This window comes from Apodemus sylvaticus, chromosome 15, assembly GCF_947179515.1.
Source record: "Apodemus sylvaticus chromosome 15, mApoSyl1.1, whole genome shotgun sequence".
NCBI lineage: Eukaryota > Metazoa > Chordata > Mammalia > Rodentia > Muridae > Apodemus > Apodemus sylvaticus.
Genome location: NC_067486.1, coordinates 77,020,912 through 77,093,000, shown reverse-complemented (window position 1 = coordinate 77,093,000; position 72,089 = coordinate 77,020,912). Strand labels below are relative to the sequence as shown.

At 41.6% G+C, this 72,089-nt stretch overlaps 1 long non-coding RNA gene and 1 pseudogene across 1 annotated transcript; one reads left to right on the top strand and one right to left on the bottom strand.

Annotated features, from left to right (window-relative positions):
* Nucleotides 1-31,865: 31,865 nt before the first annotated feature.
* LOC127666223 (uncharacterized) lies at nucleotides 31,866-48,934 on the top strand. Its single transcript, XR_007973573.1, has 3 exons — nucleotides 31,866-31,929; nucleotides 32,017-32,109; nucleotides 48,680-48,934. It is a non-coding gene; the product is annotated as an uncharacterized LOC127666223 (long non-coding RNA).
* Nucleotides 48,935-48,985: 51 nt separating this feature from the next.
* On the bottom strand, nucleotides 48,986-49,983 carry LOC127665667 (60S ribosomal protein L13a-like; annotated as a pseudogene).
* Between the last annotated feature and the right edge of the window lie 22,106 nt (nucleotides 49,984-72,089).

Below are 72,089 nucleotides of genomic sequence, written 5' to 3'. Positions count from 1 at the left end.
TACCACTGTCTAGACAGCTGGGCAAGCATTCTGGGGAGCATCTGCTTGTAACCTAGGGTGTCTTTGGGGTGGCAGGGTCTTTAAACTTCTCTTCCATGTTTTTATCACATAGTTTTAAACATAATCGATATTTGTGATGATACAGTTTTTGGGTCAACAACACAGTGATCAAGTGTATATATAATTTGTAGGGGATTTTTAGTTTTTTCCATGTTAATTTTTTGCTGTGTCACTCTTACCAAGATTTAACAGATGCAGTGATAGACCACCTTCCCCACGTTTACAATTAGGATTCTCATATATGTTGCACTCTGCTTCAACACAAGGTAAGCACTGGTCTAACACTGCCACCTTAGTTTTCAAGGTGAATTTCAAGTTTTATTGTTTGAGGAAAAGTTACTTGTCTAACTCATAGAGCAAGGAAAACCAAGCATTAAAACTCATATCACCAAGCTTTCTGTCCAGTGCTTTTCTTTTATACCTTATAAACCAGGAGAAACATTAAGCCTATCTATTAGCATAGTTCAGCAACTGATTTTTCTGGGCAGGCAATTCCCCATAACTTCTTTCTTTTCCTCATTGATATTATGTCCCAGTGAAAATAATTTTGTGTAAGTAATGGCCTCAAGGTTTTGTTTTTTCTATATATATGTTTACTTATGCACAGGCACATGTGTGTGTCAGTATGTGTGTATATTTGCATGTCTACCACAGCTCATGTTTTGAGATTAGAGAACAAGTTGCAAGACTCAGTTCTCTCCTCCTGTATTGTTTTCAGGTCATCAAATTTGGAGGCAAGTGTCTCTAACACTGAGGTATTTCACTGCCTCCAAGTCTCAAAGTAGAGATATTGGAGAAGAAGCTAAAAACAATCAAGATTCTAGGCTAGGTCTAGACTCACAGTCCTTGGGTAAATAAAAGGACTTACAGAATTAGAAGAAAATTCTGATCTTCCCTCTCACTGGCTATAAATATTCTGCCATAAAAGCACATATTCTATTATACCTCAAATACTTGGTGTTAGAATGTCCTGGGAGGTAGTCCTGGTAGCTCTTCTTTCTTGTTTGGTTCTTCTAGAGGTATTGGAGAAGAACATTGGCAGGGGTAAGTCTTGGTCTTGTGAGATATTTAGGGTTGCTGTATAATAATAAAATGTTTACCAATCTTTAATATAAATTGCTTTGCTTCAGTAGCTGGCCTGCCTTCTGAGTTCCTCTGAGGCCAGATACTGTAGTCTCTGGCATTTAGCACCTCACAAAAAAACAAAAAAACAAAAAAACAATATGGTATTAAGTAAAGGATTAATTACTAGAGCCTTTTCCCTTTTGTCATGATGCCTCTCACTTGCTAGACTACAGAGATGTTTGGAGCAATAAACTTCCATTGAACCTAGGAAAGAGAATCAAGCTTGCAGAAGGAAAAACTTTTATATATAAACAAATAAGCATAAACTCACATAAATTCATATACAGGTTCACTCATACATATTTATACATTTCCATTCAAACCAGTTGGGTCCAGTTTACATACATTCTCATAATTACATGCTTACACACACACACACACACACATACACACACACACACACACACACACACACACACACACACACACACACGTTTACATATGCAATTGGAGCAAAAGCACCAGTACAAAAAAAAACCTCACCCATTCAATGAAAAATAAGATCCAATGTTAATGACATAGAGAAAGAAAAAGCTTCTACCCTTTTATTGCTAAATCAATTAAACCCAAGTCTAGAAGAAGAAAGCTTTGTTCTGTTCAATAAGACTAAGCCTACCTTGCTATTAATAAAAGACCTGTTTTGTACTGTGGTATGGAGAGGCCTGTCTGCTCCTTCTACTCACTCTGCAGTTTCTTCTTTTTTTCCTCTTTCCCTTAGCATTCTGCATATTGCTCTCTTAGTATTTTAAGTTGTCTTATAGTTTCTAAGTTATTCCACTTTGCATTCTCCTTCTAATCTTGTTCCTCCTCCTGCTCTGATGTCACAGTAATGCCCTTACTCTCAATACTATCATTCCCAATGCTATGACTTTACTTCTCTGTTCTTCTTGAATTCAGTTCTGTCTAAAAAGTTTTTTCTTGAATTCTGTCTGAAAAGTTCGTTCTTCTCAGTTCAGTTCTGTCTCCTCTCTTTGTCTCCTTTCTTTGTCCTTAGAAGTTATACATCTTTCAGGATACATGATCACATGGTAAAAAGTTGATCTCAAGTTTATATATAAATTCAAATCATAAATTGAATAAGAAATTTACAGCAGAGAATGTTTACATGCATATCCATTAGGAGTAATTATCTGGATAAACATTCATCGTCTATCACAGATTCATGGAGAGTTAAAAGTTGTAACTTTTGGGACTGAGTCTTAGTCAAGTTTGTAAATCATTAGTTCCTTTTTTATGATCTTCAGTTAATGGTTTTATAATCTCTTGGAATGTACTCTAAGTAGTAGATGCTTGCTTGCTATCTCAGAAACAATTAACTCATGACACTAAAGAATGGCAAAGTTCATTGCAGTTTTGACTATCACAAAGGATTTCATAGTGTATTATAAAAGAACTTAATAATGACTATAATTTTAGGAATTCTTACCAAATCATCATTAAGGATTTGGTTAACAATCATTAAGACAAATCATCTATTTGTCTATATAGCATCACTACAAGACTGTACATCTTCATTGTTATGCACAGATCTGCTCAACAGGGTAGGCTAATACCTGATTTATATATGTGTATATATACAGGAAATGCATATTAATAGGAAGAATCTTTCCTAAAGTGGATTTATCCTTGGTCTTGTCTACTGGAGCAAATCCATTGTAGATTTTAATCCAAGGCAGCCCATCTCAAGAAAGTCACCTGCTAGTGTTTTTAGATTCACTTGTTGGCTCCTGACAGAAATGGAATATAGGAAAATTTGAAGATGTATTTGTGTGTGTGTGTGTGTGTGTGTGTGTGTGTGTGTGTGTGTGTAACAAATTTATACAGATCCCTAGGAGGTCAGAAGAGAGTGTAGGGTCCCCTGGGACTGGATTTCTACTTAATTAGACTCTGGGAACTGAACACAGGTCTTCTGGAAGACTCTCTCTCTCTCTCTCTCTCTCTCTCTCTCTCTCTCTCTCTCTCACACACACACACACACACACACACAAAGACAAGTAAATAAAAAGAACTCTTCTAAAAGCAGTAAGAGAAAAAGGCCAAGTAACATATAAAGGAAGATCTATCAGAATCACAGCAGACTTTTCACCTGAGACTATGAAGGCTAGAAGGTCCTGGGCAGATCTCATGCAGACTCTAAGAGAACACAAATGCCAACCAAAACTACTATATCCAGCAAAACTCTCAATCACCATAGATGGAGAAACTTAGATATTTCATGACAAAACCAAGTTTACCCAATATCTATCCACAAACCCGGCCCTAAAAAGGATAATAGGAGGACAACACCAATACAAGGAGGGAAACTTCACCCTGGGAAAAGCAAGATAGTAACCTTTCATCAAACCCAAAAGAAGTTAAGCATTCAAATTTAAAAAATAACGTCAAAAATGATAGGAAGTAACAATCACCATTCCTTAATATCTCTTAACATCAATGGACTTAATGCCCCAATAAAAAGACACAGACTAAATGACTGGATACGTAAACAGGACCCTACATTTTGCTGCTTACAGGAAACACACCTCAGGGTCAAAGACAAACACTACCTTAGAGTAAAAGGCTGGAAGACAATTTTACAAGCAAATGGTCTCAGGAAACAAGCTGGAGTAGCCATTTTAATATCAGATAAAATTGACTTTCAACCCAAAGTCATCAAAAGAGACCCTGAGGGACACTTCTTGCTGGTCAAAGGAAAAATACAAAAAGAAGAACTGTCAATCCTGAACATCTATGCCCCAAATGCAAGGGCACCCTCTTTCGTAAAAGAAACTTTATTAAAACTAAAAGCACATATTGCACCTAACACAATAATTGTGGGTGACTTCAACACTGCACTTTCCTCAATGGACCGATCAGGAAAACAGAAACTAAACAGGGACACAATAAAACTAATTGAAGCTTTGGACCAATTAGATTTAACTGATATATATAGAACATTCTATCCTAAAACAAAAGAATATACCTTTTTCTCAGCACCTCATGGTACCTTCTCCAAAATCGACCATATAATTGGTCACAAGACAGACCTCAACAAATATAAGAAGATCGAACTAATCCCATGCCTCCTATCTGATCACTATGGAGTAAAAGTGGTCTTCAATAGCAACAGAAACAACAGAAAGCCCACATACACGTGGAAACTGAACAATACTCTACTCAATGATACCTTGGTCAAGGAAGAAATAAAGAAAGAAATTAAAGACTTTTTAGAACACAATGAAAATGAAAACACAACATACCCAAATCTATGGGACACAATGAAAGCAGTGCTAAGAGGAAAACTCATAGCCCTGAGTGCCTCCAAAAAGAAAATGGAGAGAGCATACATTACCAGCTTAATGACACACCTGAAAGCCCTAGAACAAAAAGAAGCTATTTCGCCCAGGAGGAGTAGAAGGCAGGAAATCATCAAACTCAGGGCCGAAATCAATCAAGTAGAAACAAAGAGAACCATACAAAAAATCAACAATACCAGGAGCTGGTTCTTTGAGAAAATCAACAAGATAGATAAACCCTTAGCCAGAATGACCAAAGGGCACAGAGAAAGTATCCAAATTAACAAACTTAGAAATGAAAAGGGAGATATAACAACGGAAACTGAGGAAATCCAAAAAATCATCAGATCCTACTACAAGAGCCTATACTCAACACAACTGGAGAATCTGGAGGAAATGGACAATTTCCTTGACAGATACCAAATACCAAAATTAAATCAGGACCAACTAGACCATCTAAACAGTCCCATAATGCCTAAAGAAATAGAAGGAGTCATAGAAAGTCTTCCAACCAAAAAAAGCACAGGACCAGATGGCTTCAGTGCAGAATTCTACCAGACCTTCAAAGAAGAGTTAACACCAATACTCTTCAAACTATTCCACAAAATAGAAACAGAAGGAACACTACCCAATTCCTTCTACGAAGCCACAATTACGCTGATACCAAAGCCACACAAAGATCCAACAAAGAAAGAGAACTTCAGACCAATTTCCCTTATGAACATCGATGCAAAAATACTCAATAAAATTCTTGCCAACCGAATCCAAGAACACATCAAAACGATCATCCACCATGATCAAGTAGGCTTTATCCCGGGAATGCAGGGTTGGTTCAATATACGGAAATCCATCAATACAATCCACTACATAAACAAACTCAAAGAACAAAACCACATGGTCATTTCATTGGATGCTGAAAAAGCATTTGACAAAATTCAGCATCCCTTCATGCTTAAAGTCTTGGAGAGAACAGGAATTCAAGGCCCATACCTAAACATAGTAAAAGCAATATATAGCAAACCGGTAGCCAGCATCAAACTAAATGGAGAGAAACTTGAAGCAATCCCACTGAAATCAGGGACCAGACAAGGCTGCCCCCTTTCTCCTTATCTTTTCAATATTGTACTTGAGGTACTAGCTCGGGCAATTCGACAACATAAGGAGGTCAAAGGGATACAAATTGGAAAGGAAGAAGTCAAACTATCATTATTTGCAGACGACATGATCGTCTACCTAAGTGACCCAAAGAACTCCACTAGAGAGCTCCTACAGCTGATAAACAACTTCAGCAAAGTGGCAGGTTATAAAGTCAACTCAAGCAAATCAGTGGCCTTCCTATACTCAAAGGATAAGCAGGCTGAGAAAGAAATTAGGGAAATGACCCCCTTCACAATAGCCACAAACAGTATAAAGTATCTTGGGGTGACTCTTACCAAACATGTGAAAGATCTGTATGACAAGAACTTCAAGAATCTGAAGAAGGAAATGGAAGAAGACCTCAAAAAATGGGAAAACCTCCCATGCTCATGGATCGGTAGAATCAATATAGTTAAAATGGCCATTTTGCCTAAAGCACTATACAGATTCAATGCAATACCCATCAAAATCCCAACTCAATTCTTCACAGAGTTAGAAAGAGCAATTATCAAATTCATCTGGAACAACAAAAAACCCAGGATAGCTAAAACTATTCTCAGCAACAAAAGGAAATCTGGGGGAATCAGTATCCCTGACCTCAAGCAATACTACAGAGCAATAGTGTTAAAAACTGCATGGTATTGGTACAGTGACAGGCAGGAGGATCAATGGAACAGGATTGAAGATCCAGAAATGAACCCACACACCTATGGCCACTTGATCCTCGACAAAGAGGCTGAAAACATCCAATGGAAAAAAGATAGCCTTTTCAGCAAATGGTGCTGGTTCAACTGGAGGTCAGCATGCAGAAGAATGCGAATTGATCCATCCTTGTCTCCTTGTACTAAGCTCAAATCCAAATGGATCAAGGACCTCCACATAAAGCCAGACACTCTGAAGCTAATAGAAAAAAAACTGGGGAAGACCCTTGAGGACATCGGTACAGGGAGAAAGTTTCTGAACAGAACACCAATAGCGTATGCTCTAAGATCAAGAATTGACAAATGGGACCTCATAAAATTACAAAGTTTCTGTAAGGCAAAGGACACCATCAAGAGGACAAATCGGCAACCAACAAATTGGGAAAAGATCTTCACCAATCCTACATCAGATAGAGGGCTAATATCCAATATATATAAAGAACTCAAGAAGTTAGACTCCAGAAAACCAAACAACCCTATTAAAAATGGGGTACAGAGTTAAACAAAGAATTCTCACCTGAAGAACTTCGGATGGCGGAGAAGCATCTTAAAAAATGCTCAACTTCATTAGTCATTAGGGAAATGCAAATCAAAACAACCCTAAGATTTCATCTTACACCAGTCAGAATGGCTAAGATTAAAAATTCAGGAGACAGCAGGTGTTGGAGAGGGTGTGGAGAAAGAGGAACACTCCTCCACTGCTGGTGGGGTTGCAAATTGGTACAACCACTCTGGAAATCAGTCTGGCGGTTCCTCCGAAAACTGGGCACCTTACTTCCAGAAGATCCTGCTATACCACTCCTGGGCATATACCCAGAAGACTCCCCACCATGTAATAAGGATATATGTTCTACTATGTTCATAGCAGCCCTATTTGTAATTGCCAGATGCTGGAAAGAACCCAGGTATCCCTCAACAGAAGAGTGGATGCAAAAAATGTGGTATATCTACACAATGGAGTACTATTCAGCCATTAGAAACAATGAATTCATGAAATTCTTAGGCAAATGGATGGAGCTAGAGAATATCATACTAAGTGAGGTAACCCAGACTCAAAAGGTGAATCATGGTATGCACTCACTAATAAGTGGATATTAACCTAGAAAACTGGAATACCCAAAACATAATCCACACATCAAATGAGGTACAAGAAGAAAGGAGGAGTGGCCCCTGGTTCTGGAAAGACTCAGTGAAACAGTATTCAGCAAAACCAGAACGGGGAAGTGGGAAGGGGTGGGTGGGAGGACAGGGGAAGAGAAGGGGGCTTGCGGGACTTTCGGGGAGTGGGGGGGGCTAGAAAAGGGGAAATCATTTGAAATGTAAATAAATTATATCGAATAAAAAAAAAAAAGAATGCTAAACTCCAAAAAAAAAAAAAAAAAAAAAAGAACTCTTAACTATTCCTCATAAAATCTCTCCAGATTGGTTTCTGTTGCAGCATGGTCTCACTACATTGCTCAGGCCTGTATTTTTTGCCTGAGACTGGTGAATAGCTAGGACTATAGACCCATATTCAAGAAGCTAGGACAACCAATCTTATAGTGGTTGGGACAGTCCTTGGCTCATGCCTATTGCCTGACATTGATCAATATTTCCTTTTTAACCACCTACAGCTCCTCTGGTGCTTATGCAGATCATTTTTATTCCAAAAAAATCTAAAAATCAAGCTGGAGCTTCTTCAGCATATCCTACACCTGCTGAAAATATAACATTGGTGGTGGAGGTAGCAAAAGAATCAGAGTGAGAACTTTTCCCAAAGTTTTTTACTTTAAAAAAATTTTTGTCAGGGGTTTCAGCTGGCTCTTTCTTTATTCTCTGTGCCAGAGAGAATGTCCTCATGGCTCCAGGAGAGTAATGTTATAGCATCCCTCCCCGAGCCTTATGATCCTTATAGAGGTCCTGGGTACAAGAGTATAAGATCAACAGTGGTCATTGGAGAGTAGTCAAGATCCTGACTACTAATAAAGCTCGCAGGAAAGCAGATACAAATCTGAAGAAAAGCACACCTATACAAAAAAGGATCTGAATCAACACACGTGTGGAAACCCTTTCCACATCAAATTCTTTTTCCTGAAGAGCAGTCTCAATTATTGCTACAGTACACACGACAACTTGATATCTGTCTCTGTATAGGCAGATGTTCCAATTGAAGCTATGCATCTTGTTTGAGGAGTCAGCCATCACTATGACAACAAGCCCCTTTATTTCTTTCCTTAGTGAATGTTATAATTAACTGCAGTGTGAAAAAATAGACCCACGACATCATTAGACACTCTAATTCCAGATGTTTGTGATTTCATGGTAGTGTGAAATACTCCTGGAGGCACTGGCTAAATAGTGACTCTAAGTCAGAGCAGGGGGTTGAAGGGCTCATGAGATACATACCCATTAAGGAAACTAAACTATCAGGAGATACTGTTCCCTCACCAACCGTATACATGGAAGAGGCATCAGGCTCTGTAGACACAACTGTTCTTATTGAGATGTAGTAGACTCAGAAAAAATACAAGTAAATCATATTTCCAGATGTCAAGAATAACTGGAAGTCAATTATTAAACACACACACACACACACACAGAGAGAGAGAGAGAGAGAGAGAGAGAGAGGCCACGTTCAGTAATAGGAGGAGTCTAACATTTATTTGATCTTTAGACCTTGTGTTAGGTAGGGTTACTATTGCTGTGATGAAACAGCAAATATCAAACCCAAGGCAACTTAGAAAGGGAAGGGATTCTTCGATTTAAATTTCTCTATCACAGGGCAGAACCTGGAGGCAGGAACATGGAGGCCTGCTGCTTGCTTAATCATCTGATTTGCTTGGCGTGCTTTGTCATGGAACCCAGGACCACCGCAGGATGGTCCCATGTACAATAGGCTGACATCTCCAATCATGGACTGAGAAAATGAGCTACGGTTGCATCTACAGCTCAGCCTTATGAATGCATTTTCTCTGTTGAAGTTCGCTCCTTTCATCTAACTCTATATTTTGTCAAGCTGACATAAAACTTGTCATCACAGAACCCTTTGAAAAATTAAAGGAACCAGTGATTTAGTCCATTTTATGTTGCTGTGACAAAAACCCAGGTCGTGTAGTATGAAGAAAGAAATTGGAGGGTGAAGAGTTGACTCAGTGGTTAGGAGCTTGCAGAGGACCCAGGTTTGGTTCCCAGGACCCGTAATGTGGCTAACAACCACCCATCCTTCCACTTCCAGAGTATCTGACACCTTTTTCTGGCCTCCATCAGCATCAAGCACACACAGGATATATTTAGCATACAGGCAAACTGCTCATACACTAAAAATAAATAAATCTAAACACTTTAAAAAAAAACTAATTTTCTCAGGAATCTATGGGGGTGACTTTAGCTGAGACCCCAGCAGTAGGGTTATGGAACCTGAAGTGTCCACTTTCTGTAGGACCTCCAGGGTAGGGATAAGGACACCAATGCACCCACAAAACATTTGACCCAAAATTTGTTCTATCTACAAGAAATTCAGAGACAAAGATGGAGAGAGACTGAGGGACTGACGAACAATAAATGGCCCAACTTGAGACCCATCCCATGGTCAAGCACCAACCCCTGACACTATTGATACTCAGTTATGCTTGCAGGCTGGAGCCTAGCATAACTGTCCTCTGAGAGGCTCAACCCAGCAGGTGACTGTAACATATGTAGAGATCCACAGCCAAACATTGGACAGAGTTTGGGTAGTTTTGTGGAAGAGTTGGAGGAAGGATCCAGAGAGAATAGGAACTCCGCCGGAAGACCAACAGAGTCAACTAACTGGGGACTTTCAGAGACTGTGCCACCAACCAAAGAGTGTACATGGGCTGGACCTAGCCCTCCCTACACATGCGTGCGCGTGTGTGCGCGCGCGCACACACACACACACACGCACACATGCAGACATGCACACGCACAGCACACACACACACACACACACACACACACACACACACAGCAGATGTGCAGCTCAATCTCCATACAGGTCTTCCAAGGACTGGAGTGGAGGATGTCCCTAAATCTGTTGCTTGCCTGTGGATCCTGTTCCCTTAACTGGGCTGCCTTGTCTGTCCTCAGGGGTGCTTCACTCTCTCAGGGGAAAAGGGAATGGGGGAGGTGCTGAGGGAGGAAGGAGGAGACAGCAATAGGGATGTAAAGTGAATAAATAAGTTAATTAATCAGGGAAAAAAGAAAACAATTCATTTTTCATAACAGCAGGGAGAGCAGGTCCAATACAAAGCTCTGGTATCTGGCAGGGACCTTTGTGGTACCTCATAGCCTGGTAACAGAAGAGCAGAAATCCTTATGGTGCCTCATAGCCTGGTAACAGAAGGACATGCATGATGGCAAGAGAGCAGGAACAGGTGAGAGTCAGGGAAATTAAACTCAGCTCTAACAAACCCTGTCGCAGATAACTTTAATCCACTCATGCAGGTGCTGCCCTAATTGTTTTTTGAGTCTCCTACCTTCTGATATCATTTATGATAGTCGCAATTAAATTGCCACATGATTTTAGCAGGGATTTAAAAACATAACTATTGGGCAATGCTAACCCTAACCCTGATCTTGACCCTGACCCTGACCCTGAGTGCCACACATTAGTTAGATGCCACCACAGACATCTTCCCATCAGACCCTCACCAGTAATTTAAGAGAAAAGAAAAGAAACCTTAAATGGAGGCTGAACCCCATACACTGCACAAATCCATGTAAGATATGAGAAAAACATGACCCAGAAGACTAGAAATGCTCCTAGCTAACCTCATGCTTCAGAAACCTGTCTTAGATATATCAGGAAGAAGTGGGAGGAAAGAAACAGAAGTAGTGGCAATTTCCCTAACTGTTAAAATGTTCAGGAACTGGTTCCTCAAGTGCTTTCCATTCTATGGGCCATGCAGGCTGTGTAATGAGAAGGAAGAATTCAGGAAGGGAGGCAAAAAACACAAGTTGCCTGCTGTGGTGATAGGATCATGACCACCGCAGCAGTGGGCAAATAGATGGGTTTTAGGCATCCTATGTCTAAATCCTTACTTTATAGAAGAGTAAAGAACTTGGATTTATTGCAAAAGTCATTTATCCATCCGCAGAATGGGCAGCAGGAAAGGACGGAAGGAACTTCAAAAGGAACTTCTGAATTTTTTTTTTTTTTTTTTTTTGCTCCATCACACAGCTTACTGGGAATGAGTTCTTAAGATTGCCCATCTACAGTCAGTTTTACTGGCTGGTTTTGTGTGTCAACTTGATATAAGCTGGAGTTATCACAGAGAAAAGAACATCCCTTGAGGAGATGCTTCCATGAAATCCAGCTATAAGGCATTTTCTCAATTAGTGATCAAGGGTGGGAGGGCCCATTGTTTGTAGTACCATCCCTGGGCTGGTAGTCCTGGATTCTATAAGAAAGCAAGCTGAGCAAGCCAGGGGAAGCAAGCCAATACCATCCCTCCATGGCCTCTGCATCAGTTCCTGCTTCCTGACCTGCTTGAGTTCCAGTCTTGACTTCCTTTGGTAATGATCAGCAATGTGGATATATAAGCTGAAAAAATACTTTCCTCTTCAGTTTTTTTCTTGGTCATGATGTTTGTGTAGGAATAGAAGTCCTGACTAAGACAGCCTGGAGTCCCTTTGGAAATACTGTCCAACCAAATGGTACCTTAGGTGAGAAATGGCTACTTGGGTTCCAGCTTTAGCTGTCTTGTCATAGCGCTAGCTGCAGAACTGTAGTTACCTTCTGTGCCTATCAATCTAACTTGACTGTTTTATGTGGACCAGTCAGAAAACGAGATCATGTCTCCATCCATTCTATAGTCCAGTGCACAAAGGAAAAGAATCATAACAATGTATCACTTTTCCTGGTCTACAATCCCACTGCTGCTATGATAACTGGACATATGATTTGCCTTTTCTCACAGTTATTTTCCATTTCCCTAAAATTCTCAAGTATGAATTAGAAATAAATATATTTTTTTCTATTTCCTAGTATTAGGTTCCTTTTCTCCTCTCCTTTCCAATTTTTTAAACAGATGACCCACCTCCTCTCATCAGCTAGGTCCCACTTCCTAGAGTTTTGCCACTTCCTCATAACAAGGCCCCCAGCTAGGGACCAGATGCCCAAGTTCATGTGTGAGCAGGAAGGTTCACATTCAAACCATGGTAGTGAACATCATAGAAATTACAAGCAGGGAATAAAGGAGCAAATAAATCAGAATCTGATTCTGATTTAAGTGTGTGTGTGTGTGTGTGTGTGTGTGTGTGTGTTCTATGTGCATGTGTATGTGTGCATGTATGTATGCATGTGTGTGTGTATTTGTTTTCAGTGTTTTGAATTAATATTATCAGAACTGTAGACTTAATAGTATTCATCAAAAATAATTTTGGGAAGGACCTTTAGTCCTACAGTTTTTAAATCTTCAAATATTTTTAATGTCTTTCATCTTTCTGTTCTTTATACAACTTTGATACATATGTTAGACAACATGCTTTTACTCCTGTCTCCTTAAGACATTGCTTATTTCAGAAAGTGTGGCCTTGAAAATTCTCATACTTGAGAATTTTAGGGAAATGGAAAATAACTGTGAGAAAAGGCAAATCATATGTCCAGTTATCATAGCAGCAGTGGGATTGTAGACCAGGAAAAGTGACACATTTTTCTCTTCAGTGTGTACAGATTGTGAGGCCCAACTGATATATTCTTCCTTTTTGATGTATTTTTCATTCTTAGATGTTGTATTTAAGATTTTTCAATATGTTTTTCTTGAGTTTCTGAGTAACTTTCCATTTTTATGCATATTTATCACTGCTCCAGGCTTCGTGTTTTTTATCATCCCTATAACTTCTGGGCCTGAATCAAAGGCTTCTTCTCTTATTATTGGTCTTATTTCTACTTCATATTCTATAAACTTTTAAAATTATATGTAGGGCATTGTGCTTCAAATACTTGTTGGATTTTCTCATGTTTCTTTAAGCAGCATTGGCCTTCGTAAATAGATCACAGTTAAATCACCAGCATATTGGCTTGAATGTTTTGAGAATCTTAACTTTTCTTTGTTCAGTTTTCCTTTATTTTTGATGATTTCATACATGTATGCAGTATATTTGGATGACTCTACCTTCTCCATTCTCATTTATCTTCCTCGCTTCTCCATCATCATCCACTTCATCCCCTTCTCAGACTGATGACTTTTGAGTTGTGTTACCTATGTGGTTTAACGTGGGCTACCTGTGTGAGCATTGGATTAGAATTATCTGTTGGAGCCTGGTAGGGCCACCTGTGTGTATACAGTTGAAGGCAATGATGAGGTCATATTTTTAAACTTTGTTATGGTAGCCCAGAATTCCCTTTACTCTGACAGGTGTGTCTACCCTTTTGACATTTGTGACCCAATATGGTTATCTACGAAGTTCAAACTCAAGGGCTCTGCAGTCAACTAAAATATTGTGCGATGTTTTAAGTAAATGTACCACTTTATGTTGGACACATTCATAACAGCTGTTCTGGGAAATATGAGTCTCCCTTTTATGGGTTAGAAAGATATTTTATCTCTACTACAAAGGCATTTCAAATATCTAATACATGTGGTGATTTTTCCATGAGTTGGTAGAAATACTAAATATTTCCAGCTTTGAGTGAGCTTGGGGTGATATTGTGAAATGGTTCAGCAACAGGTGGTTTACACGTAAGTGCTAGGCACTGGAGACTCTTTAAAGGATGTTATACAAGGCTTGCCTTAAGAGGAAGAAAAGAAAGAAAGACTCTTTAAGTTAAGAGGCCACTTTCCCATCACACCATGAAGACCCTTCATTTCCTATTGAAGGGGGACATTTATGAAGTTTACCTAGTAACACTATTTATTCTTGTATAGTTTTGTTAAAATTTATTTTCAAGGGGAGACATAAACAATATCTACCCTCCAAGGGTTCTAAGAACAAACTGAGTTCATTCACTCTGGAGACGAATGAGATTATTGTACTTACTTACAGAGGATAGGTGAGGGGTAACCTACAATGGTGGATGCTCCTTTCCAAAAAGGCATCACTAGAATATCTTTACCCAGAAAGGTAATGAGGACATTCCCATAATCACAAAGATGAAGTCCCCCTCTCATCTTCCTCCCCAATCCACTCCCCCATTTTAGAACCACCCTCAGGACACCTGCAAGTCACAATTACATACAATGGGAGGTAAGGAGCCACTAGACTCTTAGGAGTGGGTCTTGTAGCATTGCCCACTCTTCCACCAGGTGATGTAAACAGTCAGAAAGCCCAACTGGAATACTTTTTTGCAAGCAGGAAGAGCTGAACTTCCCAAGATGGAGGTTGCTTAGCTCTAGGAATAACACACAAAATACAGCTAGTTATTTGACCTAGATGGAGATTGTCAGTCCCATATAAAAGACGACAAAACAAAGGCTGGAGAGAATTTCTTCCATCTGACTCCGAGTACGAATCCTGGGTATTGGTGATCCTAAGGTCTGAGGCAACCTGTGAATGACCCCACACAACTCATTCTGTTAAGTTGGTGCAGCAAAGATAAAAACAAAATGTGCTGGGGTTTAAAGGTGTCAGAGCTTCTCTTTCTATTATAAGACAAAAAAACAAAGTCTTACTCAAACTCCAGAGGAATCTATTAGCAATTATTAGGGACTGTTTATTAGGAAGATATAATTTATCTTTCTAGTTCAACAATCTGACAAAAGTTTGACAATAAGACATTGATGAAAGGAAGTAAGCCACACCCTCTGCAGCTTACATCACTCCTCCAGACATAAGCCACACCCCCGCAGCTTACATCATGCCTCCAGACATAAGCCACACCCTCTGCAGCTTACATCACTCCTCCAGACATAAGCCACACCCCTGCAGCTTACATCATGCCTCCAGACATAAGCCACACCCTCTGCAGCTTACATCACTCCTCCAGACATAAGCCACACCCCCACAGCTTGCATCATGCCTCCAGACATAAGCCACACCCCTGCAGCTTACATCACTCCTCCAGACATAAGCCACACCCCCTGCAGCTTAAATCACTTCTCTTATGTCTGGAAAAGACATGCATAAAGGCATCACAAGTGAGCTTGTGTGTGTGTGTGTGTGTGTGTGTGTGTGTGTGTCCCTAACTGGGAACCATTGCTATGGACACCACTCCCAGTTAGGTCTACCCTTTGTAAGGCATGTAGACATCTACGGGTGTCTGCCAGGTACCAGAGGTCGGAGGAAAACGAGTGTATCTGGGCCGCACATCCGGTCTAAATTTATTTTTATCCTGAATGCACACTTGTCCCCAGGACATTATAGAGATAAAGGAAACTTTAAACAAGGTGTAGTTAATCTATTCAACGTTCATAGTTTCTTTGTGTCTGCCTGATGGATGTAATGAATGCAGAACTCATCTCTTGTCCCTTAGGCACCAAGAAATGTGTAGCTGTGCAGTCAAGTCAGAGCTATGGCTTGTTCTGAGCACTACTTCAAACATTGCAGGGTTTCCCAGACTGTCAGTCAGTGACAGAACACACTGTAGTGGGGTGACCAAATTCTTCACAAAAGGCAGTGTCATTCCATTACTACAAACAGGATTAGTCTTGCTGGTAGATTCACTTGGAAGTTTGACTAGGGAGCTTTCTGTAGACGTTGTGGAAACAATTACATTTGACTGTGATAATTTCAAATCAGTGCCCTGGGTGGGTGCAGGGAGGCTTCTGCCTTGAAAGCTGTGTCCTGCCCCTGTCTCTATGATCTCTGCTCAGTAAGAAACAGAAAAGAAGTTATTGTTCCCTTGTCCTTTCAGTAGAAAGAACAGTATTTGATTACATCTGAGCTAAGTAGTGTCTCTCCCTTGGGCAGAAGTATGATCTTCTGACCCATACCTTCTGCCTTGGTACAGCCTCCTGTGGGCAACCATGTCACAGTATCTCATTAACCTACACAATTCCCATCTAAGCAGAGGTAAGAAATTGCACCTGAGAGATATTAAATAATTCCCACAGACCTCATCACTTCTGGTAATGGTAAATTAGAATTGAAATATGGTTTTGTCCAAATCTGAAATCGTGATTTTCTTCGTCTCATTTCAATAAGGGTTGGTAGCCGAAAGGATAGAAATGGGGCACAGAGGATGAGAAAACCGGAAACACCCTAGACTTTACTGGGTATAGAGATTATGAATTGGTCTTGCTTAGAAGTTCACCATTTCTACGAGTTGGCTAATATATTTGACTTTTACAGCAATCCAAATATTTATAAAACAGAAATAACTTTTGTTCTCTAAAAACTGTTGCCTAGTGATACCGTGTGTGGGATGAAAAGTGTGTTCTATATATCGGAGACATTTGAATAATTCAGTGTGCTTATGCTGCTACTGCCATAATCATCACCGTTACCCTTCTCACAAGAATCTTAAATAACACAGTTTTCCATTTATTTGCAACAAATATTTTTAAGAGGCTAACTCTAAATATAGGTATTATTGAGGAAGAAATATAAAGGGTTTGTCTTTAAAACTGTATGAGTACATTACAGGCTTCTAAGATAAAGTTCACTTTAAATAAGCAATTCCAATGACCCTCAAACAAAAGACATGAACTTGCTTGTTACCTATTAATGACAGAATTATACAGAACTAAACTATTCCAAGAATCTTTAAAACACATAAATTTGATTTTATATCCCCCAAGGAGATACAGTCTAAGAACAAAAGCATCAATAACATATATTTCAAACTGTACTCAGTAAACACATTGACAGGGCCATTTGCTGGACTGCTTGCTGTTCTCGCTGCATTTTCTATATAACATGAAATGAAAGGAATTCTGATAGTACTATTTCCGGTGTCCTGGAGAAGTACTGCTGTTTTCTGAGAGACTTTGTAGAGTTGACAATTTAAGCAAAAGAAGTTAAATCAATTTGTACTGTTGTAGATTTATGAAATGTATTATCTTTTGGGGGGAAATTTGGATACACACACACACACAGCCTACACATCATGACCAAAGCTCTAACAACATTTCTGTCTGGTTCCAAGATTTAAATTTTTACTATCTGGAGTAAGAAAGAAAGTGAGCCTAGAGAAAGTCACTACCCCAGATGGTAGGGAAGACAGCGACACCTGCTAAGATTGTCCCCAAAGACTTACATGTTAAAGTGAGCAGGTTGCAGTGGCTAAAAGTGCAGCATTGAACATCAATAAGAAAAACCCTTCCGTGGTTATAATAAGTCAAATATACCTTAACCCTGCACCCAAGATACTGCTCAGGGGAATTGCTTTGTTATTTTGAAAACTGACAAAGGGAAAGACTGGAACATTTATCTTGCTTTACTACGTTACCACCAGGTGACTGAAGAAAAATCCCACCTTAGGAAAAGAACTTTATGTTTTGTGGCAGTGTTTTCGCTGACAAATGAAGAAGAGATGACAGAATGCCAGTTGCCACTACTAATCAATTAGCTGCAGACCAGACACCACAGAGTGAAGAGCAATGTCCCCACTTGCCACCTGGTGAAGCCCAGCTCCAGCTGACGTGGTGTCTTGCTGACAACAGAAGAACCGGGCATAATAACGGGTCTAGATTCTACTACCACACATGGGAAATACAATGACAAGTTAAAACGACGCCATAGAAACGTGAACAATGATATCCAGGAGAAAGCTCTAGAGAGTGAAATCAGCTTGATTCCTTCAACAAATAAAGAGTAAGGTCACAAAAAGAGACTGAGTAATTCTAGAAAGCTTTGTTTTTAAAACTTAAAATGCCCACAAAGCAACATTGTATATAATGAGAAAAATATGTTTAGGAGGAAATTAAGCATTTCTGTACTCTGGCAGTAGTATTAATGGCAATAATTAATTTTTGATGTGTTTGATCAAATAATACAATGGTATTCTTAAGACAAAAAAAATTACCTGGTACTTGACATTTTGGTTTCTACATAATATTTACTACCTAAAGGAACCTCACTGAAATCAGTACAATATCCTTCCAGAAGAATCTCAGGAAGACTAATGTTAATCCCAAACATGTGAGGAGAAAGACCATCAAGTCAAATTATCATAGCCAAATTAAAGCAGCAATTCATTAAAGCAAGCTTTAAAAAAATATTATTATCTTGGCGCACTTTCTGCCCTCCCCTCAGGGCAGGGTTTAAGAGATCAGCACTGGATGTGAAGAAAACAAGGTTTTCATAGCTCAAGAGAGAGGCATTTGCAAATGAGGGATTTGGTAGGGAAACTAGTTGGTGTTACAGGAACAGAAAGTAAGCATAACTAACTATGTTAGTCAGAATGACCTTCTGAAACAAAGACTGCCAAAGTTGTTGTAACAAAATAGTCATAGCAAAAGGTAGTCACAACAATCTTTTGACACAAAGCTAGGGCTGCAAGATGGTTATAATAGCTTTTAGAAACAAAGACATGGTTACTGTTTGCTAGAGCAGGCAATACGGAACTTATAGCTGTAGCTGGGGCACAGCCCAATCCTTGAAAAACAGATTTAGTCATAAATCCTACAAGATGGCTTTTAACCCTAAAATGGAGGCAGGCTGGTTCATCACTGTGCACCAGTATGACAAGGGAACATTTTGAAGGAACTGCTCTTGGCCAAACTTGTATGACTTTAGCATCACTATAGGAAACAAATAACAAGAATAGATTGCAAGACTTTAAAAGAAACGTTACAACTTGTGAAAGGAGGTGGTAAGAACAGGTTTTTATTGAAGCAAGTTAGTCAATACATACACAAAAAAGAGTGACTTAGAAAAAATGAGACTTTAAAAAAAAGGTATTAATTGATTAGAGCAGAAATTATCATATAATCCATTTTACCAATGGGTCAATGTTTATTAAAGAGAAAAATTTGTGCACCACTTCAAAATATGTACTTACAGACTACTTACAAATTAAAATAGAGTGATTTTAACTGTGTGGTAGAAAAACCTGGCAAATGTCAACACCAAGAGACCAAGTTAAACATCACCAGTATTGGAATGGATTGTTATCAGCAGTACTGTAAAGTGGTGTTCTCAGAAAGGTTCATACCATGAGGGCTGCAAATACCCAATGAAGTTAGATGATAATCCAACTAAAGCCACGGAAGGATGTGCCTATCCACTTGAAAATGCTAATTCCATGGCAAACAGTGAAAGGAGCATTCCGATTAAAGACAGCTAGAGAAAATGACGACGTGAGTCCTTCATTGACATCCTGTGTGGGGTAAATGAACAGCACTACAAAGCAAACTGCCCAGTCAGTGAATTCAATCAATACTCGGAATTAGGTATGTACATTTCCTCGATGTTAAATTTCAGTATCTGAAGTGAGTTTTCTCAGGTTCCATCCAGAACCCAACAATCCAATTGCGTTCAAAAATGCACACAAATTCAGATTCGCAAACAGGTTCTTTCTGAGTATAATATAAAGGAAGGGTAAATGCTGATACCATGTTAACCTATAATTAATGTAAAATTTCTTTTTAAAAACTGCTTCTCAGTGGTCTCTAGAATAGAAGTTTACTGAAATGCTAGAAACATAAATGCTCAGGTGTATACCACCATGGTCAGCTCTTCACAAGCATAATACATGAACAGAAACCACTCCCAGATTTTCAAACAGGAAAATTATTTACTATATTAGCAGGTGCTTGAGGGGAAAAGTCAAAATGTAACATTTTTATAAATTGTTTCACTTTACTATTAAGAGATAAGTGTTGTTAAGCATTACCTGTTAAAAATAAAGAAGAGCCGGGCAGTGGTGGCGCACGCCTGTAATCCCAGCACTCTGGGAGTCAGAGGCAGGCAGATTTCTGAGTTCGAGGCCAGCCTGTTCTACAGAGTGAGTTCCAGGACAGCCAGGGCTACACAGAGAAACTCTGTCTCAAAAAATCCAAATCCAAAAAAATAAAAAAATAAAGAACAGGGCTGGAGAGAGAGCTCAGCAGTTAAGAGCTTTGGCTCCTCTTCCAGAGGATCAGGGCTCAGTTTCCTGGTCATCCACATGGTGATTCAAAACTGTGTGTGACTTCAGGCTCTAAGAGATCCAATGCTTTCTTCTGGCTGCCATGAGCACCAGGCACATACATGATATATGACATAGATGCAGGTAAAACACACACAAGCACATACACACACACACAGACACACACACACACACACACACACACACACACACGAAAAGAAAATTTATTTTAAAGATTTTATTCTCTATATGTAAATATACTGTAGCTATCTTCAGACACACCAGAAGAGAGCATCAGATCCCATTACGGATGGTTGTGAGCCACCATATTGTGTCTGGGAATGGAACTCAGGATCTCTGTAAGAGCAGTAAGTGCTCTTAACCACTGGACCCCAAGAAAAGTACATTTTAAATGAACAAAAAACCTTTCCATTGTCTCTTTGGACAAATGGGCAGCACTTTGCAAAGGCCTTAGGGTGGACACATGTGTCTGTGGGCATAGAATCCTGTAAGACAAAACCTGAAAGGAAATGTTAAGACAAGAGCAAAAACAAGTTTAGGAAATCCAAGGAATAAAGTCAACATACTGTGTAGAAAACTAGAGGACAAATCTTGCATCACACCAAATGTGATTATCACAAAGTAGTATGGATATACTTCCATCCTGGAGAAAAACTAGGTTATAGAGCAGTATTAAAACATGAAGTTGGGCTGGAGAGATGGATCAGCAGACAAGTGCACTGGCTGGCTGCTCTTCCAGAGGACCAAGGTTGGATTCCCAGCACATGGTGTCCTGCAGCTGTCTGTAACTCCAATTCCGGGGGATTCAATGGCTTCTTCTGGCCTCTCTGGGTAACACATGGCATATGACAAGACAAAACACCCAAACACATGAGATGACAAAATTAAAAATATAGTAATTTCAAGGGTCTTCCCCAGTTTCTTTTCTATTAGTTTCAGTGTGTCTGGTTTTATGTGGAAGTCCTTGATCCACTTGGAGTTGAGCTTAGTACAAGGAGATAAGAATGGATCAATTTGCATTCTTCTTCATGCTGACCTCCAATTGAACCAGCACCATTTGTTGAAAAGGCTATCTTTTTCCACTGGATGTTTTCAGCTCCTTAGTCGAAGATCAAGTGACCATAGGTGTGTGTATTCATTTCTGGGTCTTCAATTCTATTCCATTGATCCACTTGCCTGTCACTGTACCAATACCATGCAGTTTTTATCACTATTGCTCTTAGCACTGCTTGAGGAACACTCCTCCACTGCTAGTGGGATTGTAAAATGGCACAACCTCTCTGGAAATCAGTCTGACAGTTCCTCAGAAAACTTGGCATGATACTTCCAGAGGATCCTGCTATACCACTCCTGGGCATATACCCAGAGGATTCCCCGGCATGCAATAAGGACACATGCTCCACTATGTTCATAGCAGCCCTACTTATAATAGCCAGAAGCTGGAAAGAACCCAAATGTCCCTCAATGGAGGAATGGATACAGAAAATGTAGCATATTTACCCATTGGAATACTACTCAGCAATTAAAAACAATGAAATCATGAAATTTTTAGGCAAATGGTTGGAACTGGAAAATATCTTAAGTGAGGTAACCCAATCACAAAAGAATACACATGGAATGCAATCACTGATAAGTGGATATTAATTATCCCAGAAGCTCTGAATACTCAAGACACAATTAGCATATCAAATGATTCCCATGAAGAAGGAAGGAGAGGGCCCTGGTCCTGGAAAGGCTTGATCCAGCATTGTAGCGTAGTACCAGGACAGAGAAATGGGAGGGGGTGATTGGCGAATGGGTGGAGAGAAGGCTTATGGGACATATGGGGAGGGGGAAACTGGGAAAGAGGAAAGCATTTGGATTGTAAACAAAGAATATAGAAAATTATATATATGCATATATACATATAGTCATTTTAATTTACACACAGAAAAGTGCCTAGTATATCATACAATAAAAGAACAATAAAAAGAATAGCAGAAACGTGGGTGGACTTCAGGACCTGTACATTCTGCTTGGCTTATATATGGTGCTTATATAATCAAAGTAATAACTAAAATGATTTTTAAAAGTTTTAATACAAATCATACTGTGGGTGAAAAACTGGCTTAACAGACATACCTGTTTATGAGAGACAGACAGAAATGAGAATGGAGAAAAACATCTGCTGTCTGAGACTTACCTAAAGTACTGTGTGAAGAAGGGGAAGTGGGGTATGGATAGAGAACGGAAAACGAATGAGTTATTGAGACTGTGTGGTAAGTGCATGAAGGCTTATTATACTTCTCTTTGCTCTCTCATATATATTACACATATATTCGAGGCATGTACACATATAATATACATCGTATATTACAATATATAAATATGATGTATATATGATATAAATATAGATTGGTTTGTATATATACATGTGATATCAACTATCTATCTATCTACCTACCTATCTATCTATCTATCTATCTATCTATCTATCTATCTATCTATCTATCTATCTATCTATCTCTCCATCTATATATCTATTCTCCCTATAACATAAGCCAACTGAACAAGGACTTTTGTTAAAGCAAACTAACTGAAAGCTGCCACCACTTGGTGATGCCAGATACTATGTGGTCCCTCACACAGACACCAGGCAGCGAGGAGTCCTTCTGAAGTGTCTTAGCATCTGTCTTTTGGGCTTAGACCATGCTTGTTGCTGTGTGAAGATGCCCAGACATACTCACAAGGATGACAGAGCCATTTCTCCTATGAATCCTTCCCCCACCACATGCCTCCCAGGCTAAAACCAACCGTACCTCCCTGGTTACCGTGATTCTGGGGTTTGCTTTGTAATGATGCTTGGCCTGTGTCTGAGCTATAAGCTCACTATTTCTGTGTCCATAAGGGAGAACCCTTCTGGTGGGCTGCTGAACAACTGTTCATAGAACCAGCCTACAGATCCACTTTTCCTCAGTCCTCTCAAGACCCTGAAAGACTGCCACTTCACTGTCAGTTAGGTCCTTGGGCAGGGAATGAGTGGGTATTGTTTTTCTAAAACAAACAACTTGCACTAGTGAGCAGTGTGGCAGGAGTGGAGCCAGGAAAAACATCAGATGCTGTTATTAAAGATGTTATTAAAAAGTTGAGATATGGTCACAAACAGTAGAAAAATAGAAACTGTAAGAAACTGAACACCACCCTCCAATTTCCTAAGACAGTCTCAATTGTTAGGCAAAAGAAGACTCCCTTCTCTGGATGTTTCCTCCTGCTCTGGTTCTCTGTATGAGAATTGTCTTTCCCCATCAGTAAAGTGATGGAACTTTAAGTCATTTTACATCAGCCTACTACTACTCTCGAGCATGCATTTTTCTTACCCACTCCTTGACCTTGGTATTTATAAGTACCAAGGCCAAGGCCAATTCAGTTAACTGAATACCCATTCAGTTAATAGATCTATGACCTTTGTCCAACTTTACTGAACACAAAGATTCACCCAAGTGTTCTGCTCTCTCTCTCTCTCTCTCTCTCTCTCTCTCTCTCTCTCTCTCTCTCTCTCTCTGATTTGTTTTCCTCCCTCCCTCCCTTCCTCCCCCCTCCCTTCCACACATATGAGGGCTCTGCTTCACAATATTCTACAGGCCAGAACAGGGCACTGGATCCCACTATAAATGGTTGTGAGACACCAGTGATTGCTGGGAATTGAACCCAGGTCCTCTGGAAGAGCAGCCAGAGCTTGTAGCCACTGAGCCATCTCTCCAGCTACAACCTCTCTCCTTCAAAAGGCAGATGAGTCCATCATTTTTCTCACTTTTTCATGGTCATAATTATTCTTGTAAATATCTCTTCCACTAGAAAAGCTTTCAGCCTTCTCCAGGTGCAGATACCACACATGAGTCCTGACTGAATATCACATCTTGCCTGTATACAGTCTTATGCTATAGGTACTTAGCAAGCAAACAAAAGTACTGATATGTAGACTTCACTGATTAAAACATTTTTTGTCATATCGCCAGCTGGGCATAGGCACTCCCTGAGATCTTTTTTATTTCTGTTATGTATGTATTTACTACATTGTAGTTTGTGGAAATAATGGCAATAACCATCCCCAACAGGACACAGGGATTCAAGCAGAGGCAGAAAGTATCATTTGGGAGAATAAAGTAGGAAACAGTGCAGAGTAATCACCTTTAGGAGGCATTCTTGGAAACTGGTGAACAATCCCATAACCATTCAAATTCTCTGCAGTTTCTCACGTTGTGGAAATTTTTGCTTCTGCTGAGTAACTGGGGGCTAGGCGGCTGCTGGCCTGGGGGGGGGGGTTGGTTGAGCTAGCATCTTCTCGGGTTTCCACATCGCCTCCTATCCTTTCTATGACGGTTTTTCTTTTCCTCTTCTCATACCTTCTCCCCATCAAATCTGAAAGCTCAACTTGGATCTAGGCCCCAGGTTGAACAGATAACCTGAGGTTGGAAGGAGAGAATAATCAGCTGTATATAATATTTCAGATGATATGTTGTAAGAAGCATGGTGGCAGATAACAGAGGGATACTGAGGGGGAAGCTGTCATCGGAGAGAATGACAAGAGATGTCCCTGAAGGTGGCTAAGACATCACTGTGCAAGGGCATTCACAGACCAGGTACATCTGGAGCGTTTCTGACACAGCTGAGTACTTACAGTTGGGTACCTTAGGCCAGGCATTTTCTATGTTTATCAGGAAACCAGGGAAAGGTTGGCAATTGACAAGAGCAAGCATCCTTCTAAGCATCCCAGATCTGGTTTCTTGGGGGAAGTAACCCAGATGGAGGCCCTTCACTAAATAATAAAGAGGGATAGAAGAAAACATTTCCCAAGAAACTGGGGAAATCAAAGACAAGGGAAAGATCCAGCTCCCCATAAGCAGGTGGTCCAAAGACAGGACAAGCCTGGTCTGCTGGCCTGTGCATCCTTAAGATAACTGGAGGGCATAGTCAGTTCTCAAAACCAAAGAGGAGAGTGGCCTCCGAGTAAGTTTCCAAAACTCCAGTCCCTACAGGCAGGTGGCTGAAGACACACTAACTACAGATGTTTTGATCTTAAACACGACCTCATGTCTGTCTGCATTCAAATCCCAACCGCACACTTATCAGAGGAGGCTGTGAAGAGGCAAACTAACCCCTGACTGTCTCAGTTTTCTTATCTGTATTGTGAGGGAATACGGTCCGAATGCCATATGGCTATTGTGGGAAGTTTATTCTTAAAGGGTTAGAATATTGCCTGGAATGTGCATTTTTTAATAATTAGAGAGCAAGCTAATTTTTCCCCTGTCACACATTTTCAACTAAAACAACTCCGCTGTCCTTCTAGCCATCCAAAGCAAACAAATTCGAACTAAATAGAAGCATTAGTCTTTCGGGGAAGAAAAATGATCTATTTTTCTTTCATTCTCTACTCTATCTGACTTTAACCCCAAACTAACCCATCAAAATAAGAAAACTGAAATGGGGCTCACTCTGGCTCCACGGCGAACACACCAGCACCGGCTGCCATATGCCAGTTCTGTGTGCTTCTTCCCTCTCCCTGAAGCCTGGCAGCTCCTACCAGAGCTGGGAATCAGACAGAACCAGTTTGGCAAAGCTAGCTATAGTAATGAGCCTCATTTGTCTTGGTTTTAAGCTGCTAGGATCATACTTTAAGGCCATAGCAGTGCTGTGGAATTAGATGAGGGTTTGCCTGGATAGTGGACACCCAGGAAGTGTTTTACACTTTGGTCAGTGCACACAGATCAAAAGCCCGTGGGTCCACCTTTTCAATGTTTTCTATCTCCATCCCATGCTACCTTATCTCCACTGCCCCCTACCCCCGTTCCTGTCAGAACTGTGTTTGTGGAGGTAGCTTGCTAGATTATACACTTCTTGTGTGGACATGGGGCTCTGTTTATCTTCACCTCCCGTCTCATTTTATCTTGGGTGCTGCTGGGCTCACGTTAGCCTTCAGCAAATGTCTATTGAATAGACTGTCTCAGAACTTGATTCCGCCAACCCTTGCCTTGCAAGCTTGGTATAATTAAAAGAATTAAGGCAAAAACGTCAAGGTTCTTGGACGTTTCGGTGATGTCTCACAGTATTCGATCCAGAGGAACTAGCCTCGCGATGCAGAGTCGATTTAAACCGTCTACTCGAGGACTGGAAGCCCATACTGAGCCTATTATCTGTGCCCTTTCTATAGAAAATTCTGACTTCCGGTTCTGTTTGGGGGTGGGGTGGGGGATGAATGGCATGCTTCTTAGGGAACAGAGATAGGCAAGGGCAAGGAGCTCGGAACTACACAAAGTAAATGAAGCCACACGGCGAAAAGCCCCAGATTCACGTGGCTCAAACTATTTCTTTGTGCCAATACTTATCAGCAATGTATATTTTTAACCACAGCACCAATTAAGTCTTGGAGTGTAGCTGACAGCTGATGGAAAACATACTCGGGCTGTTAAGTCTCATTGATTTTGCTATCTGATCCCTTTTCCCAGTATTGAAGTGATTTGGGAGCTTCTTTATCGACAATGTAACTGCTCAGACTTGTATGAGAGACACTTTGGGGATGAAGGGACTCAATATTGTGGTGCAAACTAATCTTGTTCTAAACAAGACACCAGTTCGTAGTTAATAAGCAGAAAGGCTGCAGTCTTTAAAACGGGGATGGCTGCCAGTTGGGCAGGGCTGTGTAGAAATGCCAGAATTCAAAGGAGCTGACACGCTTTTGATGATTCTAGGCAAAGCAATCTATTTAATTGAATTCACTGGCCCATCTGGTTTATGATAACACCGTTTATTGGCATCATATCCAAGACGGTTGGACTTATTCATAAGAACATAAAAGAAATTCCTATAAAAAAAATTCCATGCTTTTCAGATTCCTGGTTTCTGAGTCTGGTTGTTTCTGTTGCTTGGCTAATGTGAATAGAGTAGGACCGAGCATGGCTGAGCAGACATCTGGGCAGCGGGTGGTCACGTCCTCCCATTCCGCCACAGGCGTTAACCTTACAGCAAAGGTAATCTTTAACCAACAACTCAGCAGTGTTGAAAAGGGATGTGGAGTCCTTTATGTCTTAGGAAGGACCAGAACACAGGACGGGGCAGGGGTAGATGGGGCACTTCCAGCTGACGATCAACAGCCTCAGTTCAGTGACTGCAGGGTATAGGAAATGAATTGTGTCTCTTTAGCCTCATAGAAAGCTATGCATATTTTATATATAGACTATATATGTAGATCTATATATCAATACCTCTATATCTATCTATCTATCTATCTATCTATCTATCTATCTATCTATCATCTATCTATCTACATATCCTGTTATATAATGTAAAGCTTTTTCCATTTGGTTTCCCTCCAGGCTTCTACTTAACATTTTCTTCTAGAATTTAGACTCCTTGTGCTCTTTTAAAGAACCTCGCCTTTCTCCAAACCTTGTTCCGCAGCCTTTCTGCTGAGTCTTACTTTTCTGAAGCCTCACATTGTGTATCGCCTTCCCATCACCTTCTAAGTGTCTAAACACTCATATTCTTCCAAAAATCTGTTTAGAACAATGATCCTCTCTCTTCTTAGAATTCTCTTCTGTATTATTTTCTACTGAGTAGTCTCCAAGGCCTTCTGCTCCCAGAGGCTCAGGCTTAAAGTTAACTTTTCAGTAATATTTTGTAGGACCCACCCAGCCAAAATTAATTACTGCTCCTCATGACTCCACAGATCCTGGCTGAGTCTCTACAGATGATGCCACTGAATAGGATGGCTATCTGTCTTTGCTTCTGTCCAATTGTGAGGGCAGCAATACATCTCCTGCCAGTTAGTTTGTGGATTCTAAGATGCTGCTGTTTGGGACAGTCTCAGAGTTACCCCTAAGAGGAAACACCCCATTGGGAAATTTACACAAGATTCTTATGAATGAAAACCCAGCTTATTTATGAAGCCCCTGGGAACTTGAATGGAGTTCCAGTAACTCCTTGTCCTCTTTTAAAGAGCCTCATCTTCCTCCAAACATTGTTCTACAGCTTTTCTGCTGAGTTTACTGAGCAGAAAGGGTTTACTGGGTTCTCTGTGTTGTTTTCCTTTAACATGTCTTCCTTGTTATCATGTGCTGCTGTCATCTTCTCCTCTGCTTTGTTTTAGTAGCATACATTATTGTTATAATAACAGTCGCACTAATCACTGTTGCTGCTCATCCGCAGTGTCTGATATACAGATTCTAGGGTGGGTCCACATTCAGCGTCTTAGTTTTATTTTCATATTGAAAGAAACAAGTAATCATGGCTGTGTTCTACAATAAACACACAGTGTCTTAAGATATGTGCCAACTGATATTAGAAAGAAGTTAGACAAACATCACAAACAAAGGGATGGTCACCAGCATAAAAGGAATCTTTATTCCCACCCAAGATAGGCAGAAAACCCAAAGCTACCTTGAAAGGCACCATAGTTTCTTAGGTTTTGAAGCAGAGCTTAGCTAGTGACATGTAGGAATTGTCCTTCGTTGGTTCAAGAAGCATATAGAATCCATGTACTGTTGTATCCAGTGTTCACTGGTGTCTGTCCATGTGTAAGGCCCTTAGACCTCAAATATGTAGTTACAAATGTATATGCATTTAATCTGGTCATCCTTTTTTGTGGCTATACTTATATTTCTAGTCCAACAAAATATAAGTAAAATATTTCTGAAATCACCAAATAACTTTGGAATTGCTTCATACAGCATTCATTGGGAAAACCAAGCCAGTTATAACTAGACAGAACCCCTGTATCACTGGGAGGCTGTACCCCTTTGTTGTCTTAGCATTCCCATAAACTAGTGCATTCCTTAAAAGACTCAATACATTCTAATTCTGCTTGCACTTGGGTAAAGATGTCAACCTCCAAGGGACACAAAACCACAATGCTTCCTTCCTTCTTTGTCAAAAAAGAAACAACTCCAAGTCCAAGATTTATCTGTGGGCTGTGGGTATGGTATCATTGTGAGGAAGAGCACATATCCAGGGTTTTTTAGTTTTAAGAGTTTGCACCAAACATACCTGTTTTTGTTTAACATGGGTCTCTGTGCTACAAGAAAGATGTTAACATTCTTTTTCATGCATAGGGGACTCATATGCACTTAAAGACAACCCAGTCCTCCTAAATCCTAATTCTTCCTGTGTCCTGCATTCTTGGCACTGATCTAGGAGAACAGAGATGGAATAGTGTAACAACTTGACACTCTTTCTATCACAGTTCTAGATGATTCTTGATTTTCTTACATGGGAATGGCCAGTTTTTCAGCAAAATATGTCACTCTGAGAACAATGACTAAAGTCCATTAAATCCACAACTTTATCTTTCATCATTATCCTAAGCACAGGCATGATCATTGCTCAGTAGCAATGCTGACATCAATAAACCGTTGCCTCCTTGTGCATATCCGAGGGGTTACTTCTGACACTGCAAGAGCATGAAGAACCTGCTGCTTCATCAGCTGCAGACTACAGCACTTTCATGAGAGGGAATCTGAGGGGCTATTTCTGGGATGTGAGTCAGCCCAGGACAGACTGACAGTGGGTAAAGAGCTAGCTTTGCCCAAGGATGCTGGGCATCCTAGACAACATAATGGGAAACTCCACTTCTTTACCTTTAAGGATAGTTTTTACTTACTTCACACAGGCACGAATTTGCTACAGTATGATTTGTTATCTAGTAATTGTTTTCTATCTGTATTCATCAAAGGCATTAATAGATGCCAGCTACAACATAATCAGTGTAACTGTGTCAACTTCAGTCAAAAGTAAGGAAATTTGATACTCACATGCACACACACACACATGAACAGGAATGTGTGTATGCACATACATATTCACACTGGCATGAGCATATTCACAAACATGCATGTCCATGTAAACATGTTCCCATGAACACACAAGCAAACAAATGGAAAAACATGCACATTCACGTGGAAGCATTCACATACACACTAAACCACTCATGTGTACACACACTTGTACAAACGTACACACATATACACATATACAAAAATGTTTATATGCTAACTCATATACAGATTATTTCCAGGTTCAATATCACAGGTCTGCACAGCTGAGTACATGGATGCATACATATATGTATACATAGGTCATACACATAAATATGTACATATGAATACACAGACAAGTGAATATCACATGCATGTAGAAAAACATATAAACAAAGTTAAACACAATCACAAACAGAAGTATATGTGCACAAATGTGCATGCAGGCACACAAAGGTGTAAAAACAAAAATGCCTTTCTTACACACATCTACACAAATACATGAATAGATATAACACACAGGAACACACACAAATGTTTATACATATTTATATATTTTCACATAAATGTAAATGTCCATTTATAGACACAAACACAATTGCACAAATCTAAGTACTTACATAAATGACACACATATGAATACAATGAAGCCCACATCTATACATAAATTAATGTGCACATGCACTCACATATATATTTACATGACAATACAAATGCACCCGAGCAAAAATGTACACATATTCATTATAACTTAGACACACAATTATGTACACATATGTGTGCATGTAAATATGCCAAACTTGATCTCATATGTGAATGCATGTATGGGCATAGAAAAGCTCAGATGTGTACATATACAAGCACACATGTGACCACAAACATAGATGCACACAAAAGAAACATACACAAGCACATACAATTTCATATAAGCATACTCAAGCATTACTCATGTAACCCACACACAAACATACAAAATAACAAAGGGTCACATGGAGATAGAAATGCACAAACTACCACACATGTGCTCAGACATACATATAATCATAAACAAACTTATGCTTACACTAATAACAAATAAGTACAAATGCTCATATGTTTAAATATAAATATCTGTATGAACATATGTGCACATAAGATCAATTACATGCATATACACTCAATAAGAATGTATGCATGTATACACATCTACAAATGAACAAATATAAGTAAGCATATACATAGCTTATGCACACAGCAAATGCACACATACATGCATGCCCACACCCACATATGTACAGGCACTCACACAGAATGTGCTTATTTTTGTACACACTCATATATACAGAACATAGACATATACATGTGAGCTCATACAGATACACATGAACACACAATTGCACATATGTTCAGACATTCACATTCACACACACACATGAACATTTAGAAACCCATATTGACAATTACATATGTGATCCATGTACACACATGTAACAGACATTCACATATTTCATATGCACATGTGTATAAACAAATGTGCATACCCGGAAGTTCTATGAATCTATTTAAAGCCGAATAGTCACTACTTTAGACTTTGCCTAAAATGTATCTATACACATATATTAAAAAAGGTGAAAATGGAATGTCTTAGTTAGGTATCTATTGCTATGGTAAAACATCATGACCCAAAGCAACTTGGGGAAGAAAGAGCTTATTTCATTTTATAGCTTGTGGTTCACCATGCAGGGAAGTTAGGGCAGGAGCTCAAGGCAGGAAACTGGAGACAGGAACTGATAGGGAGGCATAAGAGTGCTGCTTCCTGGCTTGTTCCCCCACAGTCTGCTCAACCTGCTTTTTATACTTCATCCAGGACTTACTTGCCCAGGGTGGTACCACCCACGGTGAGCTGGGTCCACCAATGAACTACAGATTTGCCTATAGACCAGTCTTGTGGTAGCATTATCTCAATTGCAGTTTCTTCTTCCCAGATACCTCTACTTTGTGTCAAGTTGAACAGAAACTAACAAGAACATGGACTTATCGGAGAGCAGAACAGCAACAGCCACAATAGACAACACAAGGTAAGAAACACAAGCACAATGCCAGGAGTGGGTAAGTTCTTGTGGAACAGCAGGGGAGGTGGAACTGGCAGGAGCCTGGGAAGAAGGGTGCATGTGATCTGAACACATGAAGTTGTCAAAGAAAGAACACACTTTAAAAAGAACAGAAAAAAAACCCCTTCCACCTTAAATCGTATGTAGTCTCAGGAGGATAATTACCTTACCTTATGTTGACATACACTAATCCCCTGTGACCTCAAGGGTCCAGCAGGTACAAAAACAGCTTACATATGCTTACATAAGCTTACATATGTTTGCAGAGATCCTTTTGGCTCAAAAACCCTAAGGAAGAATTGTCTGGCTGCATTTTGCTTTGTTTCCAGGAAGAAATGGTTGCTCCTTCTCCAGTGTGATCTCTGTTAGCCACAACAGAATTTCTAAGTCTACAGGGCTCTTTGGTACTTCTGGTAATGAGACATCCTGAGGTCCGGCACTCAGTTTATTCCTATGTCTTGCTGAGAAAGCACAGTAATAATTATCTTTTTATTTTTTTACAAAAGCCTTCTCACTTTGATATCACCAGTCACAGCCAGAGGCAACAATAGAACTCCCTAAATATGACTCCTTTTGCTACTTAAGCATTTAAATAATTGGTTTCCTGGAGTTTGGCTGTCAGACTAATAAACAACTATAACATCTTGGTGTTAATTTTACAACATCCCAACCCAAAGCAAACAGCCTACAGTTTGAACATTAGTTGGGCCTCCTTTGTTTATACACTTCCTTCAGGTGGACAGGGAACTAAAGATCTTCCCATCTCTTTAATGTTCTCCAGATGACAGCGAGGAGCCCAGGAGTGGGTGTCCTCTCGCTAGTCCCATCCTTGCAAAACTCCTGTTTAACACGCCACTTTTCATTGCTTCTTTTAATGACCATATTATTTTGATTTTATTACTTTGGCTCCTTTCTAACTTCCTCTAATGGATGAGTTAACACATGACTCACACTTACAGATGCTTCTCTTCATCTTTAGGGATGCAGGGAAGCTTTTAAAAACATCCATCTATTTAAGTATCTGGACCACTTTGCATCGAAAGTCACATTTGATTGCCCATAAGTCCAAGATTCCATGCTGACAAGACTAATAGTATGGGTAAATGGACAGCACTTTTGCCTCTTATGAGTCTAGAGGACAGTGAGTGGGGGACTTGTATCCTCTGATTAAATTATTCTTGAGAAAGTAAGGTGCCTAAGGAGGTACACTTGGGCATTTAGGTCACAGTTTGTTTTAGCAAGAACATTACGATGCACCAAACCATTGCCTAAAGAAACATTTATAAACACGAAAAACTTTCATCCATTAAGGAAAAGGTTTGCAAGGTTGGAAAGAAATTTAATTCAAACTTTTAAAGGACAGATCTTCCCTGAAACTTTATGCTAAGACGCTAAAGATAGAAAGATGCATGTCGATCCACTTACATTCAGAGTTCTGCACCACAGTACAGATGCTTCTATACAAGCCATATAGAACCTTAAGAACTAAGGGTCCAAGTTCTACAGAAGATGCCCTAAATTCAGCTTCCTATCTGTCCCATGGAGAGTAAATAAACATACAAAGCAGCATGTATGTCTCATGCTGCAACTACATGTAGACTCAGTCAAATGCTGGTGTGACATTTGAGGAACCATAGGACCTGAGATGACAGTTATCTTCAAGCTCCAATGCCCAGAAATACACATCAGATTAGAAAGAGAGAAGGCATCTCTAGATAAAGGAACAGAAAACTGTTCCCAGAGGAGGAGCGTCAAAAGTCCCTTGATTTTGTTGTTACTGCTTGCAGTCTGTTTTGTTTTCTGTCTTCTTGCCCATCCGTCTCAAGGAAAACTAGGGATGCTTCAATAGCAGTAGCAGAGGAGCCAAGGCAGAAACAACTGCAGTTAACAGTAGAACAGATGCAGCACACAGACGAAAAAACGGTGTGTGTGTATGTGTGTGTGTGTGTGTGTGTGTGATTCACACTGCTTCTCTTTCCTCTTCTCAACTCCATCCAGCCACTTGACCTTGGCACAAAGCAAAATATAAGCAGAATATAGGTGATTCAAAGCCACAGTGTTTGGCTAGAAGCCAAGAAAGGTGATTCTCGCATCGGGGAAGTACCAGGCAGCTGAGAGAGCTGGGGAATCTACCCCATGCCTGGTAGCAAGTGCTTGGCTCCTTGATGACTTTTACATGTATGTATCTGAACTTAAGCCTCACATACCAGACGTGAGGCCTGGAGCAGAACACTGCCTAGGTTGCATTAGTTCCCAGTGGCATACGAGTAAAACGACTCTAAACTGAATTGACATTTGAAACCCACCTAGAATTGCTGACCTAAACTGATCCAACTCAGTCGTTTGTCTATTTAAATGCGATCAGCTTCAATGATTTCCATAAATTAAGACCAAGAGCCTCACAGCACAATAGTCAATGTGCCCAGACTAGTTACCTGGAAATTATGCAAAGAAAGAAAGGTCAGGAGAACTTCAACTTGCTAGAGACACTGAATACACACTAACCCTAGACAACGGTGTCAGAACTGCCAGATATTAAAGATGCCATTTAAGCCAGGCTCCAAAACAATGATAGCATAGTTATCATAGTTAGCATGATAGCACAGGGATGAGCACTGTTAGTTTAGTGGCAGCATAGGAAGTAGCAACAGAGAAATAGCAGTCATTAAAAAGACCCAAGGGAAGATTTTAGAACTAAAACGTAGAAAAATCTAAATTAAAAACTACATGGGATGCTTTCAATAGCAGAATGAGAAATGTCACTGAACTTTAAGTTACCTTGATAAAATCATCCAGTGTAAAAAAACAGACATTGAGTGTGGTGGCCCACATCTGATATCATAGGGCTTAGGGAAGGACAGCAGAGCAGGAAGGAGAAGAGGTCCAAGACATGCTCTGTGATACAGTGAGATTTAGTCCAGCCTGGGCTACATGATATCCCATCTTGAAACAAATGCACAGAAAACAGGGGTAGACAATAAGAAATAAATAAACAAAGCCAAGGCATTGTCTATATACTACCAGAGGTATAGTAATCAAAATGACCACAGTTTCAGCCTAGGAGGAGTTAATGTTTGGTGTGGATACATTTGAAGCAATAGTGTTTGCAAAGTTTTCAACTGCAAAGTGTAAGTTCAATAAGATATAAAAGACATATTGAACCTCAATAGGATAAATTCAAATAAATGCATGCCCACATATATGATAATGAAGTTGCTAAAAACTGAAAACGATAAGCCAAAAACAGCCAAGGAAGTGAGTAGGGCATCACAAATGCAATTGAGTGACAGCAAATTTCCCATCAGAAACAATGACAGACAGAATTCCCTGGGTGCATGTTGTTAAAACTTTGAGAGGAAGAGAATTCTGTCTAGTGTAAATATTCTTCAGGAATAAAGAGGAAATTGAGACAAGTTTAGAAGAAGAACTAGGTTCAGTATCAGCAGACCTGCTCACAGGAAATTGTAAGTGCCGCAGGAAGGTAGGAAGGTAGGAAGTTGTGAGTTCATGACTGTAATCATGATTTGGAGTCTACAGGAGGCTTCCACAGCCCTTTACTCTGCTTATTTTCCAGCATTTACATACTTCCCATGACCTGTTTTTCAGTGTTCCTTAACATTAGATGGTGTGGTATAAATGTCCTGTTTAGGGCTGACCCCTCAACTGTCATTTAATTTCAGCATCTTTGGCAGCCATGAATCTTTGCATTCAGTATCTTCATTACAAAGAGGAGGCTTCTCTGATTAAAGCCAAGAGTGACTTCTTTCCATGGGTATAAGCACAGTGGGCGAGAAGGCAGTGTGACGTCAGTGTAAAGAATAGTAGTGAGCTTGCTGCTTGGGCCTATGACTTCCCCAGTATGAGCTGTTAACTGGGATTGTGGTAACAGATGTGAGTTCCCTCTCAGAGAGTGGGTCTCAAATATAACTAAAGGATGATTGGTTGCCCTCAATACACTGTGACACCTTGGCCAAGTGGGTACATATTGCCCGATAGGTTGTATGTTTGGCTTATTGGGTTCACAGCTGAATAAGACCATTGATGCCTTTTCTTCCCAGCAGCCTGCACAGCACATTCTAGTTTTGAAAGCTAGCCAACAAAAAGGAAGCTCCCAGCTTAGTTCTTGATTTATAGCGGGTTCCTCCACAGACCTATAATTCCTGTTTTGAGCCAGGACTATATGCTGGTTTTATTACTGTGGCTTTTTCGTATAACTTGGAATTATGTGTGGGTATACCTCCCACGGTTTTCTTTGTGTTGCATGTTGCTTCAACTATACTTGGGGTTTGTTTTGTTTCGTCTTGTTTTTGTGCTTCTACATAAATTTTAAGATTTTTTTCTTTGTCTTTGAAAATTGGCCCTGAAAATTTTATTAGTATTTTCATTGAACCTGTAGATTGCTTTTGGTAGGACAATATAAATTATTCTAATTTATGAACACGAGAGATATTTTTATTGTCTCATATCTTCCTTAACTTCTCCAGTTGTCTTAAAAGTTTTGATTTTTAGAGACCTTTCATTTTCCCGGTTAGGTTTATTTTTGAGTATTTCATTTGATTGTGGCACTTGTGCCTGAGGTAAGCCTTGATTTTCTTTCCATTGTGTTTGTCAATGATTATATATATATATATATATATATATATATATATCCTACTTATTTCAGTACAATAATTCTGTATGTTGCTGTAAGACTCTGATGAGCCTTAGCTACCAGGGACTGCCTGAGTGAACCACAGGGAGCCAGAGATCAATGCAAAAGCAAGAGGAATATATCATTCAGGTGCCCAAAGGAGAGGTGACCCCGGGCAACCCAGCCTGTTTAGTTTTTATACAGTTTTCAGGGGTAGAATAGAGCAACTGAAACTAGGCACAATGGGATTGGCAGAACAGTGTGACTTTTAAACTGATTGGTCCTTAGGGATTGAGATAGCAAGGACTTCCCTTGTCTGTAGATGGTCAACGATCGGTCCAGAATTATATTTTAAAAATTTATTTATTATTTATTTTATGTATATGAGAACACTGTCACTGTCTCCAGACACACTAGAAGAAGCATCTCTGAAATAAATTCAATTTGATCATGAGTGATTTTTTATATATGATTTTTAATTTGGTTTCTAAATATTTTACTGAGAACTTTCTCATCCAGTTCATCACTGAGAGCCCTCTGTAATTTTTTGTGTCTTTGTTTGTTTGTAGAGTTGGAGCATGTGCACACACACACACACACACACACACCAATTGAACAGTTATAAAACACTCCACCCTTAAAAATTTAGGGTTTTCTTATGTATTTGTGCATACATACACATACATGCAACAATAATTAAAGAAAAAGAGTTTATCAATTTGAATATACAGGGTGCTGGGAATTTTCCCCAGCACTGTACTGGTTCTCCCTAGAAGGCAGCAAAAGACTGCAACTGCTTGGGTGGAGTGTTGGTGGAGGGCAAAACTTGGCTTTACAGATGTAAATATTCTTTCTAGGCTCCACCCCCACAGTTACCTGGCAACAGCCAGGTGTGCCTGACTCTGTATAAAAGGGGCTGTTTGCTCCCTCCTCACTTTCTTCATTTCTTCCTCTCTTCCTCTCTTCCCTCTCTGCCTCTTCTTTCCCCATTCCCCTTGTTAGCCAGGTAGGTGTGGGGTGGAGCTTACACAAAACCCCAACACCCCTCCCCACTCTCTCTACCTGTTCATGGCCAGCTTCTCCTCCTCCTCCTCCTCCTCCTCCTCCTCCTCCTCCTCCTCCTCCTCCTTCTTCTTCCTCTCTCTCTCTCTCTCTCTCTCTCTCTCTCTCTCTCCCTCATTCTCTCTGTCTCTATCTCCCTCCCCCACCAACCCCCCTCATCTCTGTCCTTAATCTTTCAACTCCCCTCTCATGCCCTAAATAAAATCTATTTTATAATATACAGTCTGTGGTTGGTCCCTCAGGGGGGAAGGGGTGCCTCAGCATGGGCCCACATAGGCACCCCTCCCACCTCACCACACCTCACTCTACTAAACATATTCCTGGGTCTTTCTTCCTTTTTATAAAACACAGCAGCAGAGAGTAAAGGTTTCTTAATATAAGTATTATTTCCTCTCCTTGATTCTTCATTATTCTGGGACCAGAGGCTGATAGCTTCAGAAGAATCAACACCTGTTGCTTAACAGTGTGTGGGGAGTAGGGGATTAAGCCAAGGATTTATCTCTAGAGCTCCCTTTTTAAGTCAGGAAGCCAGGAGCCCCTCCATGGCCAGGCTGGTTAACTCTTTGTAATCCAGAGAGGGAGGATCTTTTAAAATGTCCTAAAATTATTTGAATCAAATCAGGATCTCTATAAAATCATTAATTAATCTAACCAGCATTAATTCATGAAAGTTTGTCTTTATGTTGATCTGCAGAAAATCTGCTCAATAGGGTAGGCTTGTGCCCAGGGATTATTATACTAATTTAATAATGGCAGGAAAGGACTATCAGTTGCAAGAAGCAAACCTGAGATGCAGTCTCTTTGGGACCTTGCCTTTCAGAGCTCACTCAACTCAGTCCATGCAAAAAGGTGAGTGGCCTCCAAGAAGGCCACCCATTAGCTTTAGTCTTTCCCAGAGGGCTCCTGACAGCAGGAGTTGGGGGAGAATACCTCAGAGGGACTTGAGGGGAACACAGTGACATAATTCTATTTTAATTAAAATAAGGTGTTGGTGTTTTTTGTTGCTGTTGTTTTGTTTGTCTTTAAGTAAAAAGGCAAAATAGTTGTTCTTTTTGAGCCAGGAGAAACTGCAGCCTGGGCCTCAGATTCAAAGAAACAAAAGTTTAGTTCATTCACTTTATAGAGAACAGCAAGCACTTAACAGTATGGGTACATATCCTAGCTACGAATCTGACCACTACTTTGAATAGAAGTGGGAAGGGTGGCCACTGGTGTCTGACTCCTGTTGGTATCTGGTGTGTTTTAAGGTGTTGCTCCAATTAGCAGGACGCTGGCTATAGTCTTGTACACAGCTTTCATTATGCTGACATATTCTCCCTCCATCATTAACATGTCCCAAGTACTCAGGAAGTATTTGATGAGATAATACATAGATGAATAAATAAAATTAAAACCCATTGTTAAATGTGAAATACTAGTTTGCATAGGCAGAAACTGCTCAAAAGGTGAAGGTGCCCTTGGAAAAGGAGGTAATGAGGAGGAGTTTTGTTCCTTCCGAGAGATGGTGACGAACTCCACTGAAGAACACTTGGAAAATGCCAAAGAATACACAAGAGTGCCATAATTATCCATAATCACATGCTATGAAAGTCTTTTGTTTTGCACAGACCTATAAAATATATATTGGTTTTATTGTCTCATTACACAATCAAGATAATTTTCCAAGTACAAATTGTTTTACTTTTTGTAACAAAATGAACACAGTGATTCATTATTAAATGCTCTAAAAATCTGGTTTGTGGGGAGTAATAAAACCTTGTTTTTAATATTTTGTATATTTAATTGTGGTTCTGTCAAGGAATATTTATGCTATTTCAAAGCCTTTCTTCAGAGTAGCAATGTGATAAACATCCTTCAACACAAATTTCTAAAACTCACCTCTATCCAGGTTGCCATGCAATTTTAAATAAAAGGGTATGGCTAATCTCTGGGTATGTAACAAGTATTGTCTAATTACCTAGCTGTGCCTAACAGTATTCAACTTAAAGCTCTTTAAAGATCCTCTTCAACATGAAAAATGAAATGTAGAGTTTTAAAATGCATATTTTTCTCAATATTTTTCAGCCTTTAGGCTTGTTTTCTTGTGTACACATTGATCCATTGTTAATTATTATGAACACATACTCTTAATCAATAGCTAAATGAAAACCAATACAATCACCTCAGCAATTCACCAATGAGTAATGTTTTAACAAACTTCATTTTCCTGCCTTTCTATAGCCCTTTCTCTGTAGAATGTTCACTTTAAACACCATGAGGCACCATTGACTCAAGCTGTCACTGTGGTCCTGGCCTCCCTAGAGAGTTGACTATGCTATGTATGCTTAAAGACCATTCCCTGCTCTGTGTTTCTCCAAACTGAGAAAATGAGGTAGGGATTCTTCCAGGTCCATACAATAAATAAGATCTTTTAAAAGGCCCTTTATTTTAAAAAATCATCTCAGGACTTGGTTTATGCAAAAAATTTTATTTCTTGATTGCCTTGTTTCATTTCCGCATTAAGTATGATTTCTAGTCTTCTTTTCTCCTTTAATTCCTGTCTCTCCTTTCCTTCATTTTCTCTTTATCCTTCCCTCCTTCATTTCTCCTCTACCTTCCTTTTTCTCTTTATTCACTGCTCCCAGTGTCCCTCCATTGTCTCCCTCCCTCTCTTTCACTTCCTCCCCCTTCTTTCCTCCCTTTATTCTCTCCCCTCTACCTTCTCTCCTTCTCTTCTTTCTGCCCCTCTTTCTTCTGTCTCCCTCACTTTTCCCTCTCTCCTCCTTCTCATCTTTTATCCCACAAATGGAGTTTTCAACATGAATCAGGCATTTTCACATCATCACAGGGAAACTCAACAGTGACACTTGCTAGTTCCAAAGGAAACTCTAGTTCCTCAGATTCTGGCATCTGACATAAGCCAGCATTCTTCAGGAACTTGTGAAGCCAGTTTCCCCTCTACCAAAGGAGTCATTTCCCTCACCATTGGCAGAAGGGGGACAAATGGCTATTTCTGCTTCCCATTAGCATATCAAAGTGCCTACCTGCCTCCAGGCTCTATCACTTCCCCACTTACCAATTACCAATTACCCCTCCTCCAGTAGGGAACATGGAGTGTAGGAGTGTACTCCTGCCTTAGTATATGGCCAAAGCACCTCCTTGAATACACTTTGATGGTCACAAGCACTATTTCTCACAGCCACTTCCATAGTCACACATGTCTCTGTTACATCCATGGCTTGCTTACCCATAAGGTTCATCTCTTGGATTTATATCAGTTTCTTTATTTCTACAACCTCATTCCTTATTTATTTTTGCCAAGTTAATTTTTGTTTATTTCATGAGACTCTCACTTAAACACCTCTATAATCTTCCCCCTTCATACTTTTTAGCATCCATTCAATGATGTGTGTGTTATTGACTTCTCTATGTGTGGGTCTCTTTGAAAAGGATGCTGGGTCTAGAAGATGGCTTAGCAGTTAAGAGTACTGTCTGTTCTTCCAGAGGTCCTGAGTTCAATTCCCAGCAACCACAGGGTGACTCACACCATCTTTAATGGGCATCTGATGCTATCTTCTGCTGTGTCTGAAGACAGCAACAGTATACCCACATACATAAAATAAATAAATAAATTTTTTAAAAAAGAAAAGGATACTGTTCTTTTGGGCCTGTCTTCACTACTGTTGTGATCATAAAGAGAAAGAGGTGTGTGAATATGGTGTATGGCTGTCTTGGGAAAGGGGGTACCCCAGCAGGCCCATGCCAAGGCATCCCTTCCCCATGAGGGACCAGACACACACTGGTATAGTATAGAATAGAGTTTATTCAGGGAATGGGATGGGAGTTAAAGGGGTAGTAGAGGCAGAGAAAGGCAGAGAGAAAAAGAGAGTGGAGAAAAAGAGGCCGGCCATGACCACGTGGAGAGAGTGGGGAGAAGAGGAGAGCCCAAGAAGGGGCAAGAGAAAAGCTGAGAGTGTGAGAATAAGAGAGGCAAGAGATGTAAGAGAGGTTAGAGATGAAAGAGTGGTAAGGGGGGGGGGGGGCTGAGCAGCCCTCTTTATAGTAGACCACGCCTACCTGGCTGTTGCCAGGTAATGGTGAGGTGGGACTTAGACAGAATCCTAACAAGTACCAGCTAATAAACGTTTTCAACAATGTAATATTTTGTGTAGAATTGCCATCGTGGACTCTAAATCTTCCAGGTTCAGGTTGCAAACCAAAACGGTGCCTATTTAGATCATTTTACTCTTCCCCCTACCTTGATTCCTATGGCTAGCACCTTGGTGAATTGACTTCCTTATCTCCATTGTCTTCTAGCAACTGGCCCAATCTATAGAACAGTGTTCTATCCCTAAAACTCCTTGCCTGCAATATCGTCCCTTATACTCATGAATCCCATAAGACTGCCTTTAACAAATACTGGAACACAAAGCAAACTGAGAGGTAAACAGTTACGTTCCTATTGATGTGATAAGACACCATGACCAAGGCAGCTTACAGAAGAATGAGTTTATTTGGGCCTTACAGTTTCAGAGGGTTAGAGTCCACAATGTTCACCATTAAAAGCATGGCAAGGAACATGGCAGCAGGGAGGAAAGCATGGTGCTGGAGCAGTAGCTGAGAGCTCACATCTTGACCTGCAAATAGGAGGCAGAGACTCCTGCCTCAACTGACACCTTCTCCAACAAGGCTGCACTTCCCATTTCCCCCAAAAGTTTGCACCAATAGGGGACCACGTATGCAAATGTATGAGCCAATGGGAGGCATTGTCATCCAAACTACCACAGCACTTAAAACCTTCTGCAATTTGGCCTTAGTCTAACTTTCTGGCCTTTAGTCAACTTGCTACTGAAATCCATTGGGTGTTCCAGACACTTTTATGTTTCAATGCCTTTGTTCAGCCTGTTCTCTTTAGATTGTTTTGTTTTGTGTTTTGCTGTTGTTAATTTCACACACGTTAGAGTTATCTTGGAAGACAAACTTGATTTGTGAAAAATTCCTCTACTTGGTTTGCCTGAAGACAAGACTGAAGGACATTTTCTTGATTCATGATTGGTATCGGAGAACTCAGAGGACGAGGGATGATGGTACCACCCTTAGACAGGCAGTCATGAGTTGTAAGAGAAGGCAGGGTGAGCAAGCCATCGCGAGAAAGCCAGTGAGCAGCATGCTCCACTGCCTCTGTCCCAGCTCCTACCTCTAGGAACTGTCCTCACTGCCTTCAAAGATAGAATGTGATGTAGAAGATGAAGCCAAACAAATCCTTTCTTCCACAATCATGGTACTTTGACAAATCAAGAGAAACTTTAACTAAGACAGAAATTGGGATACAGGTGTCAGGATCAAAGGAAACTCTACTTCCCCCAACTCCAAAGTGACCCGGCCAACACACCAAGATGAAAGGGCTTAAAAGGGGAGAGTATAGGGGGTTAGATGAGTGTGGCTAGGCGGCGTGGGGGAAGGTGTCCAGTCGGGCCCTTGCCTGGGCACCTCTGCCCCTGAGGGACCACACACACACAAGCATAGTATAGAATAGAGTTTATTCAGAGTAGGGGATGGGAGTCAGTGGGGGAGAGAGAGAGAGAGAGAGAGAGAGAGAGAGAGAGAGAGAGAGAGAGAGAGAGAGAGAGAATAGAGAGAGTAGAGGCTGGCCATGACCACGTGGAGGTGGGAAGAGCCCCAGGGGCAGAAAGGTGAGAGAGTGTTGGAGAGCAGAGAGCAAAGAGGGAGAGGAGGAGCAAGTAGCCCCTCTTATAGTGGGCCAGATCTCTGGGGCGGGGCATACCTGGCTATTGCCAGGTAGGTGTGGGGTGGAGCTTAGACAAAACCCCAACACAAAGAGCAGTCCAAATGTCCAGAATGAGCTCAATCTGGGCTATAGAAAATGTTCTGGTGGTTAGATAAAGTCAGCATTCCTCGGGAACTTGTAAAGCCAGCTCCCATCTCCTGAAAGAGGTCATTTCTTGTCCCTCTGGCAGGGTCATAGGACTCTGCATTGAACTGTACTTGCGGTTGTATGTTAACTCACATGCTGGCTTCCTGGCTTCTCACATCCCCAGCCTTCGCTCCTCCAAGGTCCATGCCTGCTCTCTTTCCAATGGCGAAGTTGCTACCTCCTCCTCACATCTTCGGTTCTCACTATGGTCTCTGTCCTCTCCCCCCTGCTAGTCTCTTCTCTCTTGCACATGGCCCTGGCATGTTGGCCAGGTTCAGTTTACTTCCTCCTCTTTCTGCTCTGGACTCTTCTGCACACCTCTGGTTTGTGCTCTTTCACATCTATAGTAAAAATCTTAATTATATGAAGAAGTGGTCATATCAGAAGTTTCTTTACTGTGCTCCCTAGAATATACAATCATTGTGGAGTATTCCTGTGACAGACCTAAGGTCATGGTTTTAGGAGGATGGTGGTGGCATTTGAACTTGGGGATTGAAAAACCAAGCTTTTTTGGAGCCTGGACAATTAGGAGTGGGTCCTAGACATCAAACATTGACCTTTGAACTTGTGAACTCTAGAGTGTTCGTCTGATTGTGACTGTGTCCTCTTTTTTTCCTCTTGGTGTAAAAAAAAAGCACTTACCTCTTTTCCTCCTCAATTGAGAGACTTTTGAATTTTACAGAGATTTTAGAATTTAAGGGAAATTTTGGCTATTTTAGAGAGGGTATTTTTAGAGTGCTTTGGAAGAGACTTTCAATGAGGTTGGACTTTTACAGTGTGCTTGTTTGTTTGTTTGTTTGTTTGTTTTAAAACAGAATCTCTACATAGTCCTGGCTGTGCTAGAAGTCACTATATAGACCAGGCTAGTCTCGAACTCATACTGCTCAACCTGCCTCTGCCTCCTGAGTGTTGGGATTAAAAGCATGTACCACCATACCCAGCAAATGTTTGAATTTTTAAAGACAATAGACCATCTAAAATGTGGATTATTTTGTACTGTGATATTGATATTTATATCAATATGAGATCGTGAGGATAACAATAAAGAAAAGGTTATGATTTTGCATTCATGTATTGCTGTGTCACATTGTCAAGAGTTCAATTGTCTTTGTTTTTTTAAAGATTTGTTATGTAGTTAATGTTTATTTTCTTGCCATCTCTCTGAGAGTCCTTAGGCATCTCCTTTGTCCTCAGGCGTTTCTCTAGCCCTCAGTCATCTCTCTCACCCCTGCTTAATTTTTTGTCAGCTTGACTCATTTGCTAAGAGAAACCACAAATGAGAAAAAGATCCCACCAGATCTGCCCATGGGCAAGCCTGTGGGGCATATTCTTAATTAATGATTGATAGGGGAGGACCCAGCCCGCTGTGGGTGGTACTATCTCTGGGCTGGTGGTCCTGAGTTATATAAAAAAAGCAGATTGGGAAAGGTCTGAGGAGAAAGTAAAATAATAACATAGGTTTCCTCTATAGCTTCTACTTCAGTTCCTGCCCTGACAACCCTCCCCCTTCCCCCCACTTCACCCTCCATCCCCTCTTCCCACTCCACCCCCATGCACCGTGGTAGAATGTGACCTGAAAAGTTGCAAGCTGAAAGAATCCCCTTCCTTTCCAAGTTGCTTTTGGTTATAGTGTTTTATCACAGCAGCAGTAAGCTAAGACTGTATTGAAATTCACAAAGAATTCCTTCTCGTCAATAGCCTGACGGTGCCTCTTTACATGCCACAGAGTAATGTGTGGTCATGTGGAGCTACTATGAGCACATTTCTCTTATCATAGGTTGTTTTGATGTTTATTGTTACTTAGTGGCTTAAAATCATAAACATCAGCCTCTGTGTGCCAGGGATCCTAACATAGCTTGTCTGGGTACCTTGGTCTGGGTCACTTGGTCTCCAGTGAACAGGAGTCAGGTTACTGGCAAGGAGAGGGTTTGCTTGGCTCAGCAGTAGTCAGGTACTTGTAGACACCAACTCTGCCCGTGGAGACAGAATCATTTTTTTTTATATCTATGTTTTTAGCATGGGTCTGGGAAAGGTAGTAGGAGAGGAGGAGAATCTGTTTCCAGTGTACTCATGGAGCTAATGGCAGCTTTAGGAGAGCCAGGTCCAAAGTAACTCATGTAGCTCTGACTAGGTTTCAGTTCAACAGGAGCTGACAAACTGAAGCCTCCACAGAACTCTTCACAGAACCCTTCACAGTCCCCTCTACAGCCCCCTCCACAGCCCCCTGCACAGTTCCCTCTACAGCCCCCTCCCCATATCCTCCATAGCCCCCTGCACAGCCTCCTCTATAGCTCCCTCCACAGTCCCCTCCGCAGCCACCTGCACAGCTCCATCCACAGTCCTCCAGAGCCCCCCACAGCCCCCTGAATAGGCCCCTTTCTACCTCCATCCATTCCTCTAACTGTTGCTACATACATGTCATATTATTTATATTATTACTTTAATATACAAATCCAGCCTACTCAGTCTATATAATCTTATTTATATGTACATGAAGTGTCATCAATATGGCTGACTAAACAGGAAATGAAAAAAAAAAAACCTGACAACACCTGACAAAAGACAGGTTACATGGAAAGGATAAATCTCATGGGGCCTCAACTCTAAATAAACACCAGGCAACACTGTAACACCGGAGGTCCCAAGGAAGGGCTCTCCAACTGATTATTGCCAAGTGGTCAGGATAACATTTTAAAAGACATCCCACCTCTGTGAACAGAGTGAGAATTTTTAGGAAACAGAAGGTTAAATTGCTAACATATTACTGGTAATCTCACTGGCTTTCGCACGAATGCAAACATACATGCATATGTGCACACGATTATAGACAAACCCAAATTCACTCTCCTGAGCAGCCTGCCTCGTTCCTCCTGTGCATACCGGGCTTCTGAAAGCACTTCTATCCGAGTGAATCGTTAGACCTTTGAAAGCATATGTTTGAGAAATGATGTCTACAAAGAAGCAAGCCTTGGCTAGGGTCTCAGAGCAAGTTAGTGGCAGAGATGGGAAGGTCATAATTCTGATACTGGCTAGAACTGCCATTTGGTGCCATTTCCTGTAATTTTCAGAAGAAGTAAAGCCTTATCTGTGCTTGGGGTTTGCAAGGAATAGAGAAAGAATTCCTGAAAAGAACGACGGGGCTGATTTACTTCAGTGAGGGATCAGTAAGATGAGCCCACTCCCAGGAAGCTAGGCCAAGTGCAGGTCCAGTGAAATCAGTCAGAGCTCTGCAGATCTCATGCAGATCTGTTGTCTGCATGTGTGTGTGGGGGGAGGGGGTGGCAAAAGCAACTGAGGAAGCAGATGAGTGGAGTAGGTACTGGTGAGTGTTGGAATGAGCTAGGAAGGATGAAGCCAGGACACAGGGAAGAACAGAACGATGGAGAAGAACTCTGTGAGCTCCTTGAGTTGGCACAGGCAGCTGAGAGAGCTTCATATCAGAGAGGCTCTGCCTGCAGGTCACCATCAGCTGTGTTTGGGGAAACTAAGGCAGGGTGGAGTCAGACTCAGAGCCTGAGGGTGACTTCCATAGCTGCCAAGGGAAGCAGCTGCACACCAAAGGACAGGAAATAAAAACCAGCAACAAGGTCCTACCATGTGGAATGCTGGGAATGTGGGAGCCACTGATACAGAGTCCTGTCCCCAGTGTAGCCAGCCCATGCAAACCTTGCTCAGCCCTCTGCAAGGCTGAGACAGCTGGATCTACTTTGCTGCTTTTGTTCAGACCCAAGGAGACTGGCCAGTTAGCTTCTGGAAAGAATTGCGATTACAGGGACAAGCTGTTCTCCCCTTTCACCCGAGACCCATGGTACGTGCAGAGGTCGAGAACAAATCAAATATTCAGAGCAAGAGAAAAAGGTTTTCTCCAGCTAGTTTAAAAACATTTGTAACTCTGTTGTCCAGGAATCCAGTTAAAGGATGACATATTCAATTCTTTAGTGGATTGGTCTGTTAAATGCTTAAGAATAGGAGTTGAGGTCTGGTGGGGTGGGGGGTGGGGGGTGGGGACATCTTCATGGAGGAGGTATGGGATGTGGAACAGTCGGAGGGTGGACCGGGAGGGGAATAAAATCTGGAGTGTAAAAAAAATAAGCGAATAAACAAACAAACAAACAAACAAATAAGAGATTAAATTAAAAATGAATAAATTGGCTTGGGCTATGGCTTGAGGCATTCAGGCAAATGTGGCACAGTGGTTGTTATCATGGGCTTGGGAGCCAAGCAGCCTGGGTCTCATCTTTCTTCTCACTAATTACATGGCCCTGGGTGAGTCATGGCCCTCTGTGCTTTGTTTTCCTGTCTCTAAGATGGCGATGACACTGTCATCCTCTGTTTCATGCAGTTGCTGCAAAGAGTCACTGAGAAATAGAACCCAATACTTGTCCAGCACTAGCTGTGTGTTGGTTTGTTTAGAATCAGCCTCCATGGTGAACTTTGCAGAAGCTGTGAGGGAAGGGAGGGATGCTTGATTTCCTCCTGGCGAGAGAAAAACAAGAGATGCCGTTGTGTTCCTTAGGGGGAGAGGGAAGGAGCTACTTCCGTGAGCATAACTCTTCTCTGCCACTGTCATGGACTGGCCTGGCCTCTGCCTGTGCCAAGAAAGAAGCTTGCAATATTAAATAAAACAAAACAATTCAACTTTCCTTAACTTCCCTGACACTTGGATATCCCCTCCCAGAGCTACCAAGGTGCCTCTTGCCAGCAGAGTACTTTGGACTGCTTATTTAACTTTTTGAACACTAACTCTATTTTTAACCTTTACTTACATAGTGCAGCCTGCATGCACACGTCTACTGTGGCACCATTCCTGACAGTGCACGAGGGAATCTATCCAGGTCACACAACACCATCGAACAACTCTAACGATACAACACTTGCACACAGTGAAGCAGTACTCTCCGGCCTTAAGAACAAAACCCTGTTGCTTGCAGGAAAGTCGATGGAACAGGCCCTCAGCCCGTCAAGCAAAGCAGCCAGTCTCTAAGACAAGCCTCTGCCTCACTCAGATGTGGAGTCTCTTGAGCTGATGTGATGGGAAGAACCTGATGTCACTCACATGGTAGTCTTCTGGCCGGGATCATTCAGGAAGATGAGAAGTTGAACACCAAGATGCCAGCCAGCATCCCATGTATGGTGAAGGTCTTCTTGCCACAACTCACTTTTAAAAAATTGTTTCTTTCTTTGTATATATGTTGGTTTTATTTATTTATTTTTATTTTTTGAGGCACAAACAGCCATCATTGGGCCCACATTAAGTATCCATTGGTCTTGAGGACTTCTATGAAGTTGCTGAGTTCTTCCCCCTCCATGTTCTTTTCTGCCTGTTTCCATAGCCTCATGAGCAGCTTCTTCCAATCACAGCTCCTGGCTTTCTGTATCTGCTTCTCCTCCAGAGTCTGTCACTGCCTGGTGACAGAGCAGCCAGATGACCCAGAGGTACAAACTTCCTGGTAGACTTTGGCCACAGAACCTTGAGGGCAGAAGGTATTGGCATTTAGTCTAGGCTCCATCCCACAGTTACCTGGCAACAGCCCAGAGTGCCTGGCTCATTATAAAGGGGGCTGCCTGCACCTCCTCTCTCTCTCTCTCTCCTGCTTTTGCTCCTGATCCTTACTCCCTCTCCCCCATTCTCCTCCCTCCTCTCTCCCCACATGCTCATGGCCAGCCTCTACTCTTCTACTTTCTGCTTTTCTGTTTCTACTCCCTCAACTCCCCTCCCCACGCCCTGAATAAACCCTATTCTATACTATATCATCATATGGCTGGTCCCTCAGGGGGAAGGAATGTCTCAGCATGGGTCTGTAGAAGCACCCCTTTCCCCCACCCCTGACTGCACATCCACCAAACATATTCCTCCTCTCCTTGTATTTTTATAAAACATAACAGAAGGGACCACCATCTGATTTTTTTCCTATCATAGCATTGAGGGATGCCAAGCAGCTCTTCTAGGCACTCCATGGTAGCCTGGTCTCACTTGGTCTTGTGGGGCATCATACTTCACACAGTGCATCAGGAGTTGCTCCTGGGGCTAGGAAGAAGCTGGGACCGCAGGAAGGGTTGGTGTTCATCCACTTTCAGAGAAATTTGTTTCTGTGGAAACTTCCAGAAATATTGACTTCCTCCCAGTGTACAACCAGAACCTCCTGGCCTGGCAGTATCCACTTGGTCACAGTGGCTGCAGGTGGCCCAGAAGGTGCCCTCAGCCATCAGGTACAAGGACCTGCCCCTCTACCATCTTGGCAGCTACCTGACATGGTTACAGCACACTTTGCTCTTAAGGCCATTATTCTTTTTTATTTCCTGTCCCCTACCTTGGTCCTCTTTCCCAGCATAATGTTTAAAATATGCAGGTTTGGTGGCTCATAAAATGTGGCCCTATTGCTGTCTCCATCATCTTTGGTTCTAGCATCAAGCACAGGGACTGGCACGTAGTAGGCACAGGACAAATATCAATGTGAACACAGGCTTAAAAACTCAAGCTGATACACTGAGGTAGAGAATAATTAACGTAGCTGTCATAGCAGTGAAGGAGTGTCAGGGAGAGCACCTCCTGTCCCAAATGAGCTAATTATTGAGGTAACTGAAAACTTTTCTTGCTAAGAAAAAAATGTTCCACCTAGGGTTTAAATTTTATTCTGTCATAAAATGCCTGTGGCACAGGAAAGAGGGGCGGGAAGGGGAAGGGGGCACAGGAGTGTAGGAGGGTTGGGTGAAGGGCAAGCAGTGTCTGCAGGAAGACCCACTAATATGCACCTCAGCTGTAAACTCTTCATTCACAGACACAAGGCTTGAACTGGAGCCCCGAAGAACCTTCTTTCTATAAGCATATGCCATAGCTGATTGATTAGGGGAGACCTTTTAATGAAGGCATTAATCAAAGAAACTCCCCAGCCTCAGAGGGAGCCTGTACTAATTAGGAGTGCCAGCACACCCACACAGACAGTTCCAAGGCTGTGGTGCAGGATGCTGTGGGTCGCTGGTGCCTCTCCTGCCCTTCTCTCTCCTTTAGGGCCTGGTTGTTAAAGTCTGCATCCTCAACGATCAGCCTACAAGCCGAGTGGCAGCCCTGGGGAGGTGGAAAGCTTGCCAGCTCTCTACAGTTTCCAGGGAGTAGAGAGAAACAGCTGTGCCAAGTTTCCAGCCCCTGTCTCCTGTGGTTGAGACAGTGAGGTTTCTGGCTCTCTCCTTCGGTTCTGTCCTTCATTTCCTATCCTTCCATATTGATCAGCGTGCTCATCCCATCAGCCTCTTCTTGAAACCACTTGTGTATATGTAGGGATGTACTCCATATGTTATAAAGGTATAGTTCTTGAAATCATACACACTATATGCCTAGTTTATTTATTCTTGCCATGAGTGATTGCTCTGTGAACCTAAACAGCTGCCATCTTGGCGAGTTCGGCTGCATACCTCTTGCAAAATACCGTTTCAGCCAGTTTGCCAATGTTTTACACTGTAGTAGGAGTAGGAGCCAAGATTCTCTCCTGAGTGTACACCTTTTCCCTACTCCCCGGAAACTGCACCTGTCCTCGGGAAGGGGCTTGAGTTTGTAGAGGTAAGAGAAGAATTAGCAGGGCTCGTGGCAGAGTGAAGAGGGGGGCTCACAGCTCTGTATCTTCTCACCCAAGCTCTACAAAACAGCCTAATAAATTAATTCGCTTCCCAGAGTGAACTTTGGTAGAATCATGGCCTCTGGGTTTGTTGGTTTGTTGTAGAGACCGCAGGAAGAAAAGGTAGACTGGCTTCATGAAGGGAAGGAATTTAAACAACAATTCTCATGCATTGACTGATGGGACTGTGGTGATAGGAAGTTGCAAGGCAGGCCCATAGGCTCCAGGCTCGCCATCAAGACACATGTACTTTCTGAGAAAACTCAGTGTCTTGTTCCCAAAGATTTCAACTGTTACCTGCAGCTATTGTTCAGAGCAATCTCCTTTTATGTAGTCAACCAACTGTAGATGTTGACTACATTTACAAAATGTGTCCAAGTGACACCCAGATTCATCCATATTTGATTAAATAACAGAATGCTACCATCCAGCCACATTGGCATGGGACACTAACTGTCACACTGTCCTTTCCATGATTTAACTTCCATATTTCTTTAAGCTCTGCAGGCAGGTTTCACTGGAGATCTCTGCTTGACAGTCCCAAAGCTCCTCTAGGCTGTGTCTTGGTTATTTTAACATATTAGCAAATGTTACTAAGATTAAGCTGACCCTTTGCGCCATCTTAAAGGGTCTCAATACTAGGCCTGGCTGCCTCTCTCACACACAAGACATTTACTTGTGTACCTTGTATATTCAAATGTTGTTCCTTCTGTGTGCCAGGAACTTGAAGAGGGCAGACATGGAGTGCCAATACCATGAGCTAAATGTCTAGGGAGGGAGATAGGCTCACTGGCACTGCATAGATGTATGGACATGCATGAAGACAAGGTGGTGATAAATTAACAAGGCTTCTCTGAAATGACATGGGACCTCTGATGATGGAGGTACCATCATTCATTGTCAAGGACACTGGTGGAGAGAGCCATAGGATAACAGCACAATTTCCTTTCAAAGAGAAGGAGACATGTAAACTCATGGCTCCTGCTCCTGGTTTCTATGTGTTAAATCATTTGAGGAGAAATGAATCTCACCTCTCTGTCTGATTAGGACAAAATAAATCAAGGTATTATGCCTAAGTCCCATGATTGATACCTTGTCCCTTCCTTTACCGCACCAAAAGTAGTAGCTTCCCAAGTAATAGGAATTTAACAGAACTTTGCAGCCTACAAAATGTTTTCAAATGAAGTCTTCAACCTCATCCTTGGGAAGAAAAGGATTGCAAACACTGAATCCTACTTTGTGGATAAAACTGAGGTCCAATGAGGTTCCATGCCTTGAGCAATGACTATAGGCCAGTATTAGTGCCGATAATGTTTCTCAACCACTCACCAGCTTCTCCCCACTCACCCAACTCAACCAAACACTGGCAATGTGTTAGTTTCCTTGGGCCATTTTAATAAAGTCATCCATCTACAGATGCAGGAAATGACACCACATAGAGGTTGTATGAGGTTAATAAAGTAACATGAAGGTTAGCAGCCCCCTTGGGCAAATTCACATTCCTTTGTTGCCATAACTACATAGAATAATGAACAGAGTTGCTGTAATCCCAAACAAGATCAAGATATTTAAATACGATTATCTTGGGCCAGAAAACCTTCCCAAACTGCCAAGAATTTTTCTAAATGGTAGAAGGAAACTTCAGCATCACTGGACACATCACATTTCTGTCCTGACGAGTGGAATACTGATCAATGCCACAGTCTAGCAAAGAGTCCAAATGAGCATGGAGATTTTTAGACATTCACAAGGCGCCAGGGAGAGCTTAAGGCTCGCCACCAAGAAGTGTAGATACAAATCCTTCATTTAGCTTCTAATTAGCTTAGAGGTCAAAATGCAAAGGTCAGACACAGACGGCATGTTCCTAGAGGAGTCACTGACTAGCTATGGGACCTTAGGTGCCTCCCTCAAAAGTTGTTCCATGGATGGAGTGACGTCAAGGGTATTTGTGCCTCTCATAGCTAGGCTTAATTTGGATTAGACCTTTGTCCTCTTCTTTCTCTCTGTCCCATCCTCTCCTTATTTTTGAATAGTCTTGTATTTTCTTTTATTTGTTGATACCAAAGGAAAACTAGAGTATATTTGGAAGGATTCTAAAAGAGAAAATTAGACAGACAAGCAAACAAACAAACAAACAAAAATCAAACCTAACTAACCAATCAAACAAAGAAACACAAAACCTAAAATTGTCCTCGAACCTATTTTTATTGGCTTACCTGAGATGCTCATGTCTGCAGCACTGATTAGACAAACTTAGGGCTGACCCAGTTTCAATTAAGTGCTTGATTATGCAGAACAGATACTAGCTCCTCAGTCAGAGTGTTTTCAGAAGTTCCTGGCTGTGGGGAACCGTCCCGAGCTATTCGGACTTATACTTACTCACAGCCCTAAGGTGGCAGCTGCCTAGAAGGAAGAACAACTAACTAGAGCCTTCTCCTTGAGCTATAGGTGTGAGAAGATTCTGAGAATACCACAAGATGTTCCTGCTCTAACTGCGGAATGTTCCTGCTGGCTTTAACTCCGGGTTTCCCCACCAGATGACTCTTTGCTTCCTGCTTCGATCGCTAGGGGTGTCTCCGCCCTTCCCTCCTTTGTTCTTGTGTGAAGGTCAATTCCTTCTCTGTAAGCCTTAAAACTCGTTTACCTCCCTGACATTAAATGAGACCTTGACACAACCTAGACTGACTTTGTTAGTGTGCTTGGCCTCCTTTCTCTCTTCCCCCCATTTTTGACCCTCAGGTAGTGCCTCTTCGGGACCCTGGAATAACTGGACCTGTCACCTGGCGAGTATGACTACTTACAAGACCAGAGGTGTCTTTCAACAGAGAAATGACTAAGAGAGCTGGGGCATATGTCTCCACTATCATTTTATTCATCTAAAAATCTAATAAAATGGGATGTTGATTAGCATCATGACCATGGGCCCTCACAGTGATGTCCCCTCCTCAGGCTCCATAGGTCCTGGAGTTTTGTATTCCTTCAGCTTCGCTTTTTTCCTGCCTGTGCCCTGGAAAGGACAGAGGTTTGGTTACAGCCCAGGTTGTCACCAAGAGTCAAAGCTTCAGTAAAACAATTTCTCAGTGTTGAATCTGGGTCTAAAACCTGGTCTCTGACATGCCACTCCATGTTGCATTTTGGCTTAGAATTATGAGTTCAAATGACACCCCAGAGTCCTGTGCAAGAGGTCAAGGTAAGGCCCAAGTAGTAGATCTCATACCTGTGAACACATATTTGCTGGGGCACTAGGCCCAGCCCTTCTGTCCTCTTGGTCTCCTGCTTACTGTGTATGCTCCAAGAGATCAGTCTTCCCTCCGGAGGAGAGGAAATTAATTTGACTCTTACTTGATCTGCAGCCAATTTTAACATTTGTTCTTCTTTACCAGCAGCATTTTTCCACTGTATTGAATACAACTGTTTTTAGCTAATATAAGATAAAGAACATTAAAATTAAATTACAGTTTTATTTAGTATACAGTATACATTTACTGGGGTCTTTCATGCAGGTCCTGCCCGCGATTCTGTGGGAAAGTAAAATTAATCAAAGACAGACATGACTGGCAAGAAGCTTCTGCTCTCAAGGGATGACAAGACACACATGGGGGTGGCAGGAAGAGTGACGGGGTGCTGAACGGCTTTTTCTGCAGTCAGAATCACAGTCCTGGCCTTAAAGGGACAACGTACATTCTTTATAATTTGTTCCCCCAGTGGAAATATTTATCCTACAAAGCACTCAGAGCTACACTGTTTGAAAGAGTTTTCAGCTATCCTGAAAATATTTATACTACCTGATACAGAAGCCTAGAATTCAGTGCATCAGCGGGTGCCCAAGAACCTGTAAGAGTCCGTTGGAAGACCCCCACTCAATAAGACCATAGAGACCAGAATCACTGTAATCTGCAAGAGGTTTATTGTTACAATGTACACTGGGGTCCCTCAGCACGCAGGCAAGAGGAGACCCTGAGCTCACAAAGCATACCTTTGGCGGGGTTCAATGGTCACAGAGTTGGACGACTGTGATTGGTTACCCTGAGCAACATTTAAAATTATTGGTCAACTCGGATGGGGAGGTTGTCTCTGACTTTTGGCCCTGTCCTGCCCACCTAGAGGTATTTGTGGTATTTCCTGGCATTGTCTTTTTTTGTGAGTCACTTCCCTCTCTGGCCTCACCCTAGGCAGAGTGGTTCTGTTTAGGCCATTTCCTTATCTGTCCTCCCCCAGGCAGTACTGGGGGGAATGCAAAGTTTCAGTCCAGCTGTGAGTCACAATTCTTGGTCATGGGGAGCTGGCCTGCTGTTTCTGACAGGGTTCTTACAAACTGACACTAAATTGTACACTTAGACTTCACTGGATTGGACAATATAGACATGAGGATGCTTGGGCAGCTAAGTAGGAACAAGTCATTGTGGGAGGAGCTGTCTGTGCTGTGTAACAGGGCATCTGTCATTCCCAGGTTCTCTGGACTATGGAGGTTTTGCAGGTAGAATTAGGTCTTCTGATCTGTCACTGTAAGACCCAAAAACGAGGGCGCCCCAGCGCCCCACGCCTCTAAAGGCGATACCCAAATCACTCTTGAGAGATGGTCTTGATGCAACAGCAAGAGGATTTTTATTCCAGAGGCTCTGGGGTTCACAGTCATACACCACACAGGGGGAGAGGACTGTGGAACCCCGAGTGCAGAATTGGGAAAGCTTTTATGGGTTTACAACAAAGCCCGTGAATCACAAACCAATCATTCCTTAGCACTGAGAGCCCAAGTAGTGTCAGCCAATCGATTTGCACCACTCCATAGTTTTTAGGCCAATCAATTTAAATTATCTGAGCCCATGCTCCATGGACCAATTAGCTTCCTCTTTCCTTGGAGGTCTATAGGTGCATAAGCTCCTGGGTGGGGGTGATGACCTAAGCAGTTTACAGAAGCAAGATAAGCAGTTAATTAGCTCATTTCCCGTTACCTTAAGGGGCCAGGATCACATACTCAAGGGCCTTTTGCCTAGCTCCTAACAAAGAGCGGGCTCTGGAATTTGAGGTGTTTGGGGCTCCTTAGAAGGCTGGAGTTAGAGCTTCTTTGGAGCGAGATAGCATTTTAAACTTTTGACTTCTTGGGGTCATTTGAGAGTTAGGCACTGGGGATTTTTAGGCTGTAATTCTCATCTTTTCATCACCAACATCAAGTTTTCAGAGAGTCTCCAACACTTCCACATAGTTACCACCAGCAACATCCCCCTTTCCTTTGTATATTCAAATTGATAGTGTGGTAGGGAATAGTCCTAGCAAAATGCTAGGCCAGACAGAGAGGCAATCAGTTATCCCAAGTCAGCATGCTGTGTACCACTGTTCCAGGGTTGATATGAATAACTGACGATAGGTCAAAGGAAGGATATCTCCAAAGTCCAGCTTGGAGAACCATGTTCGTTGTGGTCACAGGAGAAGGGCAAGTGGTTACTCATGGAGCAGGAATGACTCAGAGACTGCTGCATCACCCAATCCCCTCCCAGCATGACTGCTGCATCACCAAATACTCTCCCAGCATGCATGCTGCCTCAGGAAAGCAGGGACCTGAACCATTACTGTACAGCTTGCAAGCAGACAGAGTGCTTCTCAACAGCTCATACTGCTTACAATAAGCTCCAGGAGGAAGGGATTTAGTGTATCGAGTTAGTTTCAGGGCTTTCCTGAGGCTTCTGGGTTGTTTACTTCCTCAGTTTTAATGACCCTCCCACTAGAATTCTTAAGAAGCTTCCTGCCAGGATAAAACATTTCACCTCCATTTAGAATGCCCAGAGTCTTAAGCCTCCTCTTCAGATGAACTGTTTTGTCTCAGAGGTAACTGCTATACAACAGGAAGGAAATGTCAAAGGGAGACAACAAATTGGTGGTCCAGTCCTCAGTAAGCTGTTTCTGTGACATTAGGGCAGTCTGTTTTTCTCCATGGGCCTCAGTTTCCTTTTTCTATAAATATAGAAGTTACATTTTCTTATTTTTATATCGGCTCAAAATTGCTGCAAATAACCTACTAGTAGAGACAATAATTTAGATAGCAATGAAAGGAGAGCCTAGAGATTTATTTCCTGGTATGAAGCTCAGGGTAAAACTAATTTAAACAGTAATAAAAAAATTGTGATGAGTTGAAAATGGTGATGTTATTGGCAGGAAGCTGGTTCTACTGGTGAGTTTAGCAACAATAAGAAACAAATGCCAAGAAGGTTACAGAGGAAGAGAGGGAAACAGCAAGAATCAAAAGGTAAAACAACTAGAGAGCAAAGGCTCAGGCCACACAAAGGTAAGATACCAAGAAAGCTATGTGCCCTAACAGTCAGTCAGCTGTGGTGAAGGAGAGGCATGCAGGGCTGCTGAAGAGGCAGCCAGAGATACTGGAGGCACAGCCCAGGATGCTGGAGAGGGATGCAGGGATGCTGGAGAAGCAGCCAGGGATGCTGGAGAGGGATGCAGGGATGCTGGAGAGGGAATCAGGGATGCTGGAGAAGCAGCCAGGGATGCTGGAGAGGGATGCAGGGATGCTGGAGAAGCAGCCAGGGATGCTGGAGAGGGATGCAGGGATGCTGGAGAGGGAATCAGGGATGCTGGAGAAGCAGCCAGGAATGCTGGAGAGGGATGCAGGGATGCTGGAGAAGCAGCTAGGGATGCTGGAGAGGGATGCAGGGATGCTGGAGAGGGATGCAGGGATGCTGGAGAGGGAATCAGGGATGCTGGAGAGGGATGCAGGGATGTTGGAGAGGGATGCAGGGATGCTGGAGAGGAATGCAGGGATGCTGGAGAGGGATGCAGGGATGCTGGAGAGGGAATCAGCGATGCTGGAGAAGCCACCAGGGATGCTGGAGAGGGAATCAGGGATGCTGGAGAAGCCACCAGGGATGCTGGAGAGGGATGCAGGGATGCTGGAGAAGCCACTAGGGATGCTGGAGAGGGAAGCAGGGATGCTGGAGAAGCAGCCAGGGATGCTGGACATGCAATCAGACCTCTGCAAATGAGAGTGATTGGATAAGAGATGAAGATGGCAGCATGCTACTTCCTGATGAATTCTGACTCCTTCAGACAGCATCCGAAAACACACACAGAGAAAACACCAGTGGGAGATGTCTCAAGTCTATATCACAGGCTAGCGTTCAATGAGCTCTCTCCACTGTAGCAGCTCCCAGCCCAGAATCCAAGTTACACACGGAGCACAAACCAAAGCACCAACCTCTTCCCAGCTTGAATGCCTGTGGTGGTGCCTGGGTGGGTGGGTGTTTCATGACGTTTCCTAGGTGGTTCTCAGAACCTCTGTTTCTCATGTGCTGAGCCAATGTGCTAACCAAGACACATAGTGGTCATCTAGGTATGCAAGGCCCGTCTTCACTAGGAGTAGGTGTTTTCCAAGATAGAAAAGGAGGAAGGGGAACTGGAGAGATGGCTCAGTGGTTAAGAATGCTGACTGCTCTTCCAGAGGACCTGGATTCCATTTCCAGCACCCACATGCCAGCTTATAATTGCTTATGACTCTAGTTCTAGGGTATCTAACGTCTTCTTCAGGACTTTGGGGGTACTAGGGACCCATGTGGTGTACAAACATACATGTAGACAAAATACTAACACATATAAAATATGAATTTTTCAAAAGAGAAAGAAGTGATACTTAAATCTTTACTTACATAAAAGTATAAAGCAAGGTTTCATATCTTGCAGACTGTACAAAAAATATAAGGTGGTAGGTTGAATTTAGAGCATTTATAGTTTGCCAACCCATTTTCTAGGGGAGAATCAGGGGTCCCTCTGAGTGGGGGTGGTAAGATCACCTCTTACAGTTTTCCAGGATGCCCTTCCTTCGGTGGCTGCTTTCTTACAGCAGCTAGGGAAGCTGGAGAGGGAAGCAAGGATGCTGGAGAGGGATGCAGGGATGCTGGAGAGGGATGCAGGGATGCTGGAAAGGGATGCAGGGATGTTGGAGAAGCCACATCCCAGTCCACTGGAATAGTCTAGCTACTCATTACAGGATGAAATAAAATCAGATTGGAAGCTGTTTCTCGGGCATTTTTATAACCATTGGATGTTGTCTTTACACTGAGAAGGCTCGTGCAGGGGAAAGCGGTGTGTGCTTTGGGGGAAGTTAGGTGAGATGATGACGCAACAGGTTCTGAACATCGCCCATTCTATTAATACTTGTTAGTAACTATTAACACCTCGTTATCAATACTCTCTGTTTCACAGGAAACTGAAAGTCAGACATTCGAGCATCCTCATTTACAAAATGAGCGCATGCTGAGCAGGGCGCTGCAAACCGTGCAGCCGTGCAAATGTGGTTTCAGAACAAGAAGGTTTGTACTGAAAACAAACAAAAGCATTGAGAACCCCTAGTGATGAGTTACAAAGCAAACAAGTACAAACAACTAACTTTAAATGAAATGTACCTAGAGAGGGGCTGGAGCAATGCTTCCACTGTTAAGAGCATTGGCTGCTCTTGCAGAGGACACTAGTTCCATTCCCAGCATCCACATGACTCACAAACATCTGTGGTCCAGTTCCAGGGATCTTCTGCCCCCTCTTCTGTCCACTGTGGGCACCAGGTAGACCCATGGTGCACAGACATACATGAGGCAAAATACTCATATACATAAAATAAATAACTGTATGTATGTATGTATGTATATATAAACACACACACTCACACTCACACACACACCACCTGGAAAAAAGTCTTCCCCAATTGGTCTGCTTGCCTGCTGTGTTAAAAAACATCATCACAGGCACTCAAAGAAAGGCACAGGCTAGTAGGAACAACAGCTTTTAGAAAGTTCGTATTTGCGATTGTTTCTCACATGACTGGAGCCTACAGAATCTGTGTTTCTGAAATAGCTGGTGTGGGGCTGTTTAGGAATCAAAACCTTTCCACACAAGAGCCCCATTCAAGTCATGAAATGTACATGTTACCTCATCAGTACTCTCCTGAACCATCTCACAGTGAAGGGTCAGTTAATACTGTGGCTGATTTGAAGTCAGCTTCTGCTCGTCAGTTAGAAGGACCAGAGACATTGCATTTTTCCTTCTCTAAACATGAGAAGCACTTAAAGAACACTAGAGACCTTCAAGAGGAGAAATAATGGGTCCTCTACTGTGTTTTGCAGTGACGTGCAGTGTCCCTGGCTTTTGTCTGAGGGAGTGTTTGTCAAGTAGTTCTATTACACATCCATTCTTCTGATGACAGTACTCCTTCTTAAAGACCCAGGCCTTCTCCTGCAGGCTGCTTTTGGGAGAAAGCCCTGTCAGACATAAACCAACTGTGCATGTATATGGCAGGTACAGGCCCCATGCTAACCTATTTTTGTTGGAAATGCTGGTGGGGGAATGGGGCTTCTCTACTTGATTTACAGGCATGTTTACATTTTTTCCAGAGTCTGATGCATCAAGAGTCGAAATGAGGAGGAGGAAAAACAGAAATGGAAAAGAAGTTTCTTTCTGTGGACGAGACAATACATTTTGCTTTTGCTTAAATTTGAGTTTAATACACGTAATTCAAACTCTAACTTTAATCCCTTTTCCCTTCTCCAGTTCAGCAGTAGCAGAGCCCCTGCCTTAATTTCTGCCCCTGATTTCCACCCTATCACTTACCAGTATCTTGCTTCCTTCAGCTGTGAATCTCCTTCCTTGTACTAACCTGTTTAGTCTTATCTGTACGCTAAAGACCACCCTCACTAGAACCTTCCCCCAATGTAAGATATGAAAAGGGTGCCTATTTCTTGATGTGTTTGTCTGTATTATTTAAGGAACACAGAGGAATAATAGAACATTTATTTAATGTTGAAGAAAAACATGTGATATTTACAACTATTTTTTAAAAAGAATAACTGAGAAACAGGGAGAGTTTTTATTTCCTCCTTCTTACTGTAATAACTTTGGACTTACAAGTTGATGAGAAAGTGGGGGAAAGGCACATTAGGAACTAAGGAGATTAAGGAGCCTAAGAATTGCTCGGCTGGAGAGGACAACAGGCAAGGCATTGCATGTGGAAGCACACACAGTTGTGCACAAAACACTCGAGGAAGTGCGAGGTCTCCTGGGAGACAGGTGAGGGCCTATGCACTTGCAAGTGTGCCTTCTGTGCTGCCCAGATGTTCTGCAGGGGCCCGCCTCTCTTAGTCTTTTGACTGAGGCTGATCTGGGAAAGCAAGAAGCAAAGGGACGGGAGGGTGGGGGTGACCTGTGGGCAGGATCACACCTGTGTAGGTATTTGATACTAAGAAGAAAATGCATCAGATACTTATTTTAGGTCAAAAGCCTATTTGTCACACTGCTGAAATGAAGCCCTAATGTTGATATGAAAGAAGCTGGGGAACTCCCACCTTCCACCCTGTCTATCTACATTGGCACCTGGACTTTCAGGAAAGGAATGGGTCTGTGTCTGACTTGGATTCTGTTAATTTACACTGTAGAATATTTGGTCATAAAATATACTTCTGTCATCCTTCAATAGCTTCAGAGTATAACTGTACACACATGCATTTAATAAATATCCTAATTTATATCCTAGATCTGCATACTTGCTCATGGGGAAGCCTTCTAGCCAGATGCTAGAGGCCCTTCTTGTCCTCTATAAATGGTCTCACTTAGGTCTAAACTAAAGCAGGTGTCTCCACGGGGATCCTCGGGGTGAGAAAGTGCTGTTAGAGCTTTGAGATCTTGGTTTAAATTCTATAAAAGGAATTCATCTTTTGTTCTCCATCATTTCCTGCTCAGTAACTCTCTTTTGCACTGAGAAAAGGCCCACACTGCTTGAAGCATTTCCACAGTCCCAAAGTGAATAGAGGAATTATTCAAATGGAAAAAAAAAATCATAGTTCATTCTTAAGTCCAAATATAGCTGATTCAAGCAAATAAAGCTAGAAGGCCTGTAGGGAACAGGGGGAGCAGGATATTCTCATAGAATGAAAACATCACCAAATAAGTTCCTAACTCAAGGGAGGAATTGCATCATTGTGCTGAAAAAGGCTGATGGTCAGTCCAGTCCCCAACACCAGTGGGAGAGTCTTCATCAATGATTCCATGGACCACAGCTCCAAATCGGGGCGTTATCTGTGATCACTTCCAGGCTAAAGGATTTTAAGTCAAATGTTACAAAGTCTTGTTGCTCTAACTTCCACTTTGCAGATGTTCTAAGAATAGAAGAACCAGTTAAATGACACTGAAGAAATAATCTGAGTTAGGAGAGTGACTAACTCAGGATAGAGCACTGGCCCAGTAAGTGGGAGTCCATGCCTGACTTGAGTGTGTTTTCTCGGACAGCCACCAAAGTGCTTCAAAAGGCCACTCTCAGATTTTAAGGGGAAGAGAACTGTTTTGAGTGTAGACACTAGTCTACAAGAAACAAAGGAAAACCATAAGAACAGAGCCTACCCACAGATCTGACAGGAAAAGAAAGAAAAGCCAGCCTCTATGAAAGATGCCGGAGGCAATTGCAGCAACGGAATCTGGACTCTCTGGTGATCATCTGGAATTTTCAGTAATTTCTTTGAAGTGGCAATGGTATTGTAGCTAAGAAGAAGGGATATTATTATTATTATTATTATTCCCAGAAGGCTAGCTCTTTCCTAGCAAGATGTCAACATCAACAGCTGACTGAGAATAGCAGAGAAAACAATGGACACACTGCAAGGAAAAATATGTTCTCTGAAGATTATGGAAATGGCTTTATGATATTACTTTAAGTCAACATTTCTGCTTGGCAGTGTGTAATCAGTTCCTTTCCTGTGGTCTACACTGGCTGGATCCACTGTGTATATGCCTGTCAAGAGACAGGCCGGGCAGGGCATCCTTCGTTTCTCAACTGCGATGCCGGAAGGAGCTCTCTGCATTTCTTTTCTTCTTTTTCTGCTTTGTCTGTATTTCTCACAGAGCTGGAAGCCGGACCCTGGGTCTTGAAAGGAGTAATTTTAATGTTGTAAATTTAAAACTAGATTTTTTTCCTTTGGGATACAAATTTGAAGATTGACTTTCCCTTGTAAGTTCTGTTTTAGCCATGTTCTGAGAAAGTTGTGACACATCCAATCAGTGCTGAATATTTCTAAATTCACTTTCAATATCTCATTTGATGTGATGCATTATTTATGTGTACTCTTTTATTTTTAAATTTGTGTGGGCTTCTAATTATCAAAGATAATTAATTTCTAATTTATGTGCTATGATTATCAGACTTCTTGAAACATGACTTGGGAGTAGGTGGTTAAACTCTAAATATTTTATATAACTTTGAAAAGATGGGATTGACGTTTTTCTACTTATATCCATTGAGGGCATGCTTTTAGATACGTAGGAGGTACAGAATCAAGGTTATCTCAAAGACTGGGAAACTGTCATAGAATGTCAAAGACTGTGATGTCTATAGAAACACAATGTATTAATTGCTGTGGCCTGTCACATGAGTGGGGAGAGCTTTCTGTTAATTCATGGCTTATCAGACTTGGTTCATCATTCTGGGACTGCCACAACTGTACAGAGTTTGAGGGCTTTGGTAGCATGATCATGTTAGAGAAGATCAGAGGCCCCAGGCCAGAAGCAGAGTCAGGATGTGCCCTCTAAAGGTCCCTTCCCAGAGACTGGCCTCTTCACACAAAAGCTCATAACCTTCTCATTGTGCCACCAGTTAGAGACCAAGTAGGCAAACACATCAGCCCAGGAGGACACTTCACATCCAGACCACAACATGTGATTTTTCTGGATGTGATCCTTGGATAGAAAGGGGCACTGTAAATATTAAGAGATGGTTAATAAAACATGGACTTAGGTTAGTAATGATACTGGTTCCTTGGTTGTGATGAATATATGATGTTAGCAACAGGAAAATCTGACCAGATAGAAACCCATTCTGTGAGTCTCTCTAAAGTTTAAGAAATATATTCAAAGAGTGACCAAACATCCATGGCACTTTCCAGAAAGCAAGTACAAAATCCTAGCTAAATATTGGCCATATTCTTACCATGCCTAAGAAGTTGATTAAAATCTTAAAATGGGTGGGGGGGATGCCAGAAAATTAATGATATTGAGAGAAAATGAAGGATGCTACAGACAACACTCCTCAGACAAAAGATTCCTATATTAGTTAATTTTGAAATGCTGTGGTCAAATACTAGGGACAAACATCTTAGGAGAGGAAGGATTTATTATGGCTCAGAGGTATCAGCTCAGCAGGAGAGGCAGGGGAAGGCTGGATAAAGCAGCTCACCTCCCAGGGACCAGGAAGCATACACAGTGGAGCATGAGTACTCACTCTTTTTCTTCCCTTTTATCCACTCTGGATATTCAGTTATCCACTCTAGACATCCAGTCTTTGGGATGTCTCCTATAATTACGGCAGGTGTCCCCTTTAATTGGTCTCCTATGGAGGAAAAGACATACACAGAGGAGTCCTGGTGTTCATCTTTATGTCCCTGGGAGTACTAGAGAAGCAGCTCAGTAGTAGAGCATTTTCCCCACGTTTACTAAGCAATGGGTTCCACACCCAGCACTGCAAAGACAAAACAAAACTCCCCCAAAGACTCCTCGAATCATCTGCTATATATAGACTCTAAAAGCTATGTTCAAAAGAAAGATATACAAAAAAACTAAGGCTAGGAGAATAAACATCAGCTACACTATACATTTACTTACAGAGAGTTATAGAGCCAAAGGCCAATATAGAGTAAGTTCTTTTCCCAGAAACTCCACCATAATTGCAAATTTACTCTTTGTATGCTCTAAAAAGCATTATGCCTTGGTCTAATGAGCAGCCATTATCATGATCACAGTTTAAATAACAACTTTGTAGATTTTGAACCACTACAAGGCAGTGCTTCAGACCAACCTTAAAAGAAAACAGTGCCAGTGTTAAGCTATCACCCCCACCCTTAGGAAGCAGGGATTATAGAAGACAAAGTCTTTCAGCCACCTCCAGAACCTATTTTCTCTACAGTTTTCTCCCTGCTTCAAGTAAGAAGATTTACTAAGAACAAGATTGTAACACTTCTTCAGTATTAAAGAATTTCCAGGAAACTACTCCCATTTGCTTTCAGTCTAAGTAAGGTGTTTGCAGACTCTAAATTTTCTGACCTGGAAACTGACCTTTAGTCTGTGATGTACAGAAGTTCTCAATTTCCAGCTATCTGGAGCCTGTAAGGTTCTCCTTACCTGTGGAAAATGACAGGTGAGACCACACAGACGGAGCATTCATTCCCACTTCCCCCTACCATACACATACGTTAGGGCTCTTATCTGTAGCATCTGTCAGATCAGAAAAAGAGAATGAACTGAGGGCTGTTTCGCACAGAGGAATGACAAAGCAAAGTGGGGAAGTACACAAAAAACCCTGCTTTGATATAAAAACTGTCTCCATGTTATCCATTTCATGCATATTCAGTTATGGTCTGTGCAGCTATGACTCAAGTATTAAGAGCCCCAGACCAAGAGTGATTTTATTTGCCTTCCTTCATCTAAAATATAATTTACCCACTTGGGAGCCAGTTAGTCATCATAGTTGTAAAGGGCAAAGAAGTATGTTATGGTCTGATTAAATTCAAATACCCCAGACATCTCTCTTTGCCAGAGGACATCGTGTGTCCCTGCTGGTGTTCTTTTACAGAGACTGTTACCACATCACTCACCCTGTACCATTTTTTTTGTGGAGGTGGCAAGGGCTGTTTTGGTTTTCTAGCAAAAGTTTAGGGATGGCAGAGACATGTTCTGGCAAACAAAACAGAAAGTAAAAGAAATAAACAGATGTCCCCACCCTTTGCCTAGTCTCCAAGAAAGTTTTCTTCTAGAACTCTCCAGGACTGGACCAGGTACTGAACATCAGACAATCACAAGTTAGAAGCAATTTGAGCTCCTCAGTGTTTTTTTTTTTTCTTTTTTCTCACTCTGTCAATTACAAGTCCGTCAGCAAGCCGAGGCCACAGAACGTCCTCCACTCCATTTATCAGCCCACCCTCCTTCATCTCTGCTGCTACTTGTAGTTCCAAGCTTGCTATCATCCAGTTGGGACCATGATGAATATCTTCTCAGTGTTCTTCTCACCTTTGCTGGCCCCTTTGATCCATACTGACTATAGTAGCCAGATGAAGAGAGAGTCACTCTCCTGCTTCAGATCACTAATTGCTCCTTGACATCACAACTTTCTGATCATTGGTCTGTCTCACAGTGAAGCCTGTGGCCATCTCAGCCCCAGAAGTTTTAAACTCACAATGGTTAACTCGGTCTTGTCACTGGTGTCTAAAGTGCACACATGCTATCATCAAAGAAGACACACCCAGTCTCAAGACCTGAATAGCTTCAGCCATTGTTGTGTTAACAGACATCTACCCCCAAGAAGTAGATTCTCTAATGAAGGCTGGGAGATCATCTGATCTATGGGTATTGTAATAAGTCATTACAAATCATTTTAATAATATTAAATTTTGTTTACTCCTGTTTTCCCCTCAAGTTCATAAGGCTCATGGGCAAACAGGTCACATGTCTCTCTTCTTCAATGATGTATCCCTAATGTCTAGTAGAAAGATTGGTTATTTATAAAGTTTGTGATTTCCCTAATGGGTGGATACTTGTTGCTTATAGAGAAGGAACAGAGCAAAATTGGTTTTGTCTGTAGAATGGTAATGCTATTGTCAGTGTTAATTGTCATCTTGACAATTTAGAGTCACTTGGATGATGTGCTGCTAGGTATGCAAGTAGATGATTGTCCTGTTTGTGTTAATAGCTGTTGAAGACCCACCGCAATAGTAGGCAGGCCCTAGGCAATGTATGGAGATAAAGAAAACTGAGAGCTTGCATGTGTACATTCCTTTTCACTACAGACATAATGTAGCAGCTGTGTCACACTCCCAGTAACTTCCTCACCATGATGACCTAGAATTACTATCTCAGATAAACCCTTTCCCCTTAAGTCACTTCTGTCAGAATATTGTACCACAAATAGGAAAAACTGATATAAGGAGTGTTTTCTAAAAAATTAAATTAGAATTTTTAAAAGAAAACTTGCTAAGTAATGACACCAGTTGAAACCACTGTATTCTACTTTTGACTTGAATTCAGAGATATTGAGAAAGTGCTCATTTGAGAAAAATGGCTGTCTATCCCTTAGTCATTTCACCACCATCTTTGGTGAAGGGTGGTGACAGGAAATTTGTTGCCTAACTAAGGACCACATGTCCCAGTTCCCTCCCAGCTAACCCTCAAGCTTGTGGGTCATTGTGGCCATTTTCATGAGCTGTAGTCAGAGAAATGTTAAGGAAATGATGCTTGCCACTTCCTCCCAAGCAACATGGCCTCATTTCCATTCTCTAACAAGACTCAGGATGCTTACGACTTTGTTGGGAGCCTTGTAATAAAGGTATCACATCTCCTACACTGATGTCCTTGCCCACTGGCAGTGTTAACTAAAAAATCTTTTGTATTGTGTATTGATTTGTGAATATTAGGATCTACCTATAGTGTTTCTAACTTATCAAGTAATATTATCTAGGCTAATTATGGTAAGTGAAAAAATATCCTAATAACAGGCTTCATTGATTTTTTTTTGTTTGTTTGTTGACAGGGTTAAAGCAAACACACATCATGGTAAGTTTAGTAGTTAGAAAAGAAGGAAGGGTTTCCAAGCTTTGGGGTTACAAGCTGGAGGTGAAAAGGGAAAAGACAAGTGACCTGAAACTGGCCATATTTCTGTACAGAGACAGCAAAGGGACTTCTGTTCTCACAAGAGGAACAAAGAATTCTTCTAAAAGTTCTCCCATGACATAGTATCTTTAAAATCTGGGTGAGCTCTGAACTGGATAAAACTTTACTAGCAACTTACGTATTGTATTCTCTCACTCTCCAAATAATGAGGCCTCCCAAACCTTGGCTGCTTTCTCTAAAACATATCTGACAGTTATAAAACCAAAATTCTTATCTGGGAAATCTATCATTTTCCTGAAGCTGAGCATGTCTCCTCAGTGGATCCAAATATCTTTTCCCTAGAAAGGGCAGGGTTTTGACCGCTTGCTCACCACTGGGTCATGAGACATTATCTAACAGACTGGATTAATAACCACCACATCACTCAGTGTCTCTAGTTCTATTGTTGCGGAGAAGCAAAACTCCATGAACACAAAACCGAGAAACCCTGAGCCTGGTATGGTCTCTGAAAAGAAAAATAGATCTCAGGCCCTATATGTGATATTAGTCCTGCCTGGTGTGTGAAATATCATAATGGGGTCTCTGAGCCCCTGATAATCCAGGAGAGTTGCTGCTCTATTACCACTTTGCCCACCAAAATTCATTCTCAATTTACTCTTGAGTGCCCCTGCCCCCCAGAGCTAATGGGGGAAGCTTAGCTCTTCTTTCTGCAGTATCCTCAGAATTTGAACATTTTAGGCATTAGCACACATACTGACTGGGTAAATCTTACAAGTTAATCCCTCATCTCTCCTTCTACAGCTGTAGGAGGTATCCCCTGTCATGATTAAAAAAAAAATGTTTCTTGGGGAGATGCAACACACAGGTCCACTCAGCTCAGATAGGGAGCCCATGACAGTCCAAAGTATAGAAAACACTAAGTCCATCTTGGCAAAACTTGAGTTTTATTTGGCTTACTTACAGAAATATGGGTGTGTTAGAGGGGTCCATTTAATCCAACATAACTCAAAGCAAGGTCAATGACAGAAATTCATTGTAATCAAGATGCCACTGGTTGATCAGGACCATAGGTCAGACTCTGAAGCTGAACCGTGACCCAGAAGAGAAACTGCACAGTATATTTAAGGATGGGGCCACAAAGCAAAAGGGAGTTGGGTGGAATGTAACATTGTCCAACCATATTTTGACATAGGCATTGAGGGAGGGAGTTTTTACCAAGCAGATTAGGAGTAGGTTCCTGGACCTGGGAACATGAACTTAGTTTGGCCCTTCCAGCAAAATGAAGTTAGTTTTGAGATGTATGGACTCAAGACAACTGCTTCCTTACATGTTGTTCCTGAGATGTCTGGACTCAGGCAATTGTTTCCTTTTCACAGATGCTGCTCAGCTATTGGGAACTCCCCAGCTCTCCTATGACCCAGGACCTTGAATTTAGTTTCTCCCTACGATTAAATGGAGTTTGAAAATGAAATAGTAATACTTGGAATAAGTTTCTTTTGGTTGTTTCCAACAGGTGAGGAGTTACTTGCAGGAGCAAACATGACTGAAGGACAACTGCATCAGTAACATCCACCCAAACATGATAGCAGCTCACAAATACTGGGAACCTGGAGTACAGTACAAGGCATGCAGGGGCCTTCACAGATTTCCAAGTGACTCGGTTGGTCTAAATCTATTCTAGGAAGCTCTTCCAGGTAGCTTAGCTGGTTTCTCCTTCTCCCAGGTAGTTGGTCGCGTCTTAGTGTCTTCTTTGAAGCCTGGTTCTTCTGATAGTCTTCTTTGTCGTTCAGCTTTCTTCCCCTGAAAGGGACTCTCAGCTTTTATTACGATCTCTGCCAGAGAGGGGCTTAGTGAATCTGGTCTGTTTCAGGGACTTCCTGAAGCTGTCTTTAGTTGTTTACTTTCCTACTCGAGGAGATTCTCTGGAGGATTGAAGGTTTCAGTCTCAGAGGAAATGGTGATAGCTTTTCTGTGATGAGCTTGTTCCTCACTGTAAATATCAGAGCATTTCAGTTCATTCTCTCATGTAGACATCCTTTCCCGGAACCAAACTTCTGAGAACCTCGTATTTCTGAATAATAAGTACGGACACACAGACGAAGAAGGCATCCAGCCAGTGACTCACAGTTACAATCAGGTCAGGCTTTGGACCTTGTATTCTGGATACAAGGGACTGCAGTTGGTCTGACTGGCTGCAGTGAATGTTTAGGGAGGGTCAGGTAGGTAAAACCACAGAGACCGATTTCTTCTAGGGGAGGAGATATTTGCCATTGCCAGGATGGTGGCTGGGCAGAGTGTGGCTCATGCAGACCAGAGGATTTCTCAGACAACAAGAGACAAGAGTTAGCTCACAGGTGTATGCTGCACAGAGAAATACTGGATCAAAAATAGTAACCGCTCTGAGATTTCAAGTGGGTTCCCTATAGAAGGGAATTTCTGGTCACTAGAAAAACATGTGTAAAAACAATGACTGACTCACAGAGAGATAATTAGAAAAAATACCTTAATTTGTCAATTAATGTAAAGTGTATATAACATACTTAATATAAAGTATGTATGCATTATATAGAATATATTTATCTTCATTCAAAGGCCTTTTAATTTTCTTTAAGTGTGATTACATGAACAAGTATTTTTAACTCCTGAATTAATATATGCATTTGCATATTTCTAAATTAAGTCACATATTACTAGAAAGACACATGGAAATTTCCTGCTTTGCCTCTTCTGGCCCAGCAGTCCTGTCCCCCATCAATCACACTTAGTTAGCTCTCTGGTTACCTACTTAGCATTTGCAAAACTATTTCTGAATAGTATATGTGATGTACTTTCTCACTTGTACACATTTTCTGTTGACTGTTAACAAAAGAAGCTGTTCCCGAGGTTGTTCTCTGCTTCTTTAATATCTTATGGTCATTATAGTAAGACTTTGGTGGTCTGTAATGTTTACTGTGACCCAGTCCTATGCGATCATGACCATGTCTTTTCTTGTCAACACCTCTATTCTTCTGAAGTTAAGTTGCCCTATTTTTCATTTTTCAGCTTTAAAAAAATGTATTTCCTATCATTTCTCCCTAAATGTCCTAACAATCTCAACACTTTAATCTATATAATTTCTTATAATCTTGTAACCTCAGGCTTTACCCATGCCAAGTTCCCGAAATAACACTCTAAGACTGAATTATTTATGAATAAATGCTTATGCCATAAACTTTGGCTTGTCCCTTGACTAGTTCATAACTTAATTAGCCTGGTTATCCTATTCTAAGCCTGCCACATGGTCGGTTACCTGTCCTCAGTTTCAGGAGGCCGTCTCCTTCAGTGTTTGGGACATTTCTTCCCACATCTGATTCTATCCTAGAAATCCCCTCTCTGTTCCGGAACTTCCACTTCTCTATTTTCGGTCTAAGCTAATTGACCAACAGCATTTTATTGACAGGTGATACCTCCATACATTGCATGAGAGATTCTCTCTACATAATCTGTAATGTTCTAGAGCCACTTCCCTTCAAAGTGTATCATGTATCCCCCTTCTCCAACGCATCTTGCTTTCCTCTCTTCACCCTGCGACTGCTCTTGCAAACTTTGTTGTTCTACCTCCTGCATCCTGTAGCCCTTTTACTTTTTGCCTGTCACTTGGTGAGGCATTTCTCTTTGTCTGTCACTTCTTAAAGCATGTCACCTGGAGACACACTCTTTGAAAAAGCCCTCAAAAATCAAATCTTCTGAATCCCTGATTGTTCAGTGTCCCCATCTTTGCCTGGCTGTGGGTGGGACCTGACAGAGACTACTAAATAGTTCTCACTTCCTTTCCATTTGCGAGAAAGCCCTGCTAAGGATACTTCTCCTGCACAGCAGAGCCTAATACTTCCCAGTATGCCTGCAGCTTATAGTCACCATAAAGATTAGGTCATGGCCAAGGACTGTAGGTGAATTAGTGTCTGTAACTTCTATATTCTTAAAACAGCACTTCCTTAGTGTTTAGTAGGCCCTGGAAACCAGGCTGTGACATACTGACATGGCCTAGAAGAGCCTCCTGGATGGAGCAATGAAACAGAGAGGGCTGGTCTGCTGTTGGTTTTGTGAAGTTGTGCAACTG